The sequence below is a fragment of the Musa acuminata genome, chromosome BXJ2-6, assembly GCF_036884655.1.
Source record: "Musa acuminata AAA Group cultivar baxijiao chromosome BXJ2-6, Cavendish_Baxijiao_AAA, whole genome shotgun sequence".
In the NCBI taxonomy this organism is placed as follows: domain Eukaryota; kingdom Viridiplantae; phylum Streptophyta; class Magnoliopsida; order Zingiberales; family Musaceae; genus Musa; species Musa acuminata.
In genome coordinates, this window is record NC_088343.1 from 38542852 (window position 1) to 38609313 (window position 66462).

At 41.1% G+C, this 66462-nt stretch overlaps 11 protein-coding genes, 1 long non-coding RNA gene and 1 pseudogene across 25 annotated transcripts; 5 read left to right on the forward strand and 8 right to left on the reverse strand.

Annotated features, from left to right (window-relative positions):
- Nucleotides 1–468: 468 nt before the first annotated feature.
- Nucleotides 469–2105, forward strand: LOC103989223 (anthocyanin 3'-O-beta-glucosyltransferase). The gene has a single exon (XM_009408024.3). It carries the CDS (start codon nt 536–538, stop codon nt 1961–1963), a length of 1428 nt encoding a protein of 475 aa, XP_009406299.2. The 5' UTR covers nt 469–535; the 3' UTR covers nt 1964–2105.
- Nucleotides 2106–6670: 4565 nt separating this feature from the next.
- On the forward strand, nt 6671–8131 carry LOC135613952 (anthocyanin 3'-O-beta-glucosyltransferase-like). Its single transcript, XM_065110951.1, has one exon. It carries the CDS (start codon nt 6704–6706, stop codon nt 8129–8131), a length of 1428 nt encoding a protein of 475 aa, XP_064967023.1. The 5' UTR covers nt 6671–6703.
- Nucleotides 8132–12958: 4827 nt separating this feature from the next.
- On the forward strand, nt 12959–15429 carry LOC135615495 (uncharacterized). The gene is made up of 2 exons (XR_010488033.1): nt 12959–13298; nt 14555–15429. It is a non-coding gene; the product is annotated as an uncharacterized LOC135615495 (long non-coding RNA).
- Nucleotides 15430–16092: 663 nt separating this feature from the next.
- LOC135615494 (cinnamoyl-CoA reductase-like SNL6) lies at nt 16093–18819 on the reverse strand. The gene is made up of 5 exons (XM_065114070.1): nt 18523–18819; nt 17670–17845; nt 17010–17213; nt 16606–16759; nt 16093–16535 (listed from the first exon to the last, which is right to left on the reverse strand). Exons 1-5 carry the CDS (start codon nt 18782–18784, stop codon nt 16225–16227), a joined length of 1107 nt encoding a protein of 368 aa, XP_064970142.1. The 5' UTR covers nt 18785–18819; the 3' UTR covers nt 16093–16224.
- Nucleotides 18820–19950: 1131 nt separating this feature from the next.
- LOC135613954 (proline-rich receptor-like protein kinase PERK13) lies at nt 19951–22828 on the reverse strand (annotated as a pseudogene).
- A 2616-nt stretch (nt 22829–25444) lies between these two features.
- On the forward strand, nt 25445–27612 carry LOC135615496 (carbonic anhydrase 2-like). The gene is made up of 8 exons (XM_065114071.1): nt 25445–25675; nt 26266–26327; nt 26435–26483; nt 26563–26679; nt 26759–26812; nt 26886–26971; nt 27054–27159; nt 27244–27612. Exons 1-8 carry the CDS (start codon nt 25460–25462, stop codon nt 27376–27378), a joined length of 825 nt encoding a protein of 274 aa, XP_064970143.1. The 5' UTR covers nt 25445–25459; the 3' UTR covers nt 27379–27612.
- Nucleotides 27613–29128: 1516 nt separating this feature from the next.
- Nucleotides 29129–30583, reverse strand: LOC103989228 (uncharacterized). Its single transcript, XM_009408029.3, has one exon. It carries the CDS (start codon nt 30548–30550, stop codon nt 29333–29335), a length of 1218 nt encoding a protein of 405 aa, XP_009406304.2. The 5' UTR covers nt 30551–30583; the 3' UTR covers nt 29129–29332.
- Nucleotides 30584–33094: 2511 nt separating this feature from the next.
- On the reverse strand, nt 33095–37131 carry LOC103989229 (CASP-like protein 4A2). The gene is made up of 3 exons (XM_009408030.3): nt 36488–37131; nt 36200–36335; nt 33095–33515 (listed from the first exon to the last, which is right to left on the reverse strand). The coding sequence occupies exons 1-3, from the start codon at nt 36895–36897 to the stop codon at nt 33312–33314; spliced, it is 750 nt and encodes a 249-aa protein (XP_009406305.2). The 5' UTR covers nt 36898–37131; the 3' UTR covers nt 33095–33311.
- A 240-nt stretch (nt 37132–37371) lies between these two features.
- Nucleotides 37372–38000, reverse strand: LOC135615497 (uncharacterized). The gene is made up of 3 exons (XM_065114072.1): nt 37904–38000; nt 37743–37831; nt 37372–37669 (listed from the first exon to the last, which is right to left on the reverse strand). The coding sequence occupies exons 1-3, from the start codon at nt 37925–37927 to the stop codon at nt 37513–37515; spliced, it is 270 nt and encodes an 89-aa protein (XP_064970144.1). The 5' UTR covers nt 37928–38000; the 3' UTR covers nt 37372–37512.
- Nucleotides 38001–39042: 1042 nt separating this feature from the next.
- LOC135615498 (GDP-mannose transporter GONST3-like) lies at nt 39043–43061 on the forward strand. Of its 13 annotated transcripts, none has more exons than XM_065114075.1 (3): nt 39043–39195; nt 40138–40202; nt 41861–43061. In XM_065114075.1, the coding sequence occupies exons 2-3, from the start codon at nt 40150–40152 to the stop codon at nt 42948–42950; spliced, it is 1143 nt and encodes a 380-aa protein (XP_064970147.1). In that variant the 5' UTR covers nt 39043–39195; nt 40138–40149; the 3' UTR covers nt 42951–43061. The 13 variants fall into 13 exon arrangements, with proteins under 13 accessions (XP_064970147.1, XP_064970145.1, XP_064970148.1 ...); XM_065114073.1 differs by having other exon boundaries at nt 39044–39199; XM_065114076.1 differs by having other exon boundaries at nt 39048–39199; nt 40142–40202.
- Nucleotides 43062–44342: 1281 nt separating this feature from the next.
- LOC135615499 (protein SPIRAL1-like 3) lies at nt 44343–53170 on the reverse strand. The gene is made up of 3 exons (XM_065114086.1): nt 53017–53170; nt 45586–45822; nt 44343–44659 (listed from the first exon to the last, which is right to left on the reverse strand). Exons 2-3 carry the CDS (start codon nt 45805–45807, stop codon nt 44579–44581), a joined length of 303 nt encoding a protein of 100 aa, XP_064970158.1. The 5' UTR covers nt 45808–45822; nt 53017–53170; the 3' UTR covers nt 44343–44578.
- Nucleotides 53171–54473: 1303 nt separating this feature from the next.
- On the reverse strand, nt 54474–59199 carry LOC135615500 (putative methylesterase 11, chloroplastic). Of its 2 annotated transcripts, XM_065114087.1 has the most exons (5): nt 58685–59199; nt 56595–56831; nt 55688–55831; nt 55150–55281; nt 54474–55052 (listed from the first exon to the last, which is right to left on the reverse strand). In XM_065114087.1, exons 1-5 carry the CDS (start codon nt 59078–59080, stop codon nt 54765–54767), a joined length of 1197 nt encoding a protein of 398 aa, XP_064970159.1. In that variant the 5' UTR covers nt 59081–59199; the 3' UTR covers nt 54474–54764. The 2 variants fall into 2 exon arrangements, with proteins under 2 accessions (XP_064970159.1, XP_064970160.1); XM_065114088.1 differs by lacking the exon at nt 55688–55831.
- Nucleotides 59200–63852: 4653 nt separating this feature from the next.
- Nucleotides 63853–64578, reverse strand: LOC135613955 (putative RING-H2 finger protein ATL53). The gene has a single exon (XM_065110952.1). It carries the CDS (start codon nt 64576–64578, stop codon nt 63853–63855), a length of 726 nt encoding a protein of 241 aa, XP_064967024.1.
- Between the last annotated feature and the right edge of the window lie 1884 nt (nt 64579–66462).

Below are 66462 nucleotides of genomic sequence, written 5' to 3' on the forward strand. Positions count from 1 at the left end.
TTACCAATTATGTAGGACCCTGATGCATCTTAAGAATTCCTCGGAGTGATACGGAGCATCATCAGACAAGGGCAAGTAGCACCTTCCTTTAGTAGGCAAACCACACCTCCAAGAAATAGTGGATCAATCTCCATGAGCTAGCGAAGCCTCAAGAATTTACATATTATCTCAATCACATGACCAAATTACTCCCAAGGAATCCACTTAGGCTTTTGAGATGGATTCGTATTTTCATAACTGAATGGGCTGTGTTAAGTTACAAATCACGGTATCTATGAACTAACAATAGTCGTATTATTGAATACGACGTGTTTCATTCTTAGCCGCCGGCCTCGTGGACTCCGGAGTGTCACAAACAAGCGATCGGGTAGTCCGATGCTTTCGTTCAATACGATGCCAACCAAATGCCGCCGATTTTGACCATCAAGTCAACGAGACCACACAAAGTCGGTCTGCGTGCCGATTATCTCATACATACACAACAAGCTACTCTCCTCCCCCATTCCTTCTCCACTTATCCTCCCCTCTACTTGCCATGGATCTCCACTTCTTCTTCTTGCCCTTCCTCGCCCCCGGCCATATGATCCCCATGGTCGACTTAGCCGGCGTCTTCGCCGGCCGCGGCGTCAGATCCACCATCGTCACCACCACCGCCAACGTTCCCCTCATCCAGCCCACCGTCGACCTGGCCAACGCCGATGACTCCCTCCGTCATCCCATCCAGATCCTCGTCCTCTCCTTCCCGTCCTTCGAGTCCGGCATACCCCTAGGCCACGAGAACCTCCTCGCGTTCAACGACCCCGAAGTCACCCCCGAATTCATGACCGCCATCAACATGCTCGAAGATCCCTTCAAGCAACTCCTCCAAGCTCACCGTCCTGACGGCATCGTCGCAGATATTTTCTACGCTTGGGCTTCGGATGCCGCCAAAGAGTTCGGCATCCCGAGGCTCTCCTTCCACGGCTCCAACACCTTCTGCACCGTCGTGTCCGGTGCTTTGGGACGCCTCAAGTTGCATGAGAGTGAGCAGGCCTTTGATGTGCCCGGGTTACCGCATCGGTTTCAGATGACATGGTCGCAGCTCCCAGAATTCATCACGAAACCGGATGACTCAATGGAGCGGTTGGGCGATGGCTATCGCACGAGTTATGGCATGCTGGTCAACAGCTTTTACGAGTTAGAGACAGACTACATTGATTTGGTCAAGAAGGGGAGCGAGACGAAGTTATGGCACGTCGGACCACTATCCCTCCACAATCAACACGCAGAGGAGAAGGCGGCGAGAGGAAACACGACTTCGGTTAGCTCCGATGAATGCTTGACATGGTTAGACAGCAAGAGGCCGAGGTCGGTGCTCTATGTTTGCTTCGGGAGTTTAGGCCAATGCACGACTACCCAGCTGCACGAGATCGCACTGGGCCTTGAAGCTTCTGATCACCCGTTCATTTGGGTAGTGAGCAACGCCGGCGAGCCAACGGAGTGGCTGCCAGAACGGTTCAATGAGAGGGTGATCGGCGAAGGGAAAGGTCTACTAATAAAGGGATGGGCGCCGCAACTGCTGATTCTGAACCATGAGGCAGTCGGAGGGTCCGTGACGCACTGCGGATGGAACTCGTGCTTGGAAGGGATGAGCGCAGGCGTGCCGATGGTGACCTGGCCGCTGTTTGCGGAGCAATTCTTCAACGAGAAGCTGGTGGTGGACGTGCTGCGGGTCGGGATTGCGGTGGGAGCAACAGTGTGCAGCAACCGCAAGGAAAAGAGGGCGCTTGTGAAGGCAGAAGCAATAAAGAAGGCGGTGGACGAGCTGATGGGGAGCGGCGAGGAGGCAGAGAGCAGGAGGAAGAGGGCAGAGAAGCTCAAGGAGTTGGCGATCAAGGCGGTGGCAGAGGGTGGGTCCTCTCACATGGACCTCAGCTGCCTTCTGGCTGATATGGTCAACCTGAAAGCTGGTCGTGGGATTTAGCGGAAGTGTTTTCGTTTGTGTTTGCTCTTTGGGTCATTGCTGGATATTGTTGTTATTAACGTAATCTCCCTTGTATGGACTCATTTGGATGAAGTTTACATTTCAAATATAGGTTTATAAAATCACATTCATTAGTGACTAATGGTGACCGTTCTAATATTTATTGTGTTCTTTGATACATTATGATTTTTTAAATATTATAATAATAGATTTATTTCATTTCTAATTTTTTTGAATATATTCCTTTTAAATTTTAAAATCTATTAGAGTCTAATAGGATGATTGACTCATTAACTTTGTTGAGCTTGAACTGCTATTCTAAATACTTAGGTTGAAGTTAACAATAATATATCCATTAGATTCTTATAAATCATTTTTAATCTTTACATGTCAAATTTCTTATTTTATGTAGATAAAATGGAATCTTTCTTTTGACTTCTTAAAAATGAAAAAAAATATTAAATATGTAGATAAAGATATTTTTTATCTCTATTTTGATTGAGTTTCCTAAATGGATCCAAGTGAGTTGTCGTTTCATCATTTTATCAACGGATCAAATATTAAAAGTTAAATTCAAAATAAAGATAGAGTTAGTAAGAAATATATACAAAGGATCAAGATAAGAGTTAAATTCAAAATCTTTTTGTCCCTGCAAATTAAATTATGTTGCAATTATTGTTATATGAATCGAGAATTTGTACAACACCATCTTATTTGCCATCGATTTTTAAGAGGGTATTAACTTGGGTTCATCATGCAGAATCTAGGTTGAATCCTTAATTAATATTTTCATCTTCCAACACCATACATATAGAAGATAACTTGCCTATGCATCAAATATATGAATGATTACATAATATTCACATTGACCGACCACTTGGATCGATAACATAAATAATTTCATATAGGATTGGAAGCATCTCGTTAGTGATGCTAGCTAAGAATTGTAACCAAAGTGCTCATTCTTTAGCAAACTTTCTATTATTCTACAAAATTCATCTTTTGTAGTATTTTTATGATGGGAATAACAAGTTATTCAATAAATTTCTTGGAATAAAAAATTTTGTATTACCACATGAACTTAAATTAAGTCAGACAGAAAGTTAGACTAATTATAGATTATTCTCGTAATTAATTATCTTTAGCACTTCGATCCTTACACTTTCAAAAAATTATACTGAAATCTTTATACTTTTAATATTTAATTTTATTTCTCCTCATATTATTGATTTTGTTAACGAAAATACTACACATGGTAAACGGAAGTGAGGTAGAGTCACTACGTGCTCATGATAAACCCTGTGATATTTCTATCAATAGAATTAACGATGTGAAGAGAAATTAAGTTAAATACTAAGGAAAGATGAAGTGGAGCTAAAAGAGGTTAAAAAATCTGAGGGTTGAATATATAGTAAGTTATTATGTTTAATAAAATATTTTAGTTTTAAGGTTGCTCTATTTATCTCTTCTAGAATTCATCAGTTTTTTTGAAATGATCTTGAATATTAGAGAGAAGTGAGATAAATATCTTTAATGGGAACCAAGAGAGAAGTAGGAGAGATAAATTATAATCATCGATCATATAGTTATGTAGTATGATTAAGGAAATGATTAAAATTTATTTCCTTAATCATGTGAATAAATTAAAACTTTCATCAATCAATTAAATTATTAATTTATTTATTTCATAATAATGATGTGATTTTTAGAAAGTAAATAGTTCATATTTTATTTTTGTATGTGAACCATATAAAATAAATATTATATTTTTATTTTTGTGTATGAAAGTAAAATAAAAATAAATTAAAATTAAAAATTAAATTAATGCTTACATTTTAGGTAGATCTTCTCCTATATAAAAGTGGCTCTTTTCTTATTCGTCATCAAGCCTAGTAATAAGAGTGAGGATTCTCGAGGAGAGATGGAATCCTTTATTTTTTTTTTATAATCAATTGTGATTTATGTTTTAAATCTTTAATATTAGGATTGTTATAATTTTATGATACATAATAATATTTTAATTTTTTAAAAAATTATTAATAAATAATGATAATTGATTTGTGATGTTAAAATGATTAATTAAGTTATAATGGTCTCTTAAGCTTAAGTTAATCATAAGAATGATTTAATTATTAAAATTCTTATTTTTAGATTAATATAATAATTTTAATTTATTTAATTAGATATATTCATGTTTTAAAATTATGTGTAAATTTTTATTATTTAATTAATTTAAGATTATAGATTTAAATTCTTTAATTTATGGATTTGAGTTACTCTCTAATACTTTAAAATATTAAAATTTAATTTGATAAGAGGAGTTTAATGGGAGCCTAACTTAAGTTAGGTTAATCTTTCAAAACACATGTGACCATGTATAATCCAACCTTTGTGATCAAGTATAACCCAATCCATATGATAAGGTATGACTGAACCTATATGGCCAAGCATGATTCAACTCATGTGGTTAGGTATAACCCAATTCATGTATTCAGATATAACTCAAACTCATGTGCGTAGATACAACCCAACCCGCGAGTCTAAGTATGACCCAATTTAGTGATAAAGCTTAGCCAATTTGCAAAGTTAAGCTTGCTCAGCTAATGCTAGATACATCATCACTTCTCTATCCAGCTCATTATACATTAACCTAACCTATTACTTGAGACAAGCATATGCAACGGACGTGATCTAGGCTTAGGTGGGTCGATTGGTTTAGGCTAACACTATACTATATAGTCTAATTTTTTCTCTCATTTATTGGTTTGAGCTCATTAATTTACTAAATCACATAAGTTTGAACACTGGTTTAAGGTGATTTTAGACTAACTTGACTAGTTCATATATACTTAGCCTAATTAAAATCAATCAAATCTAAATTAAACCGGTCTAGAGTGATTCCAGACTTATTCTATAAAGATTTTATGTAGTTCCATTATGTCCTAATTGAGTTGAGCTTAGTTCAAGTCAATTAGACTATTTAAATTAAGTTCTGATTGATTGAGAACTATTAAGATATTGATGTTTTATGTTTTTATGATTTGATAAATTTAAAAGTTTGAATCTATCACTTGAAAATGATTATTATTTTTTAAAATTTAATATATTGACATGATTGTTAATATGTAGTATATATATTACTAGTAGTCTACATTGAAAGTGCACATTGTGAAAGGAGCTATAAACCTATCATAGTGTGGAGCCACTGATTAACATAGTCTAGTAGATCGTATATCAAACATGATTCTTTATAATATTTTATCATACTATTTTCTTAATACATGTGCGAATGAATTATCATGATTATTTATGTATCCTCATCGAGAACAAGTAAAACTCCCTAGATGCATACGCGAATGAATTATCATGATTGTTTATATTTCCCCATCAAGAACAAGTAAAGCAATTCTCTTCAATGATTCATCAGTCTATGATTAGACGGTTCATTCAATTACATACGAGGAATACACTTCTTGGTTCCTAGTTAGTAGAATACAATATAAAAATTTTTATAGTGCTTTTTTTTAAAATGCAATGCTTATATAATATATATATATATATATATATAATGATATATTCACTTAATGAAATATCAATCATAGTAAATTCAGGATATTATGCTTAAAGATTCTTTATTTGTTCCTGTAATAAAATCAAATATATTTTTAATAAAAAATTTAAATTAATAAAAATCACAATAGTAATGAAAAGTTAAAGTGACATATACAATTACTCTTGCTGCATCCTCATCCACATATACAAGTATCATTTCTAGTTATAATATCATTAATAAATATAAAAAATACATCGAATGTTTATAAAGAAATGTACTTACCTTTTCATCAATGAACCTGACATAACTTTTCTTTCCTAAAGTATGTTGTATTTTTTTTTATTTGGACTTGTTGACTTTATTTTGACGGCATCGAATCTTCCTGTGATGGATCGGGAGCCGATGACCGCCGACGACATACGATTTCTAGGAAGAAAAAAGAGAGCCTAAAAAATCCCTAAACCAAAAGGGAAAAGAAAATAAACATTATAATGAAAAAAGATTAGCATTGTCCCTTAGGATGGATGGATCAACGCACCTGGTCGATGCTGAGGATGAGTCGCCTGAGAGAGAGAGAGAGAGAGAGAGAGAGAGAGAGAGAGAGAGAGAGGGAAGAGGGGAAAAAAAAACGATCTTTCCTTATTACTACGTTGCTTAATAATCATTTATAATTATAGTTTCTAAGAAAAACGTATTAAAAGATTTAAATTAATAATTAATTTATAAATTTCAAACTATTATTAAGAAGGAGACAGTTTGGTAATTGACCTGAGTTTGTTACCTCGTATGATCAGCGATAGCTGTGATTATATATTTCCTATTAGTTTTAAAGTGTAAGATTATAAATTATTTTTAGATTTATTAAAATTATTTTTTATACATGGTAGAATAACTTAAAATATTAAAAGATTCAGATGAGGATTAACCATAGATAATATATATATTATCTACCTTATTTTTTTAAAAAAAAATTAATATATTAATTTTAATTTCATGCAAGGAGGCAATTTAATGACGGCAAAGGGTCCTTTCAGTTTTATTTATGGTGCCTCGTTCTGCAGCTAACATTCCATTCGTAAATATATCCAACCACAGGAAGTTTTTAAGATACCCAATAACTACTGCATAAAGCTGTCCTCCCTCACCCCCACGCCAACACTTCCATGCACAACTAGCCTCTCCTTGCCATGGATCTCCACGTCTTCTTCTTGCCCTTCCTCGCCCCCGGCCACATGATCCCCATGGTCGACTTAGCCCGCGTCTTCGCCGGCCGCGGCGTCAGATCCACCATCGTCACCACCGCCGCCAACGTTCCCCTCATCCAGCCCACCCTCGACCTCGCTAACGCCGACGCCTCCCTCCGCCACCCCATCCAGATCCTCGTCCTCTCCTTTCCATGCCTCGAGTCCGGCATCTCTCAAGGCTATGAGAACCTCTTCGCCTTCAACAACTCTGAAATCACCCCAGAATTCGCGACCGCCATCAACATGCTCGAAGCTCCCTTCAAGCAACTCCTCCGAGCTCACCGTCCTGACGGCATCGTCGCCGATATTTTCTACCCTTGGGCTTCCGATCTCGCCAAAGAGTTCGGCATCCCGAGGCTCGTCTTCCACGGTTCCAACACCTTCTTCACCGTCGTGTCCGGTGCTTTGAGACGCCTCAAGTTGCATGAGAATGAGGAGGCCTTTGATGTGCCCGGGTTACCACATCGGTTGCGGATGACATGGTCGCAGCTCCCAGGATTCATCACGAAACCGGATGACTTCATTGAGCGGTTGGACGATGGCTATCGCACGAGTTATGGCATGCTGGTCAACAGCTTTTACGAGTTAGAGTCAGACTACATTGATTTGGTCAAGAAGGGGAGCGAGACGAAGTTATGGCACGTCGGACCACTATCCCTCCACAATCAACTCGCAAAGGAGAAGGCGGCGAGAGGCAACACGGCTTCGATTAGCTCCGATGAATGCTTGACATGGTTAGACAGCAAGAAGCCGAGGTCGGTGCTCTATGTTTGCTTCGGGAGTTTAGGCCAATGCACGACTACGCAGCTGCACGAGATTGCACTGGGCCTTGAAGCTTCTGATCACCCGTTCATCTGGGTGGTGCGTTACGACGGCGAGCTATCGGAGTGGCTGCCCGAACGGTTCGAGGAGAGGGTGACCGGCGAAGGGAAAGGTCTCCTGATAAGGGGATGGGCGCCGCAGCTGCTGATTCTGAACCACAAGGCAGTCGGAGGATTCGTGACGCACTGCGGATGGAACTCGTGCTTGGAAGGGGTGAGCGCAGGCGTGCCGATGGCGACCTGGCCGCTGTTTGCGGAGCAATTCTTCAACGAGAAGCTGGTGGTGGAGGTGCTACGGGTCGGGATTGCCGTGGGAGCAACAGTGTGCAGCAACCACAAGGAAAAGAGGGGGCTCGTGAAGGGAGAAGCAATAAAGAAGGCGGTGGATGAGCTGATGGGGAGCGACGAGGAGGCGGAGAACAGGAGGAAGAGGGCAGAGAAGCTCAAGGAGTTGGCGAACAAGGCGGTGGAAGAGGGTGGGTCCTCTCACACGGACGTAAGCTGCCTTCTGGATGATATGGTCAACCTGAAAGATAGCCGTGGGATTTAGTGCAAGTGTTTTCGTTTGTGTTTGCACTTTGGGACATTGCTGTTTTTTTGTTGTTATTAAAGTAATCTCCTTTCTATGAATTCATTTGGATGAAGTTTACATTACAAATGTAATTTTATAAAATCACATTCATAAGTGACTAATGTTTATTGTGTTCATTGATACATTACGATTTATAAATATTATAATAATAGATTTATTTCATTTCTAATTTCTTTTTTGAATATATTTCTTTTAAGTTTTAAAATCTATTAATTGACCCATTAATTTCATTGAACATAAACTATTAGTCTAAATATTTAGATTGAGGATAATACTAATATATCTATTAGATCCGTATAAATCATTTTTAATCATTGCATGTCAGATTTCTTATTTTATGAAGATAAAATAAATTATTTCTTTTGAATTCTTAGATTAAAAATAAAAAAATATATATTAAATATGTAGATAAAGATATTTTTTATCTCTATTTTGATTGAGTTCTCATGCATTGATTCTTAAATGGATCCAAGCGAAATATTAAAAGTTAAATTCAAAATAAAAATAGAGTTAGTAAGAAATATATACAAAGGATTATAAATTTTATTAATTTTGCATTTGAACGAGTGGCTCAAGATGAAAAAAATCTTTTTGTCCATGCAAATTGAATTATGTTGCAATTATTATTATGCGAATCGAGAATTTGTACAATACCATCTTATTTGCCATCGATTTTTAAGAGGGTATTAACTTGGGTTTATCATGCAGAATCTAGGTTGAATCCTAAATTAATATTTTCATCTTCCAACACCATACATATAGAAGATAACTTGCCTATGCATCAAATATATGAATGATTACATAATATGCACATTGGCTGACCACTTGGATCGATAACATAAATAATTTCATATAGGATTGGAAGCATCTCGTTAGTGATGCTAGCTAAGAATTGTAACCAAAGTGCTCATTCTTTAGCAAACTTTCTATTATTCTACAAAATTCATCATTTGTAGTATTTTCATGATGGGAATAACAAGTTATTCAATAAATTACTTAGAATAAAAAATTTTGTATTACCACATGAACTTAAATTAAGTCAGACAAAAAGTTAGACTAATTATATATTACCCCCGAAATTAGTTATCTTTAGCATTCCGATCCCTATACTTTCAAAAGTTATATTGGGATCTTTATACTTTTAATATTTAATTTTATTGCTCCTTACATTATTGATTCTGTTAATGAAAATACCATACATGGTAAATAAAAGTGAAGTAGAGTCAATATGTTCTCAATGATAAACCCTGCGATATTTCTATCAATATAATTAACAGTGTGAAAAGAAATTGAGTTAAATATTTCACTTTCATAAATATAAAGATTTTATTGTAATTTTTTAAAATATAGAGACCAAGATACTAAAGGTAACTAATTACAAGGGATAATATATAATTATCCTCAAAAAATTTATTCAAGAGTTAAGCCTTGTATGCTTACCATAATTGTTGTATATTGCATGGGAAAAACAAAGAAAACGATAAAGCATGCTATAAATATAGTACACAATGTAAAATGAAAAAGATAAGTTGATAATATTCCAAAAAAATAAACAAGTTATGGTCTTATGTCATTTTTAGTTAATTCCAAGGCCACAAAAATGTCAATTTCACATGAATAGGTGGAAATAAAGAATTTCATGTTTCTAATTTAGAATTTAAGAATTTAAAGGTATCGAATTTTTGGGAGTTACTCCAGCAAGCAAATGAAAAATTATTCTGGGCCATTTCGATAATATTATGTTACAACAAACTTATATGAAATTGGTCATCTTGTTACGAATGTGTATATGAAGTTTGACTTATCCTAATATTGAAGTCTATTTTTATAAAAAATAATTGATATAGTTGATGAAAGAATGAGTCTTGTATGAAACTATCTTGATAGATATTAAGTGTATCTATGAATAAATCATCTTATGTGTTGTTGTAATTGTCATCCACAGGGTAAAACATTTTCCATCTTATGAAGAGAAAACACATAGTGATGTAGTTTCATAAGATCATCTATTGCTATTGTGGTTGTTGAATGCAGATTGCATATGTCGATCGTAAGATAAAATAATGTGCTTATAGTTCAGAAGGTAGAATACTCTATTTCTACGATATCACATCAGCTAAAAATAATATATTACTACGATTGTTTCCGGTTCTATTACTGTGATCGTCGAGGATATATGACTATGATTCATAAGTAAAATATATTTTTGTTATAGTGTTTGTATAAGTATTGGATGACCTTTAATATTTAAACTAAAGTGGACATATCAAAAAACTTTTGATGCTTAGGGCGAAGAGGATGCATTGGATAACTTCCAATGCTTTGCTCGAGAACGATTCATTGAGTAATTTATAATGACTAACCTTTGAAGGGCATATCAAGTAACTTTTGATACTCACCGAGCATCTTCTAATGCTAGTTAGAGGAGGGCATATGGGAAATTTTTAATGCCTTGTCCAAGGAAGATGCATCGGGACAACTTGTAATGCTTAACACAAAGACGCATTAAATAACTTATGATACTTAGTCCGAGAAATACATATAAAAAAGCTTAGGATATATCAAATAACTTTTGATACTTAGCCTAAGGAGAGTGTATTAAGTAATTTTTGGTGCTTAGCCTAGTGGATTGATAACTTGTGATACCTTGTGTAAGGAGGGTGGATCAAGGTAATTTTTGATGCTTAGCTTGAGGAGGGTCCGTTGAGCAACTTTTGATGCTTAAACAATTGAGGGTACATCAAGCAACTTTTAATGTCAAGCCTAAGGAAGATGCATCATAAGGTAACTTTCGATGCTTAGTCGAGAATGGTGCATCGACAAGTTTATGATGCTTAGTTAAAAGAGTGCCTCAAATAATATTTAATATTTTATCTTAAGAGAGCATATTAGACATATTCCAATGCTTAACCTTGGATTGAGGGATAATTAAAGATTATCCCCTTATAATTAACTACGATTAGTATTTCAATTTGTATATTTTAAATTATAGCATTGGGTCCTTATACTTATGAAAATAAAATATTTAACATCAATTCTCCCTATATCATTAACTTTATTGACAGAAAAAATCACATGTGTTATTTCATGCAAACAAATGTAAATGAAAAATAATAAAAATATAATTTTATTATCTTTTATATTATTAATTTTATATAAATTTCTCCCCTCCTCTTTCCAACCTACTCGTCCATGGCAAGCAATGGGCGAGTAGGTGCGATGGGTGGTGGGTGAGTAGAGGAGGGGAGGAGATGCGGTTCAAGGAATCGATGGAGTACGAAGTGGTGGATGTCAAGTTGGGGTTTTATAGTAATGACCATGACAACAACAAGCCCTTCGACGGTGTGCTAGGGATCTTAGCCTTTGCATTCTTGTTGGAGAGTGATAGTTTGCACCTGGACGTGATGGAGCGATGGGCAATGGACTTCGAGAAGGAGTTACAAGTGGCGGTGGACCTATCAGTGGATGAGCGGGTATGATGGGCAAGCAAATGAGGGGAGGAGGTGCAGTTCATGGAGTCGGCAGAGTACAAAGTGGCAGACATCAAAGTAGGGTTTTAAAGCAACGACCACAGCGACGATGAGCCCTTTCATGGGGTGCTGGGGATCCTTGCCCACGCATTCTCATTGAAAAAGCGATAGTCTGCATTTGGACATGATGGAGTGATGGGCAATGGACTTTGGGAAGGAGTTATATGTGGCAGTGGACCTATTAGTGGATAAGCGAGTGCAACAGGTGAGCAAAGGAGGAGAGGAGGTGCAATTCATGGAATCGGTAGAGTACGAAGTATCGGACGTCAAGATGGGGTTTTACAATGGCGACGATGAGCCATTCAATGGGGTGCTAGGGATCCTGGTCCATGCATTCTTACTAGAGAGCAACAGCCTACACCTAGGTAGAGTGGTGGGCGGTGGACTTCGAGAAAGAGGAGTTATAGATGACAGTAGACCTATCAGTGGATGAGTAGGAGCAACAGGCAAGCAAATGTGATGGGCGAGGGAGCAAGTGCAATTGATGACAAACGAGCATGTTGGAAAGAGAAGAGGACGAGAAAATCGATTAAAACAAAAATTTTATATAAAATTAATAATTTAAAAAATAATATAATTATATTTTTATTCTTTTTATTAGTATATTTTTTGTGTGTGATAACACGTGTAATTTTTTTCGTGAACAAAGTTATCAAGGTAAGAAGAATCAATGTTAAATATTTTACTTTCGTAAGTATAAAATTTTTAATATTATTTTTTAAAATATAATGATCGAGATAATAATTATAATTAATTATATGAGATAATATGTAATTATTCCTAATTTGAAGATTAAACTATCGTGGCATAGATACCGAGACATATCCCATTGCTGATGGACACTGCTCGGATCTCAGATTAACGTACGGCACTGCGACTCTCGAAATATATTTGCTGTTCCCCACGTCATCGATGCCGTCTCCAACTTTGTTTGACTCCCCCAACGTGCAACCGATGTGCTGACTATTGCCACGTCACCCCAATGTGTGCCCCTCCCACGCCGACCTATCTACTCTCTCCTTCTCTTTCCCCGCCGAACCACAACGTTCTCGTGGGCACCACAGCTGGGAACCAATGGGAGCCGAGTCTTACGTGTTTGGTCATTCACGAAGACAGGGAAGCCGCACGTCTGGAAACGCCCTCATCTCCGTGGATATGTATCCACACCAGTCTATAGCATCAAAATAATGAAGCAAACTGTTTCAAAGAACAGTATTCTTTTGTTTCTTATATGGCGGAAGTGATGCAGCAGCTGATCCCTGACCTCTTCAGCCAGGCCAGGGGACAAGTCAACCGCTCATGCGCTGGCCTCGGGAATTGGAAACTATTTTTAATGCAATCCCCGTTCCAATCTTATTTATGAACTTGCGAGTCCGCCAAGCTGATTCCAATTGAGGCTTGGAAGTCTCGTGAGTTGAGGTGAAGGATGGTGGAAGGAAGGGGAAACGCTCGGCTCCCTTCCACCTTCCTCGACCTCTCCGGCGAACTCGTCTGATCCGGTCCGTCGCCTGTTGCCCTCCGGGGCTGGTTCCATGAACGCTCGGTTGACATCCGACGGCTCCATCTTGGGTGGCACCGCCATTTCACTGCAGCAGGTCAGCCTCCCAACTTCTCTTCTCTCATTGCATTCTGTGTCTGTGTGTGGTAACGATCGAGAGTGAAGAAACGTAGATTGATCGTAGCACCACTAGTGCTTCATGCGACGGCTTCATGTAGCCTTTTCGATGCTTTGGCATCCCAAAGCGAAACTAATGTCGAGGTAAATGATAGTTATCATAATGGGGTAGATTGACATCTGGGCCGCTGCTTTCTTTCTGTGGACGCTTAGATCACCATCGAACAAGTCATTTCCTAATAGAGTGACTGTAAATGGTCAAGCATCTTTGCAGATCGTATTAAAGAAAGCCTGGCATCTGTGGCAAATGAAAAGATTGATTCGACATGGCTCCTTGTCCGATACCAAATAAATAATCACCATATCACAGTTGTCCATCTTGTCATTTTCTCCCATCTCTAGATTTATTGTCAGCCGCAGTACACTTAGAACTTGTGCACAGTGTTTACAAAAATCCAGTGTTGTTTGGGTGGACATGAGATCACAAGACACCGTGCTGCGCACTTGAGCCTCTTTGGTCGGTTGGATTGATGAAGAAGAAAAAGTGAGACATGACATACCTGATAAGAAGGTGGGAATTGCTTGTTTGAGTTGACGCCACCGTCTGTTTCCTCCTCTCCACAAAAAGCTGTTATTTAATCCAGAACTTGAAGCCGACTGTAGATCAAATTGAAGGGATAAGATTTGTGTCCTTTTGTTTATACATATCTTGATGATTAGTACAGGACAGCATATATAGGAGCTGAGTGACTTGACCAAACATAATGGCCTCTTAAAAATGAGCAACGATCCAAACGTGTTGGGGACCTACGTGAGTTCGTATCGATGAATCTCTAATGGAGTCAGACCCACCCGCTCCGCTCCCTACCAACTAGTTTATACGATCACAATACCTAATCGTGAATACTTGGGGCTGCAGCTTTGCCTCAATGGCGACTGCATGTGTTGTCTTGGTGTGATGTAGAAACCCCACCTTCAACTTCTGACCAATTACTACTGCACTCATCACCTCGATAACTTTCCCTGTTGCAAGCACGCTCAAGGCCATTAATCCACCCCCCTGCGCCACATCCTCCAAATGGCACCAACGCAGCTAAGTGGGTCAATGGCGATTTCAGGGTTGTCAGCGAGGCGTTCTATTAACTTGTACTACATGTTCCCTTCAAGGAAATATCATCGTCATGATCCCATGAAATAAAGATCGCGCTTCTGACGTCTATATATGTGACACCACAGAGCTCCATTTACTCGACGTTGAAGCAGCGCAGAAGCCGGGTCCCCTGATGGAGAGGTCGAAGAGCGAAGCGCCGACGAGGAGCCGCTTCGCTACGCCAGACGAGGCCGGAGACCACATCGAGTGCACCGGTGCGTCGTGCCGATCGTGCACCGCGGTCCTCGTCGCCGACTGCATCGCGCTGGGTTGCTGCCCCTGCGCGGTTGTGAACATGCTGGCCTTGACCTTGGTTAAGGTCCCCTGGGTGGTGTCGAGGAGATGTTTGGCAATGCTGAAGAGGAAAGGGGGGTCGCTACGCAGAAGAAGGGTAAGAGACGAGGGAGGAGAAGCGGAGAAGATGACAGAGGTGGTCATTAAGGGAAGGGAAGGGAAGAGCCTGGAGAAGATACGAGAGTGGGACGAGGAGGGCATCTGGGGAACGAGGGAGGGAGAGAACGGCCGTGGAGGTCCAAGACTCGATGCTGATAAGGTGTGGATGGAACTGTATCAGATCGGGCACTGGGGGTTCGGGAGGTTGTCCTTCTCGGGAACTCAAGGGAGGGGCAACTAGGGAAGGCGCAGGGCGGGAGTGCCCGAGATGCCCCTACCACCTCTGGTGAGTGATGATGGGTTTTGGAAGCTACTGCTACGGCAAGGCATGAGAGATGCACTGTGCCGCGTGGGGTTGTCTCTGCTTGTTTGCGCAAGGTTACAAGTCTGCGAGAGAGATGGAAATGTCCTGTTGGTTTCCCTTCTCTATCATCAGTTGCATTGCTGAGATTCCTCTCTCAGGTGCATTGATTGTGAAAAGCTGTACTGATTCTTGTGACTTGTGTGAGGTGTTACATAATCGTATTGATGCAGCCCAAATTTGATGCAGCCAATAATGGTATTATCATGTCTAAGTCTTTAATGTTTGACAACATGGAAGCTGTTTAAACATCTCTGGTCGCAGACTTGCAGAAGTTGCCAAGATGGGATTTGTCTGTCATGTCATGTGATTTTTACCGGTCCAAAATGTTCATCTGTTTCTTGTATGCTTATTTGTATGATTGTAGGGTCGTGTTCCCAAACCAGGTAAATGGTAGACCTGATCGTGAGTTTAGGGTTTATGGGTATTTCACATGTCCTTATGTCCCACTGCACAATAGATGTTCTCGTCGAAATGTAATAGATTAGCCGTATCCATGGTGTGGCAGGTAATAAATATGACGATCCTGGCCTCATCACATCGAGGCCTACACGCAGCAGAAACTTGCAGGAAGGGTAGGGGCATCATAAGGTGCCACAGTTGTAGCAGTTGATTCCATTTCCACTGTTCCACGCACCGACCTCCAACAGAGAAGAATGCAAGGGATTCAATGACTGTCACAACATCAACATCAGCACACCATTAAATTCACCATCGTCGATCTTTTCGTCAAGTTGTAGTCGAGTGTTAATAAGGTAAATCTCTATTAGGAGTTGCCTGGCAGGCATTGAGATCGATCCCCTGCATCTTCTTTCTTTTTTCGCTTGGTATATGCTGTTAAAACGAAGAGGAGGAAGAAGAAGATCAAGCTGAAGCTAAATTTGCAGTATTTTTATCGTCCTAATTTATGTACAAAGGCTTCCCTCCCTCTGGCTCGCAAAACCAACAGCGGTCAGCTCATAACACTCCATTGGCAGTCTCATATGTTGTCTTCCGGCAGGGTTAACCCTGCAAGATGGAGTATCTATCGTATCCACACCTCCTCCTCGAAGCCAACAGCCTGGAGAGCTTCCGGTTGGAGAGCTCCACCCAGGTAGGGTGGTCGGCGTGGGCGTCCCCGGATATCCTACCGGGGAGGCCAAGCTGCTGCTCTAATTCGGCCGCTTCTTGGCCGCTTCGAATGATGTGATCGTAGCAGATGTACCGACCACAAGCAGTGCTGTCCATTGCCTCGTAGACTGCTACGTGAGCCTCTGCGACCTTCTCCACGTCGATGGTGGCGAGCAACCCCTCCGTGAACAGCTGCCGAGCTCCTGCCAAAAATTACCGTGGCCTATTTAGCGAAGCTACACACGATCGAGGGATCTAATAGTGGTTGCTAACCTTTGAGGTAGGCAATGGAACTGGTAGAGTTGCGACGGCGGAAACCATGTCCGGTGACAAGGGCCGGGCAAACAGTCACCAGTTTCAAGTCCCTTCCTCGTGCCGCCCGCCATGCCGCTTTCTCTGCCATCGTCTTGCCCAGTGCCAACCATAGCTGTCAAATTGTTCCAAAGAAAGGAGTCCTTAGACAGAAACGTAGCCCTTAGGAGGTGAGTAAGCTCACATCTTACCGACAAATGTGTTACCACTCCACATAAATTGAATCTATCAGTGAGAAGGACGTTAATGAATTAGTCTAAAAGAGCCGCGATCAATGTTCATCTTTAATTAAATGAGGTGGGTGGCATTTCGTTGTATAGCCCCACCACTGCTGAATTGGCAACGATTAATTATTGGGTACTCGCCTTTCTGTCACGACATACGCTTTGATCGCTCCAGCAGTTCTCGTCGACACTGGTGGCGCGACGGCTACTACGAGTACAGGTGTTCTCTCGCCAAACACAAGCTAGAAGGGAGGAGGTGAAGACACATCTCCGGACCGATTGGGTTCTCACGCAGGCTTCAACCACCAGCTCCGCTGCTCTCACCTCCTTGTCCGCCATGTGCTTCTGTGGAGTCATAGGAACCCAAGTAAGATTGGCATTACATGCCAGAAAAGAATAATTATCTATCCTACCTCTCTCGATCATTATCTCATTACTTTCTGACCTGCAACATGCTTAGCATTCCAAAGAGAACTAGCCGCCTTCCGGACAAGAATTATTCGAGTCTAGTCCACGTTATAGAGAGCAAACAAAGCATTCATTTGCAGTCAGAAGACAGTGCAGGAATGGCACAGAGAAAAATTACTAGTTGAAAGAGCAACGAAGCAAGGGACTATATTGTATTCACTCTGCCGATTTGCTAGTGATGAGAACAGAGACTTGGAGACCCAATCAAAAGTCCTAAAAAAGGGTCGATTTGCTAGTGATAAATTGAACGTTTGCACCTACTCTCGACGATTGACGTGACGATGTAAAGGAAGCCAGGCTTGAGGCATGGAACAAGGAAAAGGGACGGCTCACCGTGTAACCAGATAGACCCCCCGGATCGACCACGCTTGAGGTATGGAACACCCCGGCGCAACCGTCGAACGCTTGGCGCAAGCTCTCCAAGTCCATCACGTCGGCCATCACCGCCCACACTCCGTCCCTGCCCATCTCGCCAAACATCTCCGTCTCCCTTAGCTTGTCGAAATCCTCTGCAAGCAAAACCCACCGGTCACGACCAGCAAGCAAATCAAGCCGGCGATGATCGGAACATTAAAGAAAGCAAAAAGCGTTAGGATATCTATCTGCATGCGCATTTCTATCATGCGTTCCGCTACATACGACCTGGTCGAGTCCATCAACCCGAATTCATGATTGTTGGGAACACCAACCAGAGACCTTTACGTCGCTGTGATGCAACAAACTATTGTCCCCTTTACTACAGTATGGACAAAGAACAATAAGACACGAATGTTAGGTCAGGTTGGATAGATACTACAGACCTCCCGGGTTCAAAATATGCGTAATTCCTAAGAAATCATTGTGTAGATAGTCAAAGAAAGCTAAATTAATGGTCCATCAGATCTGAGGGCTAATAGAAACTCGTTCCTCGAGTTCTACTAGAGGAACGAAAGTTTGGATCCATTCATAGAGTCGAACACCTACAGAGCCACATCGAGCTATTGACGGGCCCACCTAATTTTCATGTCAGGTGTCAATCACGCGTGTGCAACCCGAAGCACCCGCGGCATCTCGACGCCATAGAGAGCATCAGCATAGAGATCGACGAGGTCGACCAAAGCAAGCGGTGGGTACCCATCGAGAACGTACCGATTGATCCGGCTGATGAGAAAAAAGGGAGAGGGAGAGATTGGGGAAGAAGGCGAACCTTGGGATTGGAGGGCGAGGCGCACGGTGTAACCACGATCGAGGAGGCGGTTGACGACGGCGAAGCCGATGAAGGAGATCCCCCCGGTGACGCACACCGTCCGCGCGTCGCCACCCCCGCCGTCACCGACCACCCTCCGTCGTACGCCTCCCGGCTCCGCCTTCAGCACATCGGCCCTCCCGCTCCCCCTGCTTCGCAGGAGCGTCTCCCGCATCTCCTCGATCTCCGCCTCCAAGCTGGCCATGCTCCTCAACACCCCCATCTCCGTCGCTCCCTCCCCTCCGTTTCTTGTGTTCTTGTGAGATCGCAAGAGGCCGCAAAATATAAAAAGGGGGGATTGATACATTCACACCGCGTGGAGGTACGTCATTTGATGACGACGTTGCGGTCTGGCCGTAATGGTGCCATGATCGGGGCTAAATCGGGTGAGAATAGAATTAGGAACGGGTCTCGTCTCGGCTTCGACTCGACCCGTGTCAATCCATTTTCAACTCAACTGTCGACATTATGAAAACGTCCGAGTCCATAATATATTTTGGCATTTAGGACACATTAATTGGCCGAGAATGCAACTAGTGGGGCCACGCATCCATGTGCTTCATTTCCAATTCGGCACGCTTCAAAGGCTGATTAGGTGAGGCGGCCCCACAGAATGCTAATGTGGTCCTATTGGCGGTCGATCGAGAGACTACGCTCATGGTTTATCACTGCCATATTTGTTAGTGGAAGTTATAATGGGGTTCCACTCCGTTAGGAGCAACGCTCCACCTGCGTGACTGGGTCCCGCCATCGTCGTCATTGTACTCTCCACTCAGGTACGGAGGATAAGGGCTGACTGGGACTGCCTGGATTTTGCGATTCGCACGTCACAGGCCGCGAGGCCTGCTCGATGGTGACCGCGCATTACATGGAGGACCAGACGCTTCAAAGAGCCGGCGATTTCCCCGACTCGGTCCTAAACGCAGAGCGCCGTTTGGCCTCGTGCTGCTGCCACGCGAGGCGACCAACGACAACTCGATGCGATCTGCGCCTTCAAACAACCGACGAGGCGGACGATTTGTAGGAACACTCGAGTGGTCAGATGGTTGATAGCGGGGGAAGTCTTTCCAAGGATCTGACGACGTCGGGCATTACTGTATATTGTGACATCAATAAGTAGTACAATTGGGAAGAGGGTGTTGCAAAGCTTGGAAAGATAATAGGTTATTAATCTGTATGTGGAAGTGTACAGAAACACTCTGCTCTGCACTCTAAATACTCCTTCAAAACGCCTCTTTCTCTGCGAGGAACATCGAGGAGTCATTCTTCGCTTTCCTTCTCAACAGTTTCGAGTCCAAGTAGGTATTTATCATCACCCTATGTATGCGTACAGGAAATGCCATCCTCTCTGCACTCGAAACCAGTACGACGACAGCGTTCCTCCAGCGTCCAGAAGACGATCCAACTTCACGGGTTGCCTCCTCCTCCTCCTCGTCTAGTGCTCGGCACTGCTGTATGTCGAGTTGCTTCCGTGTTCGTGCTCATGCTCACCGGAATGGTCGTAGTCGATGCTGAAGCCCCCACTATCGAACGCCATTCTGCGCAGCTTTTGGATGTCAGCGGAGTACTGGCCAGAGTTGTAGACGGTGCTCTGGCCGAACTTGACGCCATTGGAGAGATCAGACAGGCTTCCCTCGCTATCCAATGCTCTCAGCACCTAACGCGAGAAGGAAGACGACCACTTGCATTAGAGTCGCGAGCGATGTAGGAGTGCAGATTACTGCAGGATGTAGAAACGAACACCGAGGTCGGTTACCTGCACCATTCGTGGTCGCTTGGGAGCAGAGTGACGGACGCAAGCAGCAGCTGCTTCGATCACACGTAACATATCAGCTTTTAGAAAGTTGTTCTCAAGCTTTGGGTCCACTAATTCTTCGTAGTCGCCTGTTTCAAGAGCATGAATCAAGAGTGGTCGAGCCTGTAAAAGAACACACAGTAAATGCTCATGCGCTTGATGATAAAGCCGCTGTAAGGCCAACAAACTCAGCATACCCATTCCACCAAGCTCTCGTCGCCCAAAGGCCGAGATGCATCAACAGGTTTTCGCCCGGTTATGAGTTCCAGAAGCACGACTCCAAATGAATAAACATCTGATCTATCTGTTAATTTTCCGCTCGATGCATACTCCGGTGCCAAGTACCTGAAAATAAGAGCATGAACTACATCAGCAAGGAAAGATTATGAATGTCCCAGCAAAGAAGAACAGAGCACGCACCCGAATGTTCCCATAACTCTGGTCGACACATGCGTATGTGCATCGTTTGCTAGTTTTGCCAGCCCAAAATCTGCTACCTGTAAATGCGATAGAGTAAAGAAAGATGGCATTAATGCATAGTCTACCAAAGAACAAATGAACCTGAACATTTGGAGTTAACGAAGCATTTTTACCTGCGCTTCGAAGGATTCATCCAAAAGGATATTAGCCGACTTGATGTCCCTGTGAATGATCCGAGGATGACCTACGGCAAGAAGAATCAAGAATGAAGCGGATCTGTCGTGGTGATTATAGATAAAGAGACAAGGAAACGAGGAGTAACTCACAATCTTCATGCAGGTACGCCAGTCCACGAGCAGAGCCTACAGCAATTCTCATTCGTTTGCCCCAGTCGAGAACGGGAAGTCCCTCTCCTAATAGTTAGAGATTGGGAGTTGAAGTCAAGTCGATCTCTGGGCTAAACAACCACGACAGGAAAGGAATATATCCAAGAATTTATGTACCATGCAAATGGTGGTCTAGAGTTTTATTGGAGACGAACTCGTAGACCAGCAGCCGATGTTGTTCTGCTATGCAGTAACCCACCAGAGAAACCAGATGGCGGTGGTGGACGCGGCTGATGATCTCCACTTCCGCCTTGAATTCCCTGTCGCCTTGTCCACTCCCAATCTTAAGCTGCTTCACCGCCACTTCTCTACCGTCTTGCAGCACACCCTTGTACACAGATCCGAACCCTCCCTCGCCAATATGATTCTCCCGAGAAAACCCATTCGTTATGTCCATCAGCTCTTCGTATGTAAACCATGACTTGGACCCTGCAGGATCGATCCCCTCAGCAGCACGAACCTGGCGACCATAACTCCCGTACGAGCTTTCCCCGGAAGGAGACGCTGCGTGATTGGCATCTGGATGTGGAGCTCTTCCGGCTGCTGCACCTGCCGGTCCATGGTAGCGGCCATCTACGATGAACCGATGGAAAAAATGAGAACGAGATCCAACGGGAAGGAAATCTGCGGTTACTCACTTGGTAGTGCAATTTCAGAAGGTGGACGCCTGGACTGTCCTGTTAAGCCATGCGTTCTTTTATTCTTCTTCCTTAAGACCACGAAGAAAATGGCAACTAAGGCGACTAATACTCCAGCAACAGTTATTCCGACCAATGTTACCGTTTCATGATTGCCTTGTGAATTCGATGAAGCAGCGGAAGGAGAGGAGCTTGAATTTTTGGAAGGGGAAATGTGCCGCGGAACAGTAGGTGATGGGGAATGTGAAGTAGTGTTCTTATGGATAGGTGTTACGGGTGTCGGCACGGATGGCGGAGTTGGAGTGGTAATGGTTGATGATGGTGCGGGTGCAGGTACGGACGGCGGAGTTGGAGAACTTGGTGCAGTTGCAGACACAGGAGGAGGTGGTGGTGGTCGTGATTCTTGGTTTCCAGGAGATGGAGCAACCTTTGGAGGACTAGGTGATGGCGGCACGACGACGGGTGTAGGTGGCGGCACGACGACGGGTGTAGGTGGCGGCGGAGGGGGAGATCTTGAATCCGATGGTGAGCTAACAGGAGGTGACGATGCTGGAGGAGGAGAAGCAGGAGGAGGCGGAGGCGGAGAGGTAAGAACACGTGATGGTGGTGAAGGAACGGGGGAGGCAGCTTTGGGAGGAGGAGGAGAAGGAGGAGGAGGAGGTGGAGGTGGAATTGGAGGAGGAGGGGAGGCATTTGGTGGTGGGGTATTCGGTGGTGCCAAAGTTGGCGGCGTATTCGGTGGAGGGGTGAGTGGTGATGACTCAGGCGGAGGAGATGCAGTTGAATCAGAAGGTTGTAGCGGAGGCGAATATGGTGGCGACGGGGATGGGTTTTCGGACGGAGGTGGACTCTCGGGAGGCGGCGCCGAAGCTGGTGGAGATGGCGGAGAGGTCGATGGCGGCGGAGAAGTCGCCTCCGAGGGAGGTGGAGACGTGCTAGCCGTCGAGTTAGAGCTCAGACCCTCAGGAGGTGGAGCCGAATCTGACATTTCCTCCTCTTCCTCTGTTCTCTCCTGTTGCTCCTCTCGTCCTCTCCAAACTCAACCGCGCAAAACCAATCGTTCATGCAATCCCTCCTTCTGCATGCACACGAGAAGACCAGATCATGACATCAGAGACCAAAAACCACGAGGAACACGAGTAAGATCGAAACCTTGGCAGGCTCGGCAGCGATGGGTGCAACCATGAACGCGACGACACGATCGATCTCCCAACACTGCCTCCGTTCCGGAAGCTGAAAGAACGCCGAAGGCTGATGTCTCTACATCAAAGGAGAAGAGAAGAGACGGAATCGAGGGGGACGGCAAAGATTTGGCTCCACGATTCAAGAAAGCCGGAGAAATGGCAGCGACGGGATCCAAAACCTGGGAAGGAGAGAAGGCGTGCCAAATTTGTGGGGCCAATTGCAGGGGGAGGGGAACCATCGACGGCCGCGGAGAAGAATCCGGGGAGGGCGCTCCTCTGGAGATCAGCTCGTCCGTTCGCTGCTCGGGGAATTCACGCCAAAAATAGCGCCATCAACGCCATTCGAACCATATTTTCTGCTATTTCAGTGCTCTGCTTCATAAAAATAAACTAAACGACAAAACAACACATTTGCATGGTTTGCTTAATTTTGATCTAATCCCATAATTTCTTGTGCATGCTTTTCCACAAATCTCAAAAATTTACTTTATTATATGTAGAAAATAATAGTAAATATATCATATTTACTGATCTAATCTCAAACAGCTGATTGAGGATGTCACCCACATACTCATCTAAATTTAGCTGATTGAGCCATTACTTGCAGATATAAGAGTTGGTGACAACACGAATGACAGAATTTAATCGAATATATTCTACTAATAATTTGATTTTAACGTATTATAAGCTTGCATATAAACACCACCGCATGTTCCTGTCGGATGCCTTTGGCTCGAGGATGAATGGGACAGCACGACTCGGAAGGATACAGCCAACTATACAACGCAAAGATGTCGTTACGATGAGCACACTATTTCCATCATTTGGCTCTAACCCTTCCCATTTAGCCAAGGATTGCATCTCTCGACTCCCACTTCTCTCTCTCTCTCTCTCTCTCTCTCTCATGCCTTGTGTTCATATGCATATCCTCGGATATCACCAGAAAACCCTACCTATGGCTCTGCACAATTATTTCTCTTCTTGTCAGGCACAGCTCCTGGGCTGTGGTTACTTGCTTGCATTTGAGCAGATCGATGGACTCGACTTCTGTGATCCTACGAGAAACAAAGCATTGACGGGTGAAGATCACGCAGCAGCAGTTGACATGTATCACCACTGTTGCAGGTTTTCATCTTGGTTCCTTAATCTCTGCATTCATTAGGTGCATATCTTATTATTGTCTTGAGGATCGATGGCACATCAAATGCTGCTAGCTAGGCGCAGCAGTGTACACTGATCCGGAATTACCTGATGGTTTTAAGGATCTGCATAGATATGTTCACAGAGGTATATTCTTCTCTTGTCACTTGTTTGATGAACAAGATGGATTCAATCATCACATTTACATGCTAAAGTTCAAGGAACTGTTGCACATCAGCACTGGAATTTTTCTTCTTCGGTTTTCTTGTTCTTTGTGAGATCCATGTGTAAGTGTTCAGGACCTCATATATATTGGACTCCTTTCTAATAGCTTAGTCAAGTATATATACAAGAGAAGGTTGTCCTTCACTTAATACTTATATGTTGTAATTTGAGCTTACATGATCTACTTGGGTTCAGTTCATATGTCATGTCTAATCCAGTTTGCATGTGGGAGATGTTAGAGATTAATATTTGTTGAATCACTTCTTAATACCTTAAGCACAGTAATGTAGCCAATGATTTTGGATTTAGGTAGAGTTCAAACAACTGCTATAACATTGTGGACTTGTTTCTGCTGATCATAGCTTTTAAGACAGCTTAAAAAGATTATACTGAGGCTAATACATGGCTTTGGAACCCACAAAAAGACTGATGAACTACAAGGAAAGCATCTGAAACCCTTTACTTGGCATCATATTCTGCAACACGCCATAGGATGTTTCTTGAGATAAACTAGTCTTCCTTCCGGTCTTCGGAATCATCTATCGTGTTTAATTCCGTGATGTCACATGCTTTTTGCTCATTAAAAGAATTCAGATAATGTGGCTTCGTCTATTTCTCTTCAGACTTGCGGTCTTCAAATGTATCATCTCTTCTCTATGCATACACACACAAATGCCACATATATATATATATATACACGAGATATGAAGATTTATCGACTAAAATAAGATAGGATTTTCTTATTTATGTTTGGCTATCCACAAAAAATCCAGTGATCTATCTGTAAGCAGGTTAGGGCACTCAAAGTTAGATTCTCATCACAAGGCTCTCTTCTCATCACAAATGCTGTCCACCGTTCCTTTCCAGAGTTCTGGCTATGGCTATGGCTGTGGATGTGGCTGTGGCTGTGGCTGTGGCTGTGGCCACACCTTTGGTTGGTGTAAACCGTAAACCTATCCCCAAACCTCATCCCAAGCAAGTGGAGGAGCGGTGAAGAATGAGCAGAAGACACAGACGCACATCCCCTCTCTCTCTCTCTCACCTGTCCTTGTCCTCATCTGCTCGGGTCCCTCGGCATAAATCCCCTGGGATCCATCGTCTCCCTGCACAATGTCGACCGCCGCGGTGCACTGCGTCGCCCCGCTCGTCGGAGCCAACAAGCCCAAGGCCGCCGCTGCCGCCAGACCCGCCGGGGTCCTCTCCAACCTCAACAACAGCAGCGGCAGCAACAAGAAGAACGCCTCTTCGGCTCCCTCTCCCTCGTTCCCTCGCCTCATCAGGAACTCTCCCGTCTTTGCGACCCCAACCACCGCCGCGCCGGCCGTGGTGAGAAGCTTACTCTCCTCTCTGTTTCTCTACTTCATCTGATCGGTGTTTTCATGGGTGTGCCTTTGGTGATGGAAGTCTCCGGTACACCAACTCCTTGGTCCACACCCGCCAAACACACAACTCCACCTAGTCGACATGCATGGAATTACGAGAGAACGTAGGAATAAGGAAGAAGCACTCCACGTACTACCATGCAAACAATGTGGGATAATATAATGAGTTATCCCTACTGGATTCACCGAAAGATTACTGTTTCTGGTAGAAGATCTAAGGAAGCCAACGTGTTCTGCGACACAACTTGGGTACGCAATATATACGACAAAAGGGTCGTCCGTTTGTGCGATCAATGGACAGATATCCAACAAGACATGATCTTAAATTTGATTGTCAAGTAATTCGTTGAATATCCAATAAAAACTCCATCAGAGACAACAGCAAGATTATATTTTTTATTTCTTTGGATAAATTATATCTGTTTTTTGGTTGGCTAAACGTTTGGGTCCCACACGAGCGCGTTCTTCGATCCGTGCTCATGCAAAAGATGGCCGATCGAATTCCAACCCAATTAATGTCCTTCAAATTCGCAGGAAATGGAGCCAGTGGAGCGAGTCAAATCCGGGTTTGCGGACTTTAAGAAGGAGGTGTACGAGTGAGTCCTCTTCTTCTGAACCACACGTTAATACGTGGGCGTCTGTGTTCAGTCTCCTTACGGCCTTCTTCTTCTTCTTCTTCCTCTTCTACGAATGTCCATTGCAGGAAGAAGACTGATTTGTTTGCTGATCTCAAAGAGGGTCAAAGCCCCAAGGTTTGCTTCACAAATAGAAACTTGGTTCTCTTTTGCTGCCAAGTGCGAGCTTACATTGGTAGTAACAATGGTGATGCAGTTCATGGTGTTCGCATGCGCCGACTCCCGCGTGTGCCCCTCCGTGGTGCTCAACTTCCAGCCCGGTGAAGCCTTCACTATCCGCAACATCGCCAACATGGTCCCTCCCTATGACCAGGTTATATACCTACCTACACACACTTCGGCGGTCATCTCCTCTCTGCCGCTATATGATGTCCATCGCTTTCTCCGTGTAGGTTAAGTACGCCGGAGTTGGGGCCGCCATCGAGTACGCTGTGCTCCATCTCAAGGTCAGATCTTGCTTCTTCACATGAAGAAGAGAAAGCGTTTGTCCCACGTACATGATGGCGATGTGTTGTGCAGGTGGAGAACATAATGGTGATCGGCCACAGCCGCTGCGGTGGGATCAAGGGACTCATGTCCGTCAAGGACGACGGCACCACCAGCACGTAACCCCCATTCCTCTCTCTCTCTCTCTCTCTCTCTCCTCTACATTACAGCATTAGCATGTTAGAGGCTTGTGTTGACCAGTGACTTCATCGAGGACTGGGTGAAGATTTGTCTTCCCGCAAGAGACAAGGTGAAGGCCCAGCACTCCAGTTTGCCATTCGAGGAGCAGTGCACCCAGTGCGAGAAGGTCATATTTGCATGTTTGAGATGTCATGTCTCTGTCTAATCTTCTTACTAAACTAAAGCTTAATCTCCGATTACCTTCTTGCAGGAGGCTGTAAATGTTTCACTGCAAAACCTGAAGACCTACCCCTTCGTGAAAGATGCCGTGGAGAAGAAGTCCCTGAAACTGATTGGAGCACACTATGACTTCGTCAATGGCGTCTTTGAGACATGGGCGGACTAAAAGGCTCACCCTCGGCAGATCAATGTTAAAGCCGGAGTCTGTAGCAATAACCTATGATGTAATCATGTGTTTCTGACCATGGTGTTTACACACCATGATGTACTGTTCGACCCTTCTTTTGGATCAGAACATCATTAAGAATATAATATCCATCCAAGATAAAAAATCTGAGATCAATAACCTGTATTCTAGGTTCAGAATGGGAAATATAAATGGTTTCAGCAGTTTGGATGATGCCTTCAGTACAATGCGAACAGAGCCATAGTAGAAATACCACTAGTTGATATGTTACAGGGCTTTGTTGAGTGGATAAGATCATTCACATCAACCACACACATCTTTTTCAATACATTTATTACTGGCTTTGTTTCTCATGTACTGACAGAAGCTTGAGTGAGCCTGGAATAACCTCAATTTGATCTGTTGAGGGCAGAACCAAATCCATTGACATATAACCAGCTTAATCCCAAAAATAATATCATTTTGTATTAGTTTAGATAACAATAGTTTCATTACCATTGTCAGTATCATCATCATCATCATCATCATCATCCTCCTTTAACAAATGCATTACATGATAAATAATCTAATCATAACCAAATGCATGATAAATAATCTAGTCATTATAGCTGCTTTAACAAATTATTATGTAAAGCACAAACCAATGCAGCAAAAAGTGCTACTAAAAAAAATGAGAAATAGGGACAACTTGCTGCTACTGCTGCATTTTTGTGGAATTTCACCAGGTATTATTCAACACAGACCTAAATTTTTTTAACTATGTATAGATTGGAAATGAAGAGAGGGGAAGTATCATGATATGACAGATCGGTTCTACGTGGTTCTGACTGGAACCATGATCAGTTTTGTCGATCACTATAACTTAACAAAATATGAGAAAATAATTAATAATGAATGATCTAAGGTGCAATCTAAGGTGCAAGAGTATCAAGGTGAAGGCAAATTATGTCCGCTAAGTAGTGTAGCTGCTATACATTTTGTAGAATCTCAGCAAATGTATTCAGTAGGATAATCTCAAGCCATGAATACTTTGCTGATTGAAGAGAAATGCATCATGGCATGATAGGTTCTGATGATATGGAGCAGAATGAAACAAACAAAATTTAGTAGAAACCAAGTGGTAACCAATATCTAATTTAAGAAAGTCTCAGAAAATTATCAGATGTATCCATCATGAAAACCGCAAACGTATCAAGATGAAACCATGAATAATTAGCCTTATGCAGATGCAGTGGCAGAAGAATATTTAGCCAAAGACTTCTATCTCTGAAAATTGACAACCAGAGAAATAAAAAATTACACAAATATGATTTTTTAAGGAAGTTCTAAACTTTAAATTTCATTTTCGATACAATATCTCACAAATGACTAGTTCTAATAATAATACTAATAAAATCAATAGGTCTAGGTAATTCAACCTGACCCATTAGGTCATATTTTACAAATTGGATTACGTTTCCTATGCATGATACATCAAAATCCATGTGAAAAGAATAATGCACATAGAATTGTCCTGTTGTCGATATCTCAACAATAAGGTGCAGCATGTTGTTTTAAGATGATAACATGTCCTATAAATTTGAATTACTCCCTACATGTTCTTCAATACTAAATTCCGTGGACGGAACTCCAGAAATGCCAAGATGTTTCTTGGGCATATCCTCTCCTTGGCAAACAGAGAAGAAAATCACTTCAAAATCCAAACTTATAAACCTACTATTACCAGGTCTTAAGATTAAAGATGCTTCTCGTGAATAAGCAACAACAAAGGTCACTGCTATAAGTATTTCAGACAAAGCACAAGAGAATATGAGCATAAACAATGATATCAGAAGTGCAATAAGAACCCAGACAAAAACATTTGCATCTAAGAAACAGACATAAACATGGATATCAGTAATCTCTCACTCCTAATAACTCAGAAAAGCTCACCCTATAAGTCTCTGTTTTTTCTGATTTCTGACTGTAGGTACTTGATTATATTCTCTAAAGGACAAGATAAGTTTGCCTCCAGCACCAGAGAACTAACAATATCTTCAGCAGCTCTCATCTCATCATGGAACTCAGAATTGAAAACCAGGTATGAGAAATGCTCATCTAACACCAAGCCCAATGCTTTGATGATGGATTCAAATGAAGGAACACTCTCACAGGTTCTCAATCCCAGCACTGACCCAGCAGACGGACAGGGGCGTGCTTCCGGGAACCTATGGTACTTCTCTAACCACTTCACGAAGTACCGAATCAGATCCAATACTTCCTGTCCATCTAGTCTCGAAATCATGGAAGATAGCACAAGTCCTTCTGCGTTCGATGATCCAAACACATAATGCAAGCACACTTGTGATGGTGAGAAACCATCATAAGCCATCATTAGTAAGATTGAAGCCTCTCTGGCTAGCTTCGATGCTTTCTTTGGCAGCCCCATTTGAGTAGCTTTCTCAATGGCTAAAATAGCTTGGTTTTCCCATTGCTTCTTCACCGCAACCATACCATCATAAGAATCATCAGTTGGTGATAAGAAATGCTTAAGAACAGAGAGAAGCTCCGCGGACCGGAGATCTGAGACATGCTTGACTAAGAGACAGAGCAACTGAGTTTGATTTTTCTCCACAAGCTCCTCCGTCAGATTCGTGGAGTTGAGATGCCCCACCAGCCCCTCGAGAAGCAAGGTCTCCAGCAATTCCCATACCTCGAGAACAACACAGCACTCGGCAATCAGCCCAGCAACCTCTCGACCTATCAGAAATCCCAACTTCTCGATCCCTGCACGCGCGAACTTGATGCCCGACGCGTCTCCGGCGTCGGAATCGATCGAAAGGCCGACCTTTTCGGCGCTCTTCCTCAAAAACAAGTTCAAAATCCCAAAGAAGTCACCTTTACCCAAGGACTTAGGGCGTCGGAACTTGCTCCTGAGTTTTTCGACCAAACGGGAGGATAACTCGATGATAGCAGCGTCAGTCTCCGAGATCTTCCACCCGGAGACGTGCTTGAGGGAGACGCCGCCGGGGACCTCGGCGTTGGGCTTCAACTGTGAGAAGATCTCGTCGGTGTTGAGAACGATGGGGTACTTTGCGGGCGGAGGAGCGTTTCCGCCGTCGTTAGCCTCCGCCGCCGCTACCGCCCGTGTAATTTCTTCGAGCAGCGTCATGTCTAGGGTTTGGGGTTTCAGCTGCTCACGAAGTAGAAGACGAGATTTATTGCCCACAAGCCCACACGTCCCGTCTAGTTTCATGGTTCGGTTTGATCCACTCATGTCCGGTCTATGTTCGTGGTTCGGTTTGATCCCCTCACGTCCGGTTCACGAGAAATTTAGATTTAATACTGTTAAGCCTAGTCTCATATATTTTTGGGATCAAATCATTTTCTTTGTAGAAATCAAATCGAACCAACCCAAATTAAATTATTTTCTTTGCAAAGATCAACGAAAGATAGGAAGGATAGTTTTCAAACTGCTATTGTTGATCGGAGAGTCATAGATATGACTCTAGTAGACAACCGAGGTTGTAGGTGGACTCTTGAGGTATTGCTAACTTACGATGGCTGACTCATGATCGTCTCAGGTGCGACTTGTTTGTTGGGAGAAGTTCAGGATCGTCCCGAGAGACGTCTTGGTTTTGTCCGAAAACGTTCAACGTCGCTCCGAGATACTCTTTAGACATGCCTAGGCCTTGCATAAGCGGTTGACATAGAGAGGATGTCCCGACCCGACTCCCCCAATGCTCGTAGAATATGTGAAGGAGATTTAGTAAAACTTAGAAGAGTTAAGATAGAGCTCGTTTGCCCCCGTTTGACCTAGGGGCTTGGGTTTTATACATGAGCGATTGATGGTGTGAAGCTAATAATGGATTAGAATATCCCTTACTCTACTAAGGATGAGCACATCCTTTGAAGGATAATGTCAGGATAGGACACCTGTGATAATACGCTTAATCAGGGTCTTTTATATTGTTTTAGGATTGGAGAAGTTGTGTCATGTCGCCTGATGTGTACATGCAGACCTTCCTTTAGCTATGATTGAAGTGGCTTCTTTAGTCCAAATGGTGAGTTAGTAGCGTTGTTATTTTTCCTATCACAAACCTTTCTAATCATTTGATCCAATGGAAAACCTGTGAATTAAACCTCCAACAGAAAAGATTCACTAATCACATCAATTGGAATATAACAAGACCACAATATCCTTAATACCCCTTTCGAAAAAAACTTTATTTGTCAAAAATTATTGTGATATCTGTAGCTCACACGATAACTTGAATGCAATCTATTCAAAAAGTCTTGGGTTTTGATTCTTAGTTGATCCATTTGATTTTTTTAATTTATGTATTAATCTATATATCAAATTGAATATTATTTTATTTTATCATATTTGTGTTTCAGTTATTAAAAAATTATATATTATTCTGTAATTCAAATAAAGTTCTAAAAATAAAAATGAATATTCTTAATGGATATTATATTCTAATTTGACCATCTCAACCTTGAAAGGATTTGGACGCTTTTTTATTTTTTGTTCACCACTAAATATATTTAAATCTTAATATGAATTTATATACTCACCATATTATATTTTTATATTAATTTTATATTTAAATCTTAATTTGAATATATTTATTCACCATATTATCCATCAAATATCTTAATCTTAATCTGACTTACAGTAAAAAGGATTTGAATACTCTTAATTTTTTTCACTATCAAATGTATTTAAAATTGGATGAATTTTAAAAAAATCACTAATTTTGAGAATTTCCTACCCCAACTTTGAAAATTTTATACATAGTGTCATTTTTCTTTTTCGAAATATTTATTTGCTCAACTCTTAGTCACTTGATCGTGCTTTCGCCTTGAACATCCATCACCTGTAGCATAGGTGCGATCATACACGGAGGCGACCAGTGATGGAGGCCTTGTCCTTAACGGACGCTGGTAGCCACCTCCCCTCCCATCTTTTCTATCAAACTAGTTGCTTATAACCCTCTTCTTCCTAGCCCATGACCAATAGTGAGGGCATACAAGTTACCTTATATCCTTCTTTATCCATGACCGATAGCGAGAGGGGGCTGCGGGTGACGATAAGGGTGTGTGGGTTGCCCCTCCTTCTTCCTCGTCCGTGATCGATGATGATGAGAATCTACGAACCCCAACGATGAGGGAGGCCTGTGGACGATGAAGAAGGCACACGCCCCCCCTTCCTCTTCTCCCACCGGGAGCTACAGGCTATGAGGGGAGCCTATGGACAACGACCCTCACGCTCCGTCCTTTCGCAACCCTCCTATGAGGGTTGCGAGCAATGAATCTGATAAGACAAAGGAGAGAAGAGACGACTACTAGGTCTGACGAGAACATAAGGGCAATAGCAAAGTCAACGATGGATCGAATGAAAACAATGGTACAACATTATTTTCATATGATCATAGCGTTATGTGAGAATTTCTTAAAGTTGAGACATTCAAAATTTTCTTAAAATTAATTTTTTTAAAAAAAATTCACACTTTAAAATTTTAAGAGTATTTAAATCTTTTTATATAATGATGAAAGAAAAAAAAATGTTATTATATTTATTACTATTTCATACCTTCAATATAACTAATGTTCCATCCGAATATGATAACTATGATACGAAGGACCGAGGTCTCCTAAAAACATGCAAGTCTTCATGCCCGTTCCACATGGATTCTGCCACAATCAAAAGCTGTTCACCACCTAACTTGTGTTCATATATTGTACACGTAGAACATCCAAATGAAATGAGATTACGCCCAACACGGAGTGCACCCACCAGTGACTGTGAGCAAGCACAGATGCCAACATATACAATACTACAACCTTTCGCCATCTGTGCGACCAGATCGAGTGCTTCGAAATGAACATGCATGTTTTATGTACATCAAGCTTTGTTCATCTTTGTTCCTCTATAATGTGGCATTGGAATTCCATGTGAAGAGATTGCGGGCTGAGATGAGAGAACTTGAAGCCAGGGCAACAAATGCTAGAAATGAGATGGCAATAGAACCGTTTGCCATGTCCATGAATTCATCAGCACCAAATCTCGATATCCAGAGATCATTGCGAGAGGCGGCTGCAGAGGATGCAGACATCAGAAGGTAAGCCAGTACCTGCAACAAGCAAGCAAAACCTTCAAGAACAGATCCAATCCGTGCAACTTAAGCACTTTGGGCTAGTAGTTATTCATATGAGTGGTTCTGCCGTCAGTTATCCTCCTGTCAGTTATCCAACTATTTGGGGTTGGCTATTTCTCCTGTATTCTTCTCAGCTTAAAGTTGAGATTAGCGATTGTTAGGTCAGTGATATCTTAATTGATTGGCCATGTAATTCCATAAACCTGAGTAATGTTGTAATGATGACCTAGTATTGCAGCTTAAAGGGCATTGTTAAATCAGCCAGCATGGATCAAAATGGCAATCAGTCTGAAAGGTCATGCTCAGCTAAAGGCTTTTATGCCTTTTTGACATCCTAACCCACTTATTGTTGTAAGCTATTTCTTGTGGACTAAGCAAAAGCATAACATGGACCTAAATTAAAGCAAAAAAAAAAATCAGTCGATTCAAATGTAATGAACTTGAACTTTCTCGTCTTTCTTACAATTTCTGACACCGAAAGAATAGATGATCATACAACCAAACAAACAGTTAGCCTATGAAAAGTTACTGGGATGAAAGGACCACAAAAAATGTTAATATCTAATCATCTTAGGGAGTGCTACAATGACGAAGAAAAGAATACTTTTTGTTCTTTTAAGCTGAGCTTAGATTGTTTTCGGAACAAGCATTGAAATACTGCATCTGGTATATAATTGCCCAACATTCACCAGTTCAAGAAAACAAAAACAAAGGAACTGATTACCAATGAGTGATATCAGGAAAAGAATGAAGTATTCTTAGTGTCATATACTGGCATCAACTTGAGATTAGAACTCAATTCACCTTTGTTGATCTTGAAAATAATTGCATGAAGTATGAATCATATCTGAGGAAATCCCATCTAGAGAGTTCAATCCCAAAGGATTTGTGTAAATCGACACCTCCAATGGACTTGAGGTTAATCAGTATAGGTCTCCTAACAAGAAAACTAGACCCTTTTGTTTACTGTTATATCCCTTCTCAACAGCATGGAAACCTATGTGTTGTCAATTCTTTCATATTATTCATCAATTCTAAATTGTCAAAATGCATTTAAATAAAAAAGAGACCATTCAGGGAAAATGCATTTAAATAAACAAGCGATCAGTGTCTAAATTTCTTCTACATATTCAATCTTAGAAATGAAAATATGTGTTGCATATACAGGGAAAAGCTTGAGCTGCACTAAGATCGTAAACTCAGCCCTCCTCAAAAGGCATATATAAGATCCAAAAACACTTCCCAATGGGAAAGTTAGGAGAACCGAAATTTAGCCACACAAACATGTTAATATCTTGACTAAAATGTACGAGTTAATATGAAGTTGGACTATGAATGGGCGAATAATTTGTCAAAAACCCTTCTACATTTGCCCTCCGAAAATTGCAAATAACATATCCCTCAGGCTATACCGTTTTCCTTAAAGAATCTTAATCTTAAAAGAAATGGAAGCTACTTGATTTCTTTATGCTCAGCTCAGATTGTTCTGATTCAACATTCACAAGCCCTTCGACGTAAAAACATGGAACTGATGACCTTACACGTGACTAGTGATTTAAAAAGCGCTAGGCGCCAAAAGGCGCCAAGGTCTAAAAACGCCCGAGGCGCTAGGCGCTCGCCCGAGCGAAACGAGACGCTAAAATATAAAAATATATAATATAATTAATATAATTATTTAAATAAAAAATACTATTAAATTAAGAAAATCGAGTACAAAATCACAATGTCATATTAATAAAAAGTCTCAAAAATCAAAACAATAAAATTTTACATCAAATCTATTGTGTTGCTTTGTACACTTACCATTTATTCTGAAACCTAACAATAATTTTAAATAAATAAATATTAATAGTATTAAAATCAAAATAATATATTATTAATCTAATAAATAAAAATACTATTATTAGTATATAGTTAGTAGTATATTGTTAATATACTGTTAACAGTATGGTGAGAAGAGTGTGAGAAGACCGAGGCTGCTAAGGCAGCGACAGCGGTAGCATGAGCGGGAGAGGGAGCGGCGAGTGATAGCGGGAGTGGGAGTGGGAGCGGGAGCTGCGAGCGGCGAGCGACGACAACAGCGATGGGCGACGATTGTGGCAGCAACGAGTAGCGACAATGGCAGCGGCAGCGGCAGCAGAGAGCAACGACAACGGAGAAGAAATCTCGACGGCAAAATCGCGAGTGTTAGGGTTGGGGAAGTCGGGAAATCGTGAGAGGGAGCCTATCGGTGATTTAGTTGGTTCGATTGAACCAACTAAAGCACCAGAGACCGAACCAAACGTAAAACACTGAATCGAACCAACTAAAGCACCAGAGACCGAACCAGACGTAAAACACTGGTTCGGTCGCTTGGTTTAACCCGGGCGCTCACCCGAAGCGCCCGGCGCCTAGGCTCGGGCGAGCGCCTAGGCGGCGCCTCGTTGAAGCGAGGCGCTTGGGCCTCGCCTCGCCTCGCCCGAGCGCCTATTGAAATCACTGCACATGACATCATAATGTCCAACATGAACACCAGTCTTGTGGCTGCTAAAACATAAACTGTGTTATACAGTCCTTAAATAGTACATATGCAATTGGCTATAGGATAACACTACTTCGTAGGAAAAGAACACATCTTTTAGCCATCGGTGTGTGAGATTTTGGGAGAAGGGTTAACTCACCTGATCCATTGAGAGATCGAAGTAGTAACTTATGGGACGGCGAATGATGAGCTTCTTCAGGATCAAATAGTGGACCTTCGTGTATGCCTGAAACGCCGAGTACGCAAACGCAATCGCATTAACGCAGACCAAGTATCTGTTGTCACCAACGATCAAGAGATAATGACCATTCGATGTCGATCAAACGGACAGGAATATATCGGCCAAAAAGAACGATGACAGAGAAAGATGCTTTTGAATTGACCCAACCAATAAGACATAACGTTGGTGGAATATATCGGCCCGTACCGGTATTCACTGTAACGGCTGAAGGAGTCGCCGGCCCACCCCTCGGTCGAATCGGCGGCCATGACCGAGAAAGACACCAGGCTCAGCAGCGCCGCGGAAACCCTAAGCCCGAACGCCGCCCTCGTCACCGCCCGCCGCCGCAAGATCCCCGGCACCGCCACAAGACCACTCTCCGCCTTCCGCGCGGCGCAACAGCCGTTCCCCAGGCCTCGGTCTCCCTCTCCGCCGCTGACGGCACCTCCGACGACCTTCACATCGACCGCCATGTCCTCCTGGCTCAGCCGGTCGACGATCGCCAGAGCCATCATCGCAGGCTCCGGGGACCCCGGCTTCTCGGGCGTGTTCTGAGGCGCAGGCGGCGGGGCTTCGCTCTCCGCCTCTGGGGATGGTGATCGCTCAGGGGAACTCATCTCTCTCTCTCTCTCCTCGAATCGTGGGTTTGGGGATCAAAAAATTCTCTTTTATCGTCGAAGCTGGACTTTTGATCAGATTCTACGAATATGGGGAAGGGCATTAGGGAAAAGCGAAAGCCTTGAGATCGGCGATGCTTTGCTTTCGCTTTTGGGCATTTGTCGATTCCATCCTCAGCAGCAGTGCTTCAGGCAGGCGCAGTGATCACCTGTCTCGCCTGGGCCGGGGACCACACAGACAAAAGGCGAGCTTTACGGGTAGGAATCTTTGGTTATTTTTACGTTTGGGTGCCTGTGACAAACGATGACGACTTGACCCCATCAGCTGCACTGTTGAGCTGAGCCGGCAATTCGGGTTGAAATTGACTCGAACCCATCCGGTCCAATTGCAATTGAGTAGTTGGGTCAGGCTGTGGTGTCACGACTGACCCGAGATTGGCATTACAACATCATTTGCATGTCATGGCCTCCCATCTAAAATCCATCCAGTTTTCATTGACGGCAACATACCACAGAATCTTAACCACATGCAACCCAAGAACATGGCACACACATACTACACACACGCATGAAGACACAGTGGTGGGTGGTAGCAAGAACTTGGACGTCCTTGGCTCACTCATCTCTCCTGATTCCTGAGAAGAAAGTGTTGATGGTTGGCATGATCTCCGGAGGACGTCGGCTGAGGAACCTGCGCAGGCCGTGCTGGCTGTACCTTTGAGCTTCATCTGCGTTCTCGAGGACGGCAGTGGTGCGATGAGATTTGTTGATTCTGCAGAGTCCAAGGTCGTCACACTGATTACTATACAGTTTGCTATAGCAAACGAAACTGTTGGATACCAGACCTGACATCAGGGTTCAAGAACATGTTCCTGGTAAGCTGGAACAAACACAAGCTCGTCACGAAGGTCATCGCAGCCATCAGCGGATACACCTTACAAGGAAGCCATTGCACCATCACTGGCATATTGAAACGAGACAGAGAGATTAATGATCACAACCATACCTCTGGCTTCACCCAACGCCCCATCTAAGTTCCCAGATACAGGTTAACCTGGATATGCTCGATCTTACTATGGATACACGTCTAAGCACACAGGAACACAGGTATATATATATATAGTATCGGACTGAAGGAGAAGTAAACTAAGGTTGATCATGTTATGGTCATGACCTAGACTTTGGGTTTCGGTGGGCATAGCATCGACGTAAAAACCAGCAGCGAAGCCTCCAGTTTTATCCCCGTATCATCGAAGTCAAATAGTTTCTTCAAACTTGGCCCTGGCAGAGGCGTTGACGTTCCAGAGTCATAGCTTTAGCTTCTCAACTACAGTGGATTGTTCTTGAAGAACTCTCCACCTAAAGACCCCACCTGGAGTTGACAGCAACTGAAGCTGAAGCTGATCTTTAGTTATGGCAATCTATTGGCGGTCGGGAAGTATGGAACTGATGACAGAACATTCTCTGTGAAGAACTTACGTGCAAATGACTTCATATGGAAATTGATTCGAAGCATTATTTCTATGAGGTTTCTCAGGCTGCTTCCACGCCTTGTGTAAGAAATCCGGGGGCGATACAGGTTTGATGTTTCAATGGATACGACTGCTTGAGTTCCTACGTGGGAGACAATCAACCTCAAGTAAACTTGCATTCCCAGATGATGTTCGAGTTGTCACCTCATGATGCATATGAGACTGTTCACAAAACAAGAACAATCCTGATTACTCTGGTCATCTTTTGACTGTACACAGAGAGCAGGTGATGGCTATCTGTAATCTCCTGTCTTGTAAAAGACTGGTCAAATCGTAGTTCCCATGGCGGTCATGACGAAGTGTCGTTGCAAGAGGAGATGCAGTGGTTTCGACGACGAAGTGTCGTTGCAAGAGGACGAGTGGCCGACGACGACCCATTTCTTTTGCACGTGGAAGGATCCGATCGCTGTAATTAGACTCGACTCGAGTTAGTCCAACCCATTGGTAATTGATTCGAGGAAACCTCGTTTCCGTTGTGGCTGTCATGATTGATTGATTGATCGATTGATCGATTGGTGATGTAAATCCAACGCCGAAGCATTGGAGCCGATCAGTTAGTGGTTCCTGGTGCCCGAATCTTGATGCATAAAGAGCGAGCGAGATCACTCAGTTCACAGTTGCTTGCCTTCGCTCCGCTTCTTCCACCCTCCTGTTAGGACGACTCGGCGAGCACGGAGACGGCCGTCGCACTCTGCGGCGGAGTCATTGGATCCTTCTTCTCTTTCTCTCTCTGCGTGTGCGTCTCGGCCGCGGATCCTTCTTCCTGGTTGGTATGCCACCCTGGGCCTTTCTCCGATCCACGTAAGATCCGTTAGGGATATCGTGATTCCTCTGTGGACTTATTGGACATATGAATCTAATTTGGTTTTGGATGTTAGGTCGATGGATTTATTGAATGTCAGGCATCGTTAAATTGATTGTTTAGGGTTTCTTTTTCTTGTTTTCTTTTGGATGAATGCTTCCCATGCTATAATGCAGGAATTCTTGTGCCTTTAAGATATCAATTCTGGAAATTTTTCGTTCGTTAGCACCTTTTACCACTTCATCGATCGCTTCGATGACTAGATTGGCAGAACTGTGCCTGACTTACCTTGTTCTTGTTTCATACAATAATCGATTACATTAAAAGTGCGAGTGAAGTCACGGAAATCTGTGAGGTTAATTTTGCTTTTCGATAGTAACTTGTGGGTGGGTAAAGTTCCTATTTTTAGATGTAATTCTGCAGTGGTTAAGCTTTCTCTGCTCCATTTTTGATACAAGCTACCATCATAATTTTCAGTTCTACAAGACCCAAGGGGCTTGCAGTTTCATGATTGTCTATTTTATCCTAGTATGGATTATTGATGTCAGATAGCTGGAAGTGGTCATGAGCCGCCTCGATCATACAATGCCCAAATTCTTACACATGTTGCTTGTCATACAGATTCTTGTTCTAGTGAGCAATTTCTTGTGGTTGTTTTCATGTAGTTCTTGCATCATTGCGGGCAAGTGATTACTGATTGCATCATGTCTTAAATAATAACATTGGAGATTTTGCCAATATATTAGTTTTATTTAGCTTTGCTACACTTTATCTAGTAAATTAGCATGATAATGGCAAAATGTTTGTTGGAGAACTTCTTGCATCTTGTTTCTTGTGCGAAATTATCAGGTTGCCATTAGGTGACATTTTTGCATGTTTGTTTAACAATTTTATGCTGTTCGCTAGGTAGGCTGCTTTATGGTGGTCTGGCCGAACAAGACTCGAGAAGAAAGAGAGAAAGGCTTTCGAAGGTATGATTTGAGATACTGAAGATATTATGTTGAAGTCTATGCAATTTTTTGCAGTTAGTCTGTTGTGCTTGTACTTGTATTCTTACCGCATACGATGATCTGGTTCAGTTAACATTTTTGTTAACACTTCTCATTACTTCTTAATCTTTATGCTTTAGTAGCACATAGAAACAATTGCTTGTGAAGTTCTGGAATTAAGCTATATTAGAGTTTTACAATCAAGAACAAGTTGGATTCAGTTTTAATTGAAAGTTCCAAGCTAGTGAAAGCGAGAATGTTTATTGAAGTAATTTGATCTGTTCACTGTTCCAAAATGCAGTTAAACAACTTCATATAAGTCACATGTAGCTCATATAATAAATATGCAGCAGCAACATTCCATATGCCACATTATGTGAAGTTTGCAGCAACATGTATGGCCCAGGTTGAGATAGTTGAGACTTTACAGCTTTATTGTTGTTGTATGTGTATCCCAGGTTGATGGAACATGCATTTTTATGTGTGAATTACAGCAACACAAAATTTAATATATATTTGTGAATTTGATATTTAATTTGGTTCCAGAATATCTGGTTCTTTGTTAGAAATCATGACTGATTTTGAATTGTAAGGACATTGCAATTGTCCTTTCTATATCCTCAGTTGAAGATGGCAACTTTAAAACAGTCCTTTCCACAAACGAATAGCATCCATAGCCAATTTGATGGGGATATTGGAAAAGATTATTCTTAAGAATTGCACCTGTCATAATCATGTTTGTGATCTAAAGTAAATGGGATCTTGATGGATATTTGGATTAGGTTTGTCACTAGTTTTCTTGTATCTTTACTGGAGATGTGTTAGTAGGGATCAGGATGGATAAAAAAATCAATCATAATGATTCATTTAATATCACTCAATGCTACTTTCCTGCTCGAAAATGTGGCACGCAACATTCATTGGATTCACCAGTTTGTGAGCTCGAGTTGGAAGATTTTCACGAATAAAATTATCCAAGCTGCCTTAAGTTGTAGATGTACTCCAAGATCATTTTGTTTGTCCCTTAAAAGAGATAGCCCCAAAAGTTCTTAGTTTATATTTTATAAATCGTTTGCGAAGACATTTGACAATGATAAATTCTTTAAAAGCCCATTTTATTAAAAAAACAACCATCTGACAATCATTTGGCATGTTTTTCCTTGAAATTTTGAAATTTGAACACAAAAATTTTCAAGATCTGCAGCTTTTTACTCTTCCTAAAGGAATTTGTCACATAGCTTTTTCCACAAGCAGCCATCCTTTTGGTTCCAAAACTAGGCTTTTGTTAAATCATAGTTGGAAGCATTTCAGATGAAGCTGCTAATCCATCCAAGTCTCTGCATTACATGCTTAATCCCTTTCACCACACTAAGATCAGAAAATACAAGAAAAGAGTATGTAAATGACTGTCCCTGTACATGTCCAAGGATGTTTTAGCAATAAGTTCCTTGCATATCTAAATAGAATGGGAGGCCATTTCTCACCCTGTAATATCATTTCATATGTTTTATCTTTTCCTTTTTTCTCTAGCTTTTATTAGAAATATTTCATTTCAATATCGTCTTGCATGTCACGTAATTGTTGGATTGCCTCCTCTAGATGTCCGTTGACACTGAAACACCAAAAGTCGTTCCTAGCAGTGAGAATGATTTGTCATCAACATCTGCAAGTGGTTTGACCTGGAAGGACACTCTAATCAGCTTCAGACAGCAATCATCAATATATGGTGTAGCTGCTGGATATTGTGTTTCTGCATCCCTCCTGTCCATAATCAACAAATGGGCAGTCATGAAGTTTCCCTACCCAGGTGCTTTGACAGCCTTACAATACTTAACCAGTGCATTTGGTGTTCTGGTTTGTGGGTGGTTAAGGCTTGTGGATCATGACAGTCTTGACCTCATTACCATGTGGAAGTTCTTACCAGCCGCAGTCATCTTTTACCTGTCCCTCTTCACAAACAGTGAGCTCCTCCTCCATGCCAATGTGGACACTTTTATCGTGTTCCGTTCTGCCGTTCCTGTGTTCGTGGCTGTTGGAGAGACTGTCTTCCTTAACCAGCCATGGCCTTCACCCAAGACATGGATTTCCTTGGCAACTATCTTTGGCGGCAGTGTCATCTATGTTCTCACAGACTACCAGTTCACAGTTACTGCCTACACTTGGGCTGTGGCGTATCTGGTGAGCATGTTGATAGATTTTGTGTACATAAAGCATGTTGTCATGACCATTGGGCTCAACACATGGGGCTTGGTGTTGTACAACAATTTGGAGGCTTTGATGCTCTTCCCCTTGGAGCTACTCATAATGGGAGAGCTGAAGAAGATTAAGCATGACATCTCCGACGAATCGAACTGGTATTCTTTCAGTGTTGTTTTGCCCGTGGCTGTGTCATGCTTGTTTGGCTTGGCAATATCCTTCTTCGGATTCTCCTGCAGAAGGGCAATCTCTGCGACAGGTTTCACGGTGCTTGGCATAGTGAACAAGCTCCTCACTGTCGTGATAAATCTGGTGATATGGGACAAGCATTCCACCCTGATCGGCACGATAGGTCTGCTGATATGCATGTTTGGAGGTGTCCTCTACCAGCAGTCCACTACCAAGCCTAAGAAGGCAGAGACTGAGCCCAAGTCTCATATCAGAGACGAGGAGCAGCAACAGTTGTTGGAGATGCAAGCTACTGCAGAAACTGATTCAACCAAGCAGAATATTGTCTCAGTAGATCCAAAATAAGATTTTTTTTTTTTACTATTCATTGAAATCATGTGGGAATTCTCTCACTTTCAACTTTCAACTTTCAACGGCTGGCTTGCCATAATAGAGTTACCGAGAAAGTTGCTTGCAGATGTAGTACATCAGTTGAAGCAGCATATCTACAAAGTTTGGGGCTGTGCTCTCATCCAAAGTCAGAAATTGATTGACATAATATGAGTATATTTTAGCTGAGCTAAATGTTTGTGGACACCCTCAATTTGGTAGACTATAATTGGTTCATTGAATGGTACACCAATGGCAGCAAGCCATCGATTCCAGCTGTCGGTATTTTGAACACCTTCTTGTGGAGAATCGTAGTGCCATTATATGTCTTTTCCTAATATTTCTAATCAAATTTATGGTGTTCTTATATATATATATATATATATATATATATATATATATATATATATATATATATATATATATATATATATATATTGGAAATTATTGTACTATAGGTAATTGGACAAGGGAGATGGAATACAACTCCAATACTGATGGTTTGTACGCATGTCTTATCCTTCATCAGGTAAACACCATAGAAAGCATAAAGACTGTCGAGTATCCCTTTATCGCTCATCTTCTTATGTAATTGACCATCAGGGGGTCCTAAAATCTCCCAATTTGATCTCCCAATTTGGTTGCTTACGTTGTATACAAGTGAAATGAAATGGCATGTTATAAGTATTATATACATAATTTTGACAATTAACCCGGTCAACCGATGTGGTAGACCACTCCCTGGCACTAAAATATGTAGGCAGCAACGGAATGAGAGGCAGTCAAAAGATCATCGCAAACCCTTGAAATCAAAATCTAATCTTCATTATTTACTCTTTGTAAATAAAAAAAAAAAGACATTTAAGACAATCCTCCATTCATCTTAGCCACTTTCATACTCCTATTATGATCTTCTTGTTCTTGCACTCAAGAGATTGATATGCTAAGGAATAACTCAAGGATGCTATCGTTGACGCAAGCTGTGCTCATTGCAGAGTCAAGACTGCTCTGAATGCTTTGTGATACTTCTCAAGAGAAACAAGAGTTCAAAAAAAAAAAAAAAAAATTGTACGACATTTTTATATGCATAAGAGCTTGCTTATAAGCTTTATGAATGGAAGAAAGGCAATGCCTTGGGAATCAGAAGCTTACTAAATATCTCATTTACGTTTAAATCATTCTAGTCTCAAAATATATTCTCATACCCACAAAAAAAAAAACAATTCTATAGATGATAGTGTCCCTGCTGATATTAAACTTGTATCCATCTGCAACGTGCAGCTACACCACGTCTCTAGATCCATATTTTAGAACTAGAACAAATATATGATTTCAGAATAAACACAAGGGGGTATTTAATAGTTTACCTTCAGCAAGAAATGGCATAAGGAGCCAGCGGGATTAATTAGAGGTCGGAATAGAAGAGCCAGGAATTCTGTTTGTTGTTCAAAGCAACGGTGACAGTCAAGACTTGAATGGACATATAATACATAAGCATGAGTCTTTTACGAGCTACAAATTGCAAATTTTCATCCCAGCAGCTGCAAGTAGATATATTTTTCCTTTCGGTCGATGTTTTGCTGCTGCAAGCAGCAAGAATATCATCAGTTGCCGCCGCCACCGAACAGATAACCTAGGGAAGAACCACCACCAGGAGCAGCTTGCACCTTCGTGGAAGGCCGATCCTGCATGATGAGCAAGTCAGAAGTAGCTCCAAACAGTATGAGGCATGGCAAGAAAACACCCACCACCATTATTCCTAGGCAACTATAGATGAGATGCAGTTGGTTGTACAATGGTTGTGATACTGGCAACTTCTTTGTAAATGCATGAAGAGGAAAAGTCTGGTTTGTCATGGAGGGTGTTTCTACTTGTGAAGGCAAATGCACTAGACCAACTATATTGGCACTTAGTCTGGATACTACAATGATCCTTCTGACATTGTATATTGGTACTTATTCCACAATTATATTTGAATGTCAGAAGGATCAATTTGTAGTATCCCAGAACAACTATATTGGTACCTACTCCATACTTGCAAATTGACAAACTTTTCAAGAAGGAATATTTATGAATAAGACTAACAGCATTTTAATTTAAGTAGTGTTTTAGCATCATCAATATTGCAACACCTAAGCAATTTTATCAATGTTTGTATCTGATCAAATACCTCCAAGAACAGAACATGACTCGATAAAGTTGCTTTCAAATTTAATATCTAGAACTGAATTTCCATTAGGACCTGTCAATTTTGATGAAGGTGAGGACCCAAAGTGGACGTACACCAGAAGTGGTCCGCTTGCTTGGTGTATCAAAAGTGAAAGAAGAGAAACTCCACTTCAATGCTAGCTCTTTCCTGAACTTGACTTTAGCTTGGGTGGCTAGTGAATTTCATGAAAGTTGAATAAACAAGGATTATAAGGAAGGCATGGTTCAATTTTCTAGATGAATACAAATGAATTTGTTAACTTGGTCGATTTTATTTTTGCTTTTTCACAGTGACATAATAATCATTTCACCAACTGAATCAGGTCCAAAGTTAGACGTAAAACAGAAACCAAGGTGCTGGGGGCATAGGCAAATGTAACGACTTGAGCCAGTGAGATTATACCGTGATGAAATTGCCAGTGTTCTGCCCATCTGCCCGATGGTAGTTGTTTGCTAGGTTCCCTTGGATACCTGCAGGAATTTGCTTGCTGTTGTCAACTGGTGGTGGTGGAGATGGTTTCTGAGCTGGAGCAGCAGTCTCTCCCACAGATTTGGGAGCCTCTCCACTACCAAATAGGTAGCCCAGAGAACTCTGACCACCTCCGCTGCTTACTCCACGACCCATTCTTTACTTAACAAGCTGCCAATTTTGAGAAGCCACAAGTGTTGAAAAATAAAAGTACATTAACAGGAAGACAAATCAAAATAGCAATAAATTTGACAAACCATAAATAATTCAGCAGGGAGACACCCTAATGTTGATGATATGCAGATGTCCAAGCGTTCAAATAGTTCCACAAGATAAACTTAATTGCTCAGCAGCACTCAAACTCCTTCATTGGATAGGTATTTCCAGTATACAATTATAGAGGACAAACAAAAAACATGTGACAGATTTGCTCTTTTTGTTCATGCATGTGGACAAAGATAGTTTCATTAGGTGACCATAACCTTAAGTGGCTTATTTTGGCCTCAAATACCATGGTCGAATAATTTCAAGAGTGATGAATCAATTAATTTAGCCAACAATTTCAAATAACAGTTTTTATACATGATCTACAACTTTGATCCTACTGTATCCATTGGCAGTCACGATTAAAGTGGATTCGACAATAACATTAATAACAAACTTTTAACATGAAGTGGCATAGGGCTGACCCAAACCCTAACTTGCCCAACTCTAATGGAGATTTATCAACTATGTGTGGCCTAGGGCAAAACTGGCTTGTTCTAGCATTTTCAATAGCCATTATAGGCATACTAAAATGCCACAATGACGCCTTCATTGTAAGATTAGCTATTTTAGTCCTATAAATATATATAAAAGAGACAAATGCTTTGGTTTGATGACAGACTAAATCATCATCTTTCTCTCTTGTTTTCTATTTTCTCTTTGGAGATATTAATTCCCACTAGTAGTCAAATGATTGGCGGATATGTGTGCGTGGATAACAAGTTTTGCAATGTTGCATTGACTTTGTGTGCACCAAGAAGTTTTTGAATACTAAAATTTAAATATACAAGGCTTATAGGGGATGAAGGTAACCATCATTTAGAACAAATCATGAAGTCCAAGACAGTCTAAGCCATATTGCAAGGCTCACTCAACACAAACAGTTCTAAAAAGAATATTAAAGAACAGATATAAAATTCTGACACACCATTCACTAATATCCAAATAACTGAAAACTCCTGTGTCCTATTAGCTAAAAGAGTAGGACGTTATTGATCAAAGACGATCTGAACACCATTCAACCCTGTTTGGCCAAGCAAAGCCTAAATTCCAGCAACCCACTCTCCTCAATCCAAGTCCTAATAGGACTCGAACTAGAGCAGCCACCATGCAAGGGAGGTGCGGCAAGAAAATCCTATCTGTGCACGCCCTACAAGCAAAGCCTAACTAGTCCCCAGCAAGCCCGGTCGGTTCTAGTTATTCCAGCCTTATAATAGAAAAGAGAAGAGAGGAGAAGAGAGAAGGGAAGAATTCTGCATGATGCAACCCATCCTTCCGACCGCAGCCTCTTACTCAAGTTCTAGTAACTAAAGCTTCCCGTCAAAAGCTTTGCCTAGTTGCTGCAAGTACCCAAAGCCTGCTGCCTACTGTCCAAACCCTAGGAGGAGGCTCCAGTAACGAAAGAGGAGACCAAAACTGACAACGATACACAAACTAGTGAGAGCACCCAAGTGTTGTCTAAAGATAACTTGCATTCATATGTATATATAAGCTTTCTATCATGTTTTTATTTCATTATTTCAAGTCTTGTGGTTAGTACTTTGACTTTACAAACAATAAAGGTTTTTTCTTTCAGTTTTACGCTTGGGCTTTCTACACTAGTTCTCTCCTATGTCAAAATTTCCATCCGAAAGGTGTTATCAAGTCGACGGATTATTGAACCCAAACCCCATACAGTTCAGGTGGTATCAAAACAACAATCTTCTGGATGGTGACAACGAGACAAGGACACGAAGAATCAAGCGAAGAACTATAGAAGTTGGAGTTCATGCTATAATCACCCAAAAGAAGAAACACAGACGGGATGGCAACCAACAACCCAACGACATTGGCTGACCTCACTGCCCAAATGACAATATTAACCTAGTAGATGGAGATTGTCATGAGCTAGATGGATATCTAAACCAATCCCACAATGAGGAATGATAGCATGAAGAACATCATAGCAAAGAAGAGAGAGATGTCTCCATCCAAGATACGCAGCCACAAGAAGATGTTGCCGAACAGAACATTCCAACAAGGACCCAACCCCTTCGTGTCACATCGACATACCCTCAATGCTAAGGTATTACCCTCACATCGACATACCCTCAATCCCACAGTGATGAATGATCACATGAAGAACATCATAGCAAAGAAGAGAGATGTCTCCATCCAAGATACACACACAGCCACAAGAAGTTGTTGCTGAACAGAACATTCCAACAAGGACCCAACCCTTTCATGTCACATCAACATACCCTCAATGCTAAGGTATTAGACTCATGGATAGATCAACTTGATACTTATTCGATCAATATGACTACAACAGCAAGGATAGGGTAATGCTTGCATGACTCAAGTTGACCGGACACGCACTCATATGGAGGAAAGCCTATCTTCGAACCAAAAATGAAGAAGACATGCCATGGACACGATTCAAAATACTCACATAAGAAGAATTCTACCCAAAAGAGTATCTCGAAGAAAGATAGAGGATGAGGCTTTACCTACACCAAAGGATCAATCCGTGCAAGAATACACCACCAAGTTCCGACAACAAGCAATGGCACTCGAAATTTCTTTCAACGACCACTCAATGATAATGGAATACACTGTTGGCCTCCATGCCCAGATAAACACAGAACTGAGCCTTCTCAAAACTCACAACATCACAACGACGAGTGTGATGGCAATGACAATTGAGAAAAAGAATTGAACCTGCATCGAGAAGAACACGGGGAAAGCAAAAGGGAAGTACCCAAAAGCCAAAAAGAATCCTGAGAGTGACAAAACCTCATCTTCTTCCAAAAGACATGATTTGTTTTGCGATCATTGTAAAATTGCAGGATATACACAAGAGAAGTGTTGAAAGGTTCACCCCAAACTCCTTTGGAAGAAGTGGAAGACAAGCAATCAAAATCGACGTACAATGATCACAATAGTAGGAGATGATCAAACCGAACTAGCTCCGATTTCACACCTGAATCTGAGTTCATCGTTCATGGCTAAACCAAAGGTTATAAATTCGAATCTAACACCCGATCCAAAAATTCAAGAAGAATTGCTCAATCTTAAGATCCGAGTGAAACAAAAGGTCATCAATGCAATCGTCAACACTAGAAGCCAAACGAATCTCATCTCAACAAGCTTAGTGCAAAAACTTAGACTCGAGACCACTCCTCATTCGAAGCCATATCCGTTGGGGTGGATCCATAAAGACGTCGAGATGAGGATAGATTACCAATGCACATTCAAATTTACAATCACCAACAAGTACATCGACGAGGTGACAACTGAGGTGGTGCCCCTTGACATATGTCATCATTTTCTAAAGTCCATACTTATAGGACTGAAAGGCCATCTACTACTATTGATCGCAACAATATATGTTCCAATAGGACGAAAAGAAGTTCATCGTAAAAAAGGATCGAAGTGGACAACCAATCGACCTAGTGACGATTACCCAAGCAAAGAGGATGGTGAACGCATGCGGAAAGTTTGTGCTCTTGCTCATCCGATTGATTATAATAGCAACAGAAGCATTAGCCTTGGCATTGACCTATAACACCATAGAAGATAAAGGCCTACGGTAGCTCATCAACAAGTATCAAAACCTTTTTTAAGAATGCAACATCTTTCCCCATGATGTACAATGGGGCATGAAATCTAGCTTATCTCTAATGCCCCTTTGTCGAATCTTAGCATATACTGGAGATCAATCGTGGAAAGTGAAGAAATCATAAGACAAGTTGTTGAGCTTATCGAGAGTGGAACCATTCAGCCGAGCAGTTCCCCTTGCGGCTCATGTGATGATGCTAAAAAAAGACAAAGGTTGGCACATGTGCATCAACTATCACGCCTTGAATAAGAACATGATGAAGAACTGATACTCGTTGCCATGAATCAATGATTTGCTAGACCAACTGTAACCTACCAAGGTCTTCTCAAAGTTGGATCTCAAATCAAGATATCATCAAGTTCGAATGTGAGAAGATACCTAGAAAACAACATTCAAGATAAGGCAAGGATTGTTCGAGTAGTTGGTGATGCCTTTTGGTCTATGCAATGCAATGGCCACCTTCATGCTACTCATGATGATGTGTTACGCCCTTATATTGGAGAATTCATCATCATTTGCAACAAATCGCAAGAAGAGAATGTTGAGCACATGCAAAAGGTGTTCGATCTCTTGATGAAGCACCATTCGAGTTAGAGGCGGATGCATTGCCATACACAATGAGGCCATACACAATGAGAGTTGTTTTAATGCAAAATGGCTAACTCGTGGTGTATCGCTCAGAGATGTTCTAAGGATCTCAAAAGAAATATCCCACGTATGACAAAGAAATTGCTCACGCTACACCAAGCTATCAAACATAGGCACGTATATCTCCTAAGAAAGGAGACGATCATCTACACCAACCATCAACCACTTCAATACCTTCAGACACAATCCAAATGCAGCAAACATGAAACATGAAGTGGATGCTATATCTACAACATTTCAACCTAGTAATCAAGTATAAAAAGGGAGTACAAAAGAAACTAGCTAATATGTTATCGCAAGTCTTTGCTTGCTTGTGCATATGCAGGTCATACTTAGGTTTCACACAAGGATTATACAAACATGTATATGGAAGACCTAGAATTCAAAGACATCATGAAGAAAGTCAAAGCAAGAATTGACATAAAATTCATGCTCCAAGGAGGACTGCTCTCCAAAGATGCTTGGCTTTGTATACTGAAGAAAGCAAATCGCATGAATTGGATGTGAAAAGCACACTCATCAAAAGTCACAAGACATTTCAACTTGAACAAGACTTTAACAAACCTACAATGACATGTTTACTAGCCCCGAATGCAGCAAGACATGGCTTGGTTCGTACGAGATTGCCTCCTTTGCATTACTTCAAAACCGACCAATTGAAAATTAGGATTGTACACTTTGTTGCCCGTTCCGTCACAACCATGGGAGAGCATATCCATGGACTTCTTAAGAGATCTACCTATAATGAAACGAGGACACAACTATCTATTTACGGTAGTCAAATAGTTCTCAAAAATGGTGATACTTATGTCTTGCAAGAAAACAATCACCGTAGAAGTAGCCCAATTATTCTTCCAACACATGTGGACACGCTTCGACCTTTCAAGTTCCATCATGTGCAACCATAACGAGCATTTCTTGAGCAACTTTTGGAGTTCACTCTGGATCTAATGGACACCAAATTGAAGAAGAGCACACCTTTCCATCTGCAAACCGATGGCCAAACCGAAGTAGTGAACCACACCATGGTTCATCTCCTTCGAGGATACAACTACTGACGTCCGAAAACAAGGAATGAAAGCCTATTGTACTTATAGTTTGCTTTCAACCAAGCAACACATAGTTCTACCAACAAATCACCATACAAAATATGCTTGGGTTATTTATCTCAAAGTCCTTTTGATCTAAATTTATGATCAATTCAAGAACATTCACAAGGTGCATGAAGTGGTTGGGAAGCAACTCCAATAAAGCCAACAGAAATACAAAGAACAACACAATCACCATCGTGTCGAAGGACAATTCTATGAAAGAGACCTCATATGGCTACACCATGGGAAAAAACAACTCAAAAGAGATAAAAAGAAGCTAAAGCACATCTGATATGGACCATTGAAGTCCTGAGGCGAATTGAAGACAATGCATGTCAACTCGAGTTACTGCCCTACATAGTGATATATTCAATTGTGAACATCGAGAACTTAAAGTTGTTCGAGCCTTCGATGTAAGACGATGAGCCGAACAAAACACTATCATCTATCAAAAACTTAATGGCTGACCAAGAGAAACCCCTTAAAAAAAATAGTATCGTCGAGAAGAAATCCACAACAACCCGACAAGGCATCAAAATCGTCTTTCGAATTGGATGCAAAGGGTAGAAAACAAGTGCAACAAGACAGTTCACCAAAGCTACTAAAGTTGAGTTTCAATGCAAGATTCAACAAGACATGAATCGCCTAATTAGGGGAGTCATGATCAAGGATGATCTTAATGCCATTTTACCATGTTTGGCCAAGTGAAGCACAAATTCCAATAACCCACTCACCTCAATCCAAGTTCTAAAGGACTCGAATTAGGGCAGGCCTTACCCAAATAAGGGCAGCCACCAAGCAAAGGGGGTGCAGCAACCCTACAAGAAAAATCCTAACTGTGCACACCCTATAAGAAAAGTCCTTAATAAGGACTTAGGGCACCCCTCCCCATATAAAACAAAGAGTGTGCCTCCATCTAAAGAAGGCCAAATAAGTCCCCAACAAGAGCCCAGCTGGCCCTAACTATTACAGCTTTAGAATAGAGAGAGAAGAGAGAAGAAGAGAAAACGGAAGAATTCTACACAATGCAGCCTATCATTCCCCATGCAGAAGAATTCGAGATCCAAATCTGATCTCCATTTTAGATCCTCAACGTCAATATAATAGGCCATCACCTGCTAAAGTTGCTTCCATTTTCCTTGTGCAGATCATACTAAAATATTTGGAAAAGCATGCACCACGTATTTCATATCTCATAACAGTACTTTGGTACATCAATTATCCATCAGAAATACTGGCGGCATCGAAATGCCCAAAAATACCATATATCTAGATGACAAAAATTCAAACACGGCTTCAACGATAACATATTTGTCACCTTAACCCAATAAATGGTTTCCAGTCATTTTCCATTAATTGTCGCTCCAACATCCTAGAAACTCCTAATAACCACGTCACCAAGAACACAACTAGGAAAAAAAATGTGAAATAAAGGAAAAACAATTATAAAAAGAAATGAGAACCCCGCAGTACGGCCCCCAATTCCCATGCCGAATCAACCAACGGAGAAGGCAAAATCAAAGATCCACCGCCAAAAACCAGGTGATTTGCTAGAAATGCCTCAACGGAACGTTAGATCGGAGAGAAGAAAGACCAGCACAACCGCGGACGATCCCAAGGGGTCGCGATAAGCACAGGGAAGCTAAAAAGCAATGATCCCGACGCTATTCCAAAGGCAATCAAGACACTAGTGCAGTAACAACGCAGAAAAACAGGACATTAAAGAGACAGAAGCGCATGTCTAAGGCTAGGGTTTCGCACCTCCCGCTTCCTCTGTGCGCTCCGAGAGGCGATGCGAAGCTCGCAAAGCGAGAGAAAGAGGGAAGGGGGATTTAAAGCGGAAAGCGAATCGAATTCTCCCCCTTTTTTCCCGCTATTTATAGACGGAATGAAAACAAAAATTTGTGGCGAGGGATAAATAAACGAAAAGGTTGGTAATGCAACACTGACCCTTCGTCATACCAGACGACGCATTCATAAGCCCTTTCGTAGGTCCCACTCGAGTCTTGTGCGATCTACGCATCCACAGCAGACGAGTATAGATTCGGGTCGAAAATGTTTTGCGCTCGTTCCGAATAAATCAAAGACGGTGAGGTGGGACCCGTATCGACCTGCTCTACGTAGCCGCTAACAAGAACATCCCAAAAAGTTATGGGCCTCACAGGTGGGTTCCACGCAAGCACCGTAAGCTACCAATCATCATACGAGTGAGGGAGTGGGTAACGAACAAGAAGGTGACACTGGGAGCGGATCAAGTCCCAGGGTCCCACACGCGGGGATACGCCCTCGCGCAAAAAAAGCGCTCCCCACGCTGTACCCGTCAACATCCACCAGTTCGTTTGGTCCCGGGAAGTGATCGAGGAGCATCTGACGGTGACGCCATTGTTCTCATTCTGGTACCCACGCGACCGGACGGATCTGATCGCTCTGATCATGGCGTGCAAACGCGCGGGGACCAGATGCTCGTCGGTCGGGTTAGACTCGACCTGACCGTGGTTTACCGGCACCATAGTCCAGTTATGACCTCATCCACATTTCGGCAGCTCATTCTAAATGTCCCATTTCTCCCCAAATATTGCACGGATCGATACCTCTGCATTATGAGGACGGTAATTAGATGATAGAAAAAGAACAATCCTACAACAATGACGATAATTAAGATGAAAAAAAAATCAATCTAAAGCATGTGAGAGACTCGATGATTTGAAGTTATAATTAAACCCGAAATGTCGATCCGATGGATTCATTCGGGAGGTTTGTTCAACTTCTGTATTGTTTGATACGAAGGTATCAACTGTGATTGATACTAAAGAAAGAGGTCATATTAAAATGTTATTCTTGAGCGTAATTGGAACTATGAAAAGTTTGGTCAATGTATGATGAGGCTGGTGTCACATCCACAGTTCATAGTTGTGACATTATGTTGATAAGGACATGATAACCAGAAGCAATAGGAAAGGGCAAACATGAGGACCAGGATGATGATGGTTAAGGAATGTAATGTACTATTTCTTGTAGATATGCTTTCGGTTGACATGGAGTTGGAGAGGAAGAAGACATGCTACCAAACTTCCTGTTCAATCTGAGCTGTGAATGGAACAAATCATGCCAACTGAATCTTTCGGACCACAAAGAACAGATGGCCTTTTCAATTAAACCCTGAAACCAGATTGAGTATTATCCACACAAACAAAGGGATCTTCCAATGGTGATAGGGCTGAAAGAAGAATTATCACATGCCATCAACCTTTTTCATCATAGAAGTTTTCATGCCTTTCTCATGTATCAACTTCACCACCTAACGCATAATGTGAGGAAATATGTTAAAGGACTACAAATAGGTGTGAGCAGGTGTACAGACAAGAACATAAGATGCCTGATTGCCATTGCCGTCACGATTCAAGGAGTCCAAGTTGTTGGAACACTTTGGACTGTGCCTTTTGTCAAAGCATGTGATGGATGTCTTGTTTGATTTAGGCAATCGGCTGCAGCAATGGTGATTGGACGATTCACTGGGTCGGACTCGAGGGGATGGATGATATCTCCACCAAGAGCTTGTGCAGTGCTTGTGGCTTTGAGAAGAAGGGTGAGTGATCGGAGCCTTTCAGCCGGAAAACCTTCTCTGGTGGATTGACACCACACAGGCTCTGCTGTAGAGAAATGGGTATTGCATTATCCTCGGTGGTTTCTATGTAAAATCTCCTTACTGAACCATAATTCTTGTCCGTGAGTGAGAGTTTCTCCAACACTGGAGCAAAGGGAATAGACCTCATGGCCACCAAAGCCAATGCCACATCCTACAGAACCAAAAGAGAGAAATTGAGTAAATGAAGGTAAGCACAAATAACAAAAGATTAAATGTGTGGTTAGTCTCGAACACCGGTAATAGTATACCTTAGCTGGACTCTGATTAAACAGCAACTCTTTCAGTAGAGACCTGTCCAGATCAATAGCTGTAGGAGGGTGGTCTTTTCCATTTGCATACACAAAAACTTGCGCTTGTTGCATAAGATCATTCATACCTGCCTACAGTAGAAATGGAGCTTAGAACTGGCATGCCAGTTTTCAAAGAAAATGTAAAAAAAGAAGATTAGGAAATGGTGTTTTGTCAAACATATGTACATGTAGGTTTTATTACTTCTTCATGCTAAGTTGGCCATTTGCTCATTCACAGGGACTCGACTTTAAAATTTCTAGGGTCTTGTTATGTTTTTACTTCATGCCAAACAAATCAACATTCCAATACCTGTAAAGATCTTGTTAAAGGTCAAAAATTCATATATCGTTACATACAAAATCGTGCTTATACCAAATTATGAAAAATGGGGTGAAGTGATGCACCTGTCTCAAAAGTCTTGTGACAAAATTCAAATATATTTCTACTCTACTTGTCAAATTTATTTCAGGACAAGTTACAAGGACAGATTCAAACCTCTTGTGAAAACATATCAAGAGTATTCTGGCCATTGGTTGGCATTGCTGCACAGAGAAAAATGGCTTTGGCAACTTTAGAAGGGAACATTTCCATCGCATATGACACACAAGCACCACCAAAATCATGCCCTACTAAAATCACCTGAGAAATTTAAAAGTTGTTGAGCTCAAAGAAGCACTTCCAAGACGAGAGACATTGAGATAACACAGTGATTCTAGCTTAATAGGAAAACCAGTTTACATGAATAATCAACCAACATGATACATTAAGTTCGGCAAGTTCTATGAACTCATGAACCTATTAATGATGCACTTAGACATAAGACAACTTGAGCAAACTATTATGCTACAAATTCTTGAAGTATTTAGCTTATTTTAAGTGATGATAGGAAGTTCATCTGGACACTAGAATATCAAGTCTACAGTAGCCTTAGTAGGCTGGTAAATTGTCACCCAAAAAGATATTACACTGTTTTCATGCAACTGTGTAGCTTACAAAATATTTTCAAAGAACATTATTGCTTGTTCATTTGAGATGTCTGATTAATAAGTACCTATGTCCATCTTAGCAAATTCCTTAAATTCATCACAGACAAGTGAGTAGATGAATTAAAACGAAAGAACCTATTGCTGCAACTATTTAATAATGAAATAAGATAATATCGGAAGGAACCTAGATACAAATGGCGCACTCTGATTATGATCTTAATGATAATCATAGAAAGACTAAGCAGATGTATTTTCTTGTAATAAGAATGAAAAAGAAAATTATTTATAGATGTTCTTAAAAAAGATAGAAACAAAATTTGGGCATGATGAGAAAAAATGAACCCTTATAAACTTTATGAGCTTATTAAGACACAGATGAAAAAAATTCTTTTGAAATAAATAAGCAGAGTACACACCTTTTCTAGATCTCCAAGTGTTTCAAGGAAATCAGTAAGTGGCTTTACATGTTCTGGAAGACTTGTAATTTTATTTGTATCAAAAGAATTAACTCCAGAACCTGTGAGGTCTATAGCACTGACTTTGAATCTACTGTCCTCTAGAAGTGCTATAGTTTTATACCAGCACCAAGCACCAAAGCCACCTCCATGAACGAGAACAAAATGCTTGGTCTCCAAGTTATCAATCTTTAGATCCTGTTTCAGAAAAAGAACTAAGATTAAGTTAAACAATAAAAATATAACGAATTAATGATATTAATATTTTACCATAAATGCTATGGGTCTTATTTAAGTGGCTTGGATTGTTTTCATTGCTACATCATTATACATTGATGAGCAAGTTTCTTTAATAAGAGGCTATGTTAGTGCCTAGTAATTCAAAGGGACTAGTCCTCTGATGATCTTGTCAATAGAAGATGTGACGAATCCATCAGTACTATAACCCAGCCAGCTTATGATAAAAAGGCCAACTAAGTATCTGTAGGCACAATGGGTCAACTAGCTCTAGCAAAGAAAGGTACAGACAGGGATTATACTGTAATATTTTAACATTCTGTAACATAAAGAATAAAGGCAAAAAGGGAAGGCATGTGACTACCTACTTTCTTTGCATGTTTATTAATAGGCTATAATAAGATGAAGATAATAGACAAGTATATGTTAACCAAAACCTGAAGAAATAGGAAAAACTATGAATAGATGGTCATAAATGAAAAAGATCATTGACAAAAGGGAGGACCCTGCAAAAGACCAGAATAATTTATTATCTCTTTTTGTAAAAGAGCACTGTATCAAACAACTAATATAATTTGCTGCCACAAGAAGACCATGTGCTTAACAAAGCTTGTGATATACACAATACTGGCAGTAACCTTCTGAAACTAACAGACCATGTGTTGTTAAAGTATCAGAATCTCTTGCTTAAAAATATACTATTTCACCAGGCTAAGAAAAAGTTTTTCTTCACATTTGTTTTTCTCATATTAAGAAAAACATTTGTTTTAGCTAAATGTTTCCCGTATGCTAAGGCAAACAACAGAGATAGTCTTAGAATCATAACCACAAGGACTTGGTGATGATAGTTTGAAATATGCAACTAACACAAAAGATATTGAAGCTTCATGCTTGATAGAGTGATTAACAGCAGTTTTACTCGACCAAACAATGGATCGGCTGTTCATGGTATTTTGCCAAAGCTCATATGAACTTATCTTTTGTCTTGATCAAGCAAGCATTTGACCAAGATTAAAGATCAACAATGACATTTCTTTTGGACTTTGCTGACCAGCAATAGAACTAAATTAATAAGGACAGTTATTCAACATCTAATAAAGAAATCATGATGAGGAGGATTGTGCAAATGAGAAGAATGCACTATCTTTGACCAGATAGTTTCAATCTTCAAATAAAAGCAAAAGTCTATTTTGGAATTCAAGCAATTATAACAAGTCAAGTTCCAAACTTTTGATGAGAAAAGTCTTTATTAAGGCTCCACAACTTTTTTCTAGTATGATTATTAGTGAAACCATATAATTTTCTTTTATAGAATTTTAAATCAATCACTAGGTCTGGAATATTAAATCCTCAACTCCATGTGCCCAAATGTGTGGCATAACTCCTACTCTTCCAAATTGCTATCTTTCCTCAAAGAAAATTACCTCTCATGGTCAAACAAATCCCAGGTCAAGAAATGTGTGAAAAGAAAACAAGTACAAGCCATGTTCACATCAGAAGTTAATTAATAAACTAAGTATTAATTAGTTAAGAGAGATCAAAGAAGGTATTCATCCAATAAAATGGTGGCAAATCCCAGCACAATTGAACATATGCTGCGTTTAGAGGTAATACCCTTTCAATGTCCCAAGCATGCCTCGAGTTCCAACTTATTTTTTTATCTTCATAGTCCAATTAGAACAACAAAACACTTAACATAAAATAATTTATCGATTAAAAAATAATACGCCTACCATATCAAATTCAGATACAATCAGAAGAAGAAGAAGAAGAAGAAGAAGAAGACGGCAATTGGGCCAGGTGATGGTGCTGACCTGATTCACGAGCTGCTGGGGCTGCAGGACCGGATCAGCGAGAGACCGCGGCCTCGAGCTCGAGCTCCTAGGCAGACCCTGTTTTTTCTGACCATGGCCAGGATATCTCAGAGACGTCGACCTATCGAAGGGCACGGTCCCGGTGCCGGTGCCATCGCCGCTGCTCTGCTGCAAGAGGATCGCCGCCGCCAGGGCCTGCTCGTGGGTCAGCAACTCCTCGCCGCGGCCCTTCCTCAACGACCGTGCCTTGCCACTCCGGTCGTTCGAAGCGAGCCCAATCGCCGCCGCCACCTCCGCGGACAGGCCCGGTGGGGGGTTCACCGCCTGCCGGCGGCGCTGCTGCTGCGGCCGTCTCCCCTCCCCGGCATCGGAAAAGCACGAGACAAGAGCTCCCATCGCCTTCGCATGGGAAAAGGATCGAAGAACTAGGGTTCACCAAGACTAAATTCTAGGGTCCTCGTTGTCGGCGTTCCTCCGCCCGCGGCGTCCAGCGGAGAAAACCAACTGTCGCGCCGAAAGGGCGATGGCTGAATACTTATATAAGAAACGTCACATAGACGTACTCTTCATTGCAAGTAAATTATCTGAAATGACACGGCAAACACTGATCTGAAGGTTAAGACTACATCTCAGCAACACGTGGACGGTGACGATCTTCTCCTGCTGCAAACTTTATGCGGACAAATGAAGGGTAGGTTTTCTTCTCGATAAAAGCGAGGACGCGGCGAGTAAACTAAAATGAGAACACAATTTCCCACCATCGTCTTCTACGCCCCGTGAAATAAGTCAATCTTGTGCTTTTGGGTCCCACATTTTTCCCGTGGCCACCTGGAGGGTACATTTCGAGCTTAAGAAGCCCTACGCGAATCTCTCCGTGGAGATCAGCTGTTGCGTTCAGCCGCAGCAAACTTCACCAAGAAACTAATAGCTATCCGACACGTGTTGTACTTGTAGGTAGCACATGCATATGCCGATCTCGAGTTAAAAACCCCCAAAAAATTAAGTGAAATATATATGTATAGATATGTTAAAAATACCTCGGAAATATATTGACAAATCAAGAAAAAAATTTATTTGAGGATTAATTATGAAAATATATTGACAAACGAATAAGAACAAACTAGTTTTACTAAAACATCACATAAATTATCTCATGTAACACTTAATATTTCGATTCTTATACTTTTAAAGGTTACCTTCTGATCTCTATAACTATGAAAATAAAATATTTAATATTATTTCTCTTTATGTCGTCGATTCTGTTAATGAAAATATCATATTATTTATCACTAAGTACGTACTGATTTTACTTTACTTCAATTTATCATTGAGTACGTATAATATTTTCGTTAACAAAATCAATGATGTAAGAAAAGCTTGATTAGATGTTTTACTTTCGTAGAAATCTCAATATAATATTTAAAAATATAATGATCGAAATATTAAATATAATTAAATGTAAAAAATATATAATTAACTTTTAAAAACTAACATAAGTGCCAAAGTAAAAATAGGCATATGGTTATTAACATCATGTTCTGATGTTATTGCTCTCCTTTCAAGTCATTATAAGCAGACTACTGAGAATCCCCACCTTATTCCACCTACTAATCCTTTAATATCATTTCATGCTCTGTTTTGGTGTGTATGTGTGGGTGTGGAGGAAGGAGCATTGAGAACTTTTGGATTGCCGACTTTGGGAATTGAGTGGCAAAATGTGAGTGAAGCTTGACTTGTCATCACACCAAATTTTGACTTTGGCATTAAATCACACCCACATAATTCATTCTGCAGCTTGAAGTTTCAACATAAAACAAAATGCATGACATGTTTCTTTCACACATAAATTATTTTGAGGTGGACATGATCTCAAGACTACTCATGTCTCAGCATCAAGAACTTGATTCTAGATGGAATCAGCATTCAGCTCATTTTGTAATCATATCAGAAAAAGAGTAGTATTGCTTATGCTTGTAGTGGAACAGATTCCTCAAATTGACTACTCTGTGAAGGTTTCTCTCCTCTCTAAATGAAGATGCAGTTGGAAGGACTGACCGCTCTTATTAAATGAACATAGCAAACCTTCCTTGGATGGTCTTCACATGTTTACCTCTAAAGGGCACTTTAAAGCTGCTCTTTTACTCTGTTATTTATGAGAAAGTATCCAAGAAGGCATGGAAGATGAGCAGCATCAGTGGCTGGCTGCCTCATGAGGTGTACCACATTCTGAATCTTATGAGAGTGGTTGTGGAAGCTTTTAAGTCGTGCAGCTTTTCAAGAACTCCATGGCTGAGAAACCAAGGACTCTGCTTTGGATGTTCCTCAAACTCTTTCCAACTGAAAGCTCATGATGCCTCTCTATCAGCACTGTCATATTAACAATCACTGTGGCAGAGGAGGTTCCTCTTTTTACGAAAGTCTCATCTGTTAGCTGATCCTTTGTGATACAGTAGCATCCATGAGTGCTGAAATGATAAGCTGGAAAATGTACAACAGTTTTGCCCCCATGGAAGGTAGGAAAGAAAGCAAGAATGATCTGCATATAGCTGTAGATAAAAGCTAGAAAAGAAGATAACATTTATGCAGTGGCAAAAAGACAATCTCAGCCAGGTTTCTTGTGACCTGCAGAGCACCACAGTATGAACCTTTTGAAGTTTCTGATCATGTTTTTTCCCTCAAGTAAGAAACAGAAGTTAGATACATCACTATTCAATGCTCTGCTCATGAAAGCTCAAAACATCATCCTAAATCCTAAACTTGGTATGAGAAGTTAACAAGCAAAAATAAGATCCTGAAATAGATCAATCTAAACATTTAATATCCATGTCAATATGCATCCTGTGCAGGTCCTCAGCTAAAGCAATTTTGAGCCCTTCCATGAGTGTCAGTAATTGATATTCTCATGAAAACACCTTTTTTTTTTTTTACTTTCCATAATAACCAATTACTTAGTTTTTTTTATCATTCTTGTTGTATTGAAAAAAAATTATTTACAAATTGATATTAAGATAGAATATTCTACTTTGATGTCAAATTAGAAAGTTCTATAATGGGTATTTATTGGAAATCAATGCTATTTCCAAGTGAAAAAATAATGCTGGAATACCTCTTCTTATAGTGATTGAGAGTTTAAAATCTCATCTAGTATATTTTATATATCTAAAAGAATGATTGGATAGTGATGTAATGGATCCTTTTACCAAAGAGTGAAGATTTAACATATCATCCTGATATATTTTAACACCAAAAACATTGGTTTGGTAATGATGTATCATATTCTTTTATCAAATATTGAGGGTTTAAAATCTTATTTGACATATTTTACATCTAAAACATTGATCTTATCGTTGAGGATTCGAAACATTTTTTTTTTTTAAGGTGTCAACTATTATAACTAGTAAAGTCTTTCTTAATTTATTATAAGATTATGAGCTCTTTCATTATTTAGTATCTTTCTTTTTATTAGTAAATAATTTGTAATCATCCCATCCATCCACTTATTTCTTTAGGTGTACTTTGCCAAGCTAATCTTCATCTGTCATAATTCTACTCTAGTGAATTAATGTAATTATACATCTTTATCAAATCTTATTTGCCCCAACATTTTCTAAAGAATTAGCAACCCAAATAATTGTGTTATATATCATCAATGAAATTTAGGATCTCTTAAACTATTTTTTAAGAGCATTCTTTTCAAACAATCAAAGATCTATCGATCTTAATCATATTCTTCAGGTCCTATGATACAAGTATCGAATCCATAAGAAGAGTAGACATGCAACTGCAGGTGCTCCGAGACGAGCCCCACGGACTATCTTGGGCTCAACATCCTGAGCCTACTTCAAAGTTGGGAAGAGACTTAAATTGATTTACAAGAATTTATTTGATGTATAAATATTAACTTGATTTAAGCATTTTTGTGTATATAGTTTCAAATATCTAAATTTAATAGATTAATTTTATATCGAGTTAGATCGTTGTGATATATGATATTAGAGCTAATCTAATATTAGGGATAGTGAAGAATAGGAGCAAAATGCTACGTTAAAGCTTGATTTAGAGTTTATATTTAGATTAGGAGATTGCAACCTCCATGTTTTAATGTTTAGGTGAAGAATTAAATTAGGTTTTAATAATGAGATGAATGTATTATCATTAGTATATGTCTAACCATTTTGGAGTTCACAATGGTATTCTTTCTAATCTTATAGAGTATTTGATCATTTGCTACGTAAGAAGAAGAAGATAGTCTTCTTCCAAATTATCTCCGTTCCATAATCTACATAATTAGTCTCAGAATTCATATTAATATCTCATCGAGATGAACCTCAAATATTATCTTCATCACATCAATTATTAGAATGGAGATCTAATATTGTCTTCATCATCATATCAATCGAAGCCTCATGCAACCAACATTAGAGATGGGAGAAGAGTCACAGATGTCTATATCCTTCACTGATGGCTTTTCTGCGTCAACACACTTATAGATATGAAGTGTGTCAGATAAAATCTCCATAAGTAAACCTACCTCCTTGATGTGATGAACCAATCACTATATAAGCAATTGCATGATTTGGAAGATTATATACAAGTTAAATTAAATTATTTTTAATGCATTGGTTGAAAGAGTTATGTTATTGCACTAAAGTTATTCAAATCAATTAAATATTAATTTAATTTAATTGAATAACTAAATCAATACTGTTAAGCATTAAAGTTACTCTCTTGCTCACTCCCAATCTGCATTGAAGGGCACATAACTACAACTGTTTGATCTGCCACAAACAGAGGATGCTTGCAATAAGCATAGAACAGAGAGATCTCTGCCACAAACAGAGAGCTCTAACAAGCACAACACAAACAGAGTGGTAGAGCGAAACAAGAAAGAACACCAGATGGGATTGTATAGCGTTTTATTTTCCTAAGAAAGGCAATTCATTACCAACTTCATTTACCTAATGCACCACACACTGTTCGATGACTTGAAGAACCAATTACTTCTTTCAGGTCCTCATCAATGTATGTATGTACGTACAACTCGAACGCCATTATCTACCATTCGAATCGACTTCATCCGCTGGCACTTCTTTTCTCTTCATCATTAGCAATATGCAGTCCAGAAGATGTCTCTGTATCTCGGGGAGATCAAGAAGAGGAGAAGCATTTCAGGGATCAGCAGAAGCAGGTATGGCGTGTCTGCAGAGAGGACACACATGGCTTCTCTCCAACCATCGAGTGAGACAGCCGCCATGGAAGGCGTGCTTGCATGGCATCCGCGTCACCTCCACGCCCTCGTCGAACTCCGCGAAGCAGATGATGCAACTCTCCTCTCTGACATCTCCTCCACGCTCGTACTTCACCACCGCCAGCTCCTTCACCGCATCCGTCGACGCCGGGATGCCGCCGAAATTCCCGTTCTCGCCGACGCCTTCGACGTCCGAAGAAGGTTCCTCATCGATCGGGAAGTGGGCCAAAAGTACGTCCACGATCATGTCGAACCCGTTGCCCGAGTTCAAAGCCGTCTCGACTGGATAATTGCAGAAGGCAACGAGTTGTCTCTCCAACCGCCCGGCGAAGCAGATGTCATAACCATAGACGCCGGCGATTAAGAGAACGGTCGAGATCGCCTGGCGGCGAGATGCTTGGTGGAGGAAGTCGCCGAGAGTGAAGAGAAAGATGTGGTAGGAACGGGGCGGTTCCTCCACGACTTGACCTTCAAGAATGTGCATCACGGTGTAGCCGAGTTTGATCACCACCGGAGCCGATGCCGGCCTCCCATGAGTTTGATAGGCCGTGAGAACCCAATCGGCATAGCCATGGACAGGAGTCGTCTCCATCGCCTTCTTGTCGCACTTCAACCGTGTGAATGAACTCGGCTCAATTCCTGCCATGGAGTGGCTTTATATATATATATAGAGAGAGAGAGAGAGAGAGAGAGAGATTCTGGTCTGCGAATCCGAGACGGGATCGAATTCATCGAGTACAAATCGTAAAGACAATCGGACGCGTAGTTTCCGTTGCCACATAAGTTTGCGGGTTGGACTCCGAAAGCAGTTCCATTCGACACGTGTTGAAATCCTACGGAACAACGAACTTGCTTCGTTCTTGATGGATTATTAGTGAAGATTTAATTGGAAATCGAAAGCTTTTATGACGTCATCTCTGTTAAGTCAACTCTTTCCTGCTCCTCCGTGTTGACGGAAGCCATTCACTACTAGACGCCAAATTAATTCCTCCCTAAAACCAATCAAGCATTGACATCCAAAATATAGCTCCACAGCAAAATGTCGAATTAATTGTTTTTAATATTTTAATATTTTATTATATAGTTCGATAGTAATATATTGAATTAATTTTTATTATTTTTATTATTTTATTTAAAAATATAAGGATGATTTTTTAAAAAAAAATACTTATATTTTAGTTTTTTTCAAATGATTATCTCATTTTATTTCAAACTATCCCTTCTCGTCCGCCCCTCTCACTTGGTTGCCATCACCATCACATTATCTTGCCTTTCCCCCCCACTCTCTCATTGCTTGATCTTTCTCTCTTATCTTTTCCTCTCCTTTCCAGTAGCTCATCCTCTCCTCCTCTTCCCTTTTCTTCTCTCTCCTTTCCGTCGTCACCTCCCTTCTTCTCCCATCATGGATGGCGAGCAATGACAATAAGTGGATAATGAGCTATCACATATTTAACTTTTCTTATCTAACTCATGTGGCATCTTTGCATGTCCAACCGCAAAAGGTCAACTTCTCCAAAACTTCTTATGATCCCTTGAGAATCTAGAAGATAAGTTATAGAAACTATTTAAATTGGTATTCACTAGTAATCATTTTAATAAACACTTAATAGGCAATACGAATGACAAATATAAACTTCGCAAACTCTGAACGGTCACTCGACAAAGGGTCTAAGGTGATTTGTCGCAATTAAAAGTCCCCACAAGTCCCCATATGATACTACTACCAAATAAGGTAATGAACTAGCCCTAAATACTATCCCAAAGGCTCATCTAACCATATGTCACCTTGGTAGCTCTTGGGTATTATGCAAGTTGACACTCTATACCACTTTATGGGGCTAGAAAATCCCTCAAAAGACTGCTTGGATGGTCTATTTCTGGACAATTGTATCTATACACGATAATTGCCCACAACCTATATTTACATAACGACAACTAAAGCCAACCAAAATGGGTATACCAAACCTACTATAAGTCGTTTACATGCTATGAAAAATATGAATAATACATGAACAAATCCAAAAGATACAGACATGTATGAGTATTATATCGAACACCCTATTTACAACTTCATATATAACATTCTCTCCCACTTATTCATTTAACGTCCTTGTTGAAGACTTTACATATGCTACATTTTTTAACTTTTGTTAAATTTTTAATCTTCTACTCTAGCTGCAACACACCTTTTAGCTCCCAGCTACTCTTCATCATTGTTATTGAGTAGTCGAACTTTAATCTGCCATGTTACTTCAACTCACCAATGACTCAGACACTAGTATAGAATCGACTAAGTTATATTGATCATTATAAGTTCTTGTAGATAGATGAAGGAAAAAGTCCTTCCTTATTATAAACTAGCCTCTTAAACGTTTGTTTGAATTGGATGGATGCTTGTTTGAACTTGAATAAACATTACCTCAAAAACTTTAAAGTTTTTGAGGTCTTTTCTTCATAAAATATACCCATCAATACCTCTCAATTTATTATCGTTTTCAAGTAGGTCAGTATCATTTTTGCTTTTGATTGC

Excerpts from the sequence above, each read along its gene's own strand:
- LOC103989223 (XM_009408024.3), top strand. The coding sequence starts at position 536 with ATGGATCTCCACTTCTTCTTCTTGCCCTTCCTCGCCCCCGGCCATATG.
- LOC135613952 (XM_065110951.1), top strand. The coding sequence starts at position 6,704 with ATGGATCTCCACGTCTTCTTCTTGCCCTTCCTCGCCCCCGGCCACATG.
- LOC135615494 (XM_065114070.1), bottom strand. The coding sequence starts at position 18,784 with ATGGGGGTGTTGAGGAGCATGGCCAGCTTGGAGGCGGAGATCGAGGAG. Across the intron at positions 17,214-17,669 it reads GGGGTCTATCTGGTTACACG|AAGCACATGGCGGACAAGGA; the intron begins GTGAGCCGTCCC and ends ATGACTCCACAG. Across the intron at positions 16,536-16,605 it reads TTCCATTGCCTACCTCAAAG|GAGCTCGGCAGCTGTTCACG; the intron begins GTTAGCAACCAC and ends AATTTTTGGCAG.
- LOC135615496 (XM_065114071.1), top strand. The coding sequence starts at position 25,460 with ATGTCGACCGCCGCGGTGCACTGCGTCGCCCCGCTCGTCGGAGCCAAC. Across the intron at positions 26,680-26,758 it reads TGGTCCCTCCCTATGACCAG|GTTAAGTACGCCGGAGTTGG; the intron begins GTTATATACCTA and ends TTCTCCGTGTAG. Across the intron at positions 27,160-27,243 it reads AGTGCACCCAGTGCGAGAAG|GAGGCTGTAAATGTTTCACT; the intron begins GTCATATTTGCA and ends ACCTTCTTGCAG.
- LOC103989228 (XM_009408029.3), bottom strand. The coding sequence starts at position 30,550 with ATGACGCTGCTCGAAGAAATTACACGGGCGGTAGCGGCGGCGGAGGCT.
- LOC103989229 (XM_009408030.3), bottom strand. The coding sequence starts at position 36,897 with ATGAGTTCCCCTGAGCGATCACCATCCCCAGAGGCGGAGAGCGAAGCC. Across the intron at positions 36,336-36,487 it reads AGCCGTTACAGTGAATACCG|ATACTTGGTCTGCGTTAATG; the intron begins GTACGGGCCGAT and ends TGGTGACAACAG. Across the intron at positions 33,516-36,199 it reads TCGATCTCTCAATGGATCAG|GTACTGGCTTACCTTCTGAT; the intron begins GTGAGTTAACCC and ends TGCTTGTTGCAG.
- LOC135615497 (XM_065114072.1), bottom strand. The coding sequence starts at position 37,927 with ATGGGGCGTTGGGTGAAGCCAGAG. Across the intron at positions 37,832-37,903 it reads GGCGTTGGGTGAAGCCAGAG|GTGTATCCGCTGATGGCTGC; the intron begins GTATGGTTGTGA and ends CTTCCTTGTAAG. Across the intron at positions 37,670-37,742 it reads TTCTTGAACCCTGATGTCAG|AATCAACAAATCTCATCGCA; the intron begins GTCTGGTATCCA and ends TGGACTCTGCAG.
- LOC135615498 (XM_065114085.1), top strand. The coding sequence starts at position 39,202 with ATGCCACCCTGGGCCTTTCTCCGATCCAC. Across the intron at positions 39,231-40,141 it reads TGGGCCTTTCTCCGATCCAC|GCTGCTTTATGGTGGTCTGG; the intron begins GTAAGATCCGTT and ends TTCGCTAGGTAG. Across the intron at positions 40,203-41,819 it reads AGAGAGAAAGGCTTTCGAAG|ATGTCCGTTGACACTGAAAC; the intron begins GTATGATTTGAG and ends TGCCTCCTCTAG.
- LOC135615499 (XM_065114086.1), bottom strand. The coding sequence starts at position 45,807 with ATGGGTCGTGGAGTAAGCAGCGGAGGTGGTCAGAGTTCTCTGGGCTAC. Across the intron at positions 44,660-45,585 it reads ACACTGGCAATTTCATCACG|GATCGGCCTTCCACGAAGGT; the intron begins GTATAATCTCAC and ends CTCATCATGCAG.
- LOC135615500 (XM_065114087.1), bottom strand. The coding sequence starts at position 59,080 with ATGGGAGCTCTTGTCTCGTGCTTTTCCGATGCCGGGGAGGGGAGACGG. Across the intron at positions 55,282-55,687 it reads TTGATATGTTTTCACAAGAG|GCAGGTATGAATGATCTTAT; the intron begins GTTTGAATCTGT and ends TTTCTACTGTAG. Across the intron at positions 55,053-55,149 it reads TTAATCAGAGTCCAGCTAAG|GATGTGGCATTGGCTTTGGT; the intron begins GTATACTATTAC and ends TTGGTTCTGTAG.
- LOC135613955 (XM_065110952.1), bottom strand. The coding sequence starts at position 64,578 with ATGGCAGGAATTGAGCCGAGTTCATTCACACGGTTGAAGTGCGACAAG.